General features: G+C 31.5%; 1 protein-coding gene across 1 annotated transcript; it reads left to right on the top strand.

Annotated features, from left to right (window-relative positions):
- The first annotated feature begins 19,133 nt into the window (after positions 1–19,133).
- On the top strand, positions 19,134–66,797 carry LOC127726804 (scavenger receptor cysteine-rich domain superfamily protein-like). Its single transcript, XM_052234258.1, has 9 exons — positions 19,134–19,152; positions 19,356–19,494; positions 19,751–19,863; positions 20,356–20,382; positions 21,728–21,865; positions 29,354–29,492; positions 35,575–35,741; positions 62,667–62,723; positions 66,601–66,797. The coding sequence occupies exons 1-9, from the start codon at positions 19,134–19,136 to the stop codon at positions 66,795–66,797; spliced, it is 996 nt and encodes a 331-aa protein (XP_052090218.1).
- The last annotated feature ends 5,292 nt before the right edge of the window (positions 66,798–72,089 follow it).

Genomic DNA, 72,089 nt, shown 5'->3' with positions numbered 1-72,089 from the left:
TAACACTCTTAAACAAAAACTAAACGTTACTTTATGATATTAAACGATATAAATACAATTTCCAAAAAGAAATAAACCATAATATAGTTTACCGATATATGATACTTTGCATTACTCAGTAGAATACTTAAATACTTGTTGACAATTGACAATATACAATTATTGACGACTATTAATAAGGTTGATACAATTATCTATCAACCTCAGACATACCATAATCACCAAGGCAAACAATTTTATGTTTTTTATTAATTTTAGTTTATTTCTATGTTTTGGAGTTTAGTATGACGTCTATTTTCACTTAACTAGCACACATTTCTATTTAATGGCCAGCTCCGGGTGCATGATTTTCTTTCTGAATCTAAGACCCATTGGTGGCCTTCGGCTGTTATCTGCACTTTGGTCGGGTTGTTGTCTCGTTGACATATTCCCCATTTCTATTCTCAATTTTAATTAAAGTACAAGACAACTGCAGATGTCATATTCGAAGACATAGTGTAACAACTTTGATTTACACTATGATAAAAACTTCTGTTCGAAAATGCAAATATACATGTTTTTATTAGGATTGTTTGGATGCGGACTGTTTGAAGGCTAGAGAGTAAGATAACAGAACCCTAAATGTACCGTGACATACATTGTGACTTTGAACGGGTCTATCCATAGTGCATATTTTATTTCGGATCGTATATTTTAAACCTACGTTTAGTTAAGCAAAACGAGAGTTCAACTACCAAACTGTCTTACTACTTTCAGGTCAACTATTTTCAGACGGGCATACGAAATTCCCATAAAAATATACTTCTTTTGTTTTGCAAACATTTGGAATAAATGTGTTTATGAATTTCAATACATTAACTCATAAAAATCTACACACTCAATTTATTTGTTATACCTGATGATACCAGGGATATATTTAATAACGCATAAGTCGAAGTGGAACATACAGCAATCGTATATTTCAAACAATTTTAATGTGTTCCCACACATTCAGAGTTTGTTTAAAACAAAATTCAATTGTATCTCAGTTACTGTTGTGTATTTCACCAGGACGACGGTAACAACAATTCGGTGTATATTTGTACAGATATGTATAGCTTAATGGATGTTTTGTTTTGAATCAAACGTCAATGTCATGTTTAATACGAGGTGATACAGTCTTGGTTTTTTAGTATTGAATGAGCTGGAAACTACAGCTGTTGTAAATATTATCTAATAAATGTTGTTTTTATTTCAATTAGGCTTTGATGATCATTTTTATAATTTGGCAAAACTATTTTTAGTCAAATTTTTAACAATATTTAATTCATGTATGTTTGATATTTATAAAAAAAACTAATACAATTTGCTTTCTATAGGCGTTAAGTTAGTAGGAGGGAACGGCCCGTTTGAAGGAAGAGTTGAGTTAAATTTGAATGGACAGTGGGGAACCATATGTGGAAAAACTGAATTTGATATAAATGCTGCTGACGTTATTTGTCGAATGGCAGGATATCCTAGGTAATGATATGATTTGGGCATGTTATAAAATTATAATAACAGTACACATTGGGACATAGGCGGACAAATGTTGATCATTTGTTGTTTGTCTGACATATTGCTGGACATTTAGGTCCCTGATCATGATCCGGCCATCTGTTGTGATTCGTGGAACTGGTAGAAAAAAAGGTGTAATGAAATTGTCAGTTATAAAATGGATACGAAATTTATATTAATCAAACTTTCTTCAAATTCGAAATACATTGTAGTTCAAGAGATGTAAAGAATTTATTAATGTAAATAACCTACAGTTTTATACATAATTGATAGGACAAAATTAACTGTTGATTGTTTGTGTATATGGCGTTTGGTAGTTAGTGTGCACTGTTGTGCTGTCAGGTAATTGATGTTTTTCTTTAAATGCAAACTTACAATCTTTTCAGCTCATACAGTTTAATTGAATTAGTTGCGGTTTTATTGATCTAAATCAGAAAATAATCCGTCTTTCCAATTAACAGTGATTGTATTTTGATTTGTTACTGTCACATAATATGTCAAACTATACAATCATTTTGATACATTGTGTATTATTTGTTAACATCTGGTTTCAGTGCATTGCAATACTTTGCTTTTTCCCATTTTGGGGAAGGTAATGGATCCATTGTATTAAGCGACCCGCAATGCAGTGGGAATGAAGATATTATTGACGATTGTGGATCAAATGGGTGGTACTATTCCAGGTCCTGTACACACTACAATGATGTAGGCGTTATTTGTAAAAGTAGGTATATTTGTTTTCATAAAGGTGTTCTAGAACTTTGTTATCCTCAGAATTATTTGAAGATAACATAGAAGTAGCAAAATGAGTTCAGTTTTGGTAAGATCGAAGGTTATTACATAATATATTACCAAAGTGTGCATTAATATCAAGTACAGTAACTACTACAACACCGAGGATATTATTTTCAAATTTAAAGAGAAAAGTGCTCAATCAATTACTTAATAATGTATCTTTTGTCTTAGCATTTTAGTAATTAATACATCAGTGATACATATGGCCAAACTATTTGACAAAAAAACACTGTGATAAAAGTTTGAATGTCTTGCCAAACTGTAATAACCCTGGCTATTTTCAACTCAGACAAGGGTTGCAGTTATGCATTAGGGAGATACCTCATTGATATCTATTTATTATTTTCAAAATTTAATCACAGCTTACTTCAATCAAATAATATCTTAGTTTTCAAGCTTATACTAGAGTACTGAGCTACCTGGTCGGTGATATCCTTGGGGACTAACATTCCATCTGCAGACGTATCGATTCAGTGGTAAAACAATTAAGTTGTATCAAGTACACCCAGATTGCTTGATATTTATATTTGTTAAATTTGCCCACACCAACATGTTTTTTTGGGATATATTACGTTACGTTTTTATTTACAAGTCAAACATTATTTAACGAATATATTACGGGAAATATTCAATAAATAATTCAATATGTTAGCATTCTCTGTAATTTGTTATTTTCATATTGTATAATGTTGCTCTTGTTACACACCTTGTATGCCTGAGTTTAATAGTGATCAACAGTTAAATGGTAAATGATCAAGTTCGTTGTTATTAATTTAAATGATATATTTCATTTAAGAAGTTCATATATTTAAGTTCTTAAAAGGAATACCAAATGAGATTATTAAAAGTTTTTATATCAAAATGTCAAAGTTTTTATAGCAAAATGCCAAAATAAATATAGATTATACACATGTTTGAATAAATGTTATCAGTCATTTGTTTTTATAAACATTTAACATTGACAAGGGTTAATAAAAAAGGTTCAATCAAGTTACCTAATAGATGGTCTTTTCTTGACCAATTTCTTATGAATAAAAAGTTACACGGAATACATGTACGTCATCTGATATCATCCTAATGACACAAATAGATAGAGAGACATTTAAAGGCTGTATTCGTCAGCTTACAGTTTACAAACAATAGACATGTATCTTCAAACAACACTTTTGCATCGAGTCAAACACATTATGTAATTAAATTGCACATATTAAACCAAAGATAAGACAACTACAATTATTTTGTTGACCTCTTTAATATATACAGTTAATATATACCCATATGGTCATGGGTACATATGACAATACGCGTATGGTCTAAATACTCATATGATCGGGAACATATATATAATTCGTCTAAATAACAGTCCAACAATGTTAGATCTGTAAATTTACGGAAGCATTTTTTTTTTTTGTTTCCTAGCCGGGATTCGAAATCATGCTACTGAGATACCGTGTCACCAAATTGCCTTGCACTATGGCCGGCTCGCTAGACAACTCGATCACCTAGGCTCGATAAAATCAAGCTTTTGGTGACCTGGTGTTACCTTTCCTCGTCAGTTTTATCTAGCGTCGTAACACAGTACATGATATGTGAGGCATGAAGATGAAATATTAAAGATCAGCTGAATTATCTTTCGTAGAGGATCTTACAAATTAATGTAGGATACAGTCAAAGAAATAATTAGGTCTTTCCACTTTTCTGTGAAAAGACCTATTGTATTTGTTATGATTATTATTATTACTTTTCAGCTCACCTGGCCCAAAAGGGCCAAGTGAGCTTTTCTCATCACTTGGCGTCCGTCGTCCGTCGCCGTCCGTCGTCGTCCGTCGTCGTCTGTTAACTTTTACAAAAATCCTCTCCTCTGAAAATATTAGGCCAAATTTAACCAAACTTGGCCATAATCATCATTGGGGTATCTAGTTTCAAAATGTGTCCCTGCCTGCCAATCAACATGGCCGCCATGGCTAAAAACATGACATAGGGGTAAAATGCAGTTTTTGGCTTATATCTCTGAAACTAAAGCATTAAGAGTAAATCTGACATGGGGGTAAAAATGTTCATCAGTTTAAATCTATCAGCCCTGAAATTTTCAAACCAATCAGACAACCCGTTGTTTGGTTGCTGCCCCCGAATTAGTAATTTTAAGGAAATTTCGCAGTTTTTGGTTATTATCTTGAATATTATTACAGGTAGAGATAACGTGTAAAGAGCAATAATGTTCAGCAAAATAAGATCTACAAATAAGTCAATATGACCAAAATTGTCAATTGACTCTTAAGGAGTTATTGCCCTTTATGGTCAATTTTTAACCATTTTTCGTAAATTTATGTAATCTTTTACAAAAATCTTCTCGTCTGAAACTACATAGACAAATTCAACCACACTTGGCCACAATCATCATTAGGGTATCTAGTTTAAAAAATGTGTCCGATGACCCCACCTACCAACCAACACCAGGCCGACATGGCTAAAAATAGAACTTAGGGTTGAAACGCATTTGTAGGCTTATATCTCTGAAATCAAAGCATTTAGAGCTAATCTGACAAGGGTAAAATGTTCATCAGGTTAAAATCTATCTGCCCCAAAATTTCAGACGAATCAGACAACCTGTTGTTGGGTTGCTGCCCCTGAATTGATAATTTTAAGGAAATGTTGCAGTTTTTGGTTATTATCTTGAATATGATTATAGATAGAGATAAACTGTAAACAGCAATAATGTTCAGCATAGTAAGATCTACAAATAAGAAAACATGACCAAAATTGTCAATTGACCCCTTAAGGAGTTATTGCCCTTAAAAGTCAATTTTTAACAATTTTTCGTAAATTTGTGTAGGTTATCTAGTTTAAATAATGTGTCCGATGACCCCGCCTGCCAACCAACATGACTGACATAGCTAAAAATAGAACATAGGGGTAAAATGCATTTGTAGGCTTATATCTCTGAAACTAAAGCAAAAGTATAATGGTTGCATTATTTCATGCATCAATTGTAAACAAAAATATCAGAGAGCGACACAGGCTCCTAGGTTGCTCTCGTTTTTCTTCCGCCAAATTTGTTTCTTGCAAGTAAATTTTGTTTCGCAACATATCGCTTAGAAATTGGGTATATGTTATCGAACAGTTTGTTTGCTTTTAAATTTTACCCTGCTAAGCCGAACAATTTTCTTTGTAAAAGTTATCTCCCCGAACACTGTTTTTCTTCTGTGTGCATCTCCTTCGCAACCGTAAAAGAAATCGACAAAATTATTTTACCAAAGTGCTCGTTGTATCCTCAGGATGGTTTGTCCAATTTTGACCGAAGCGACACGATGAATCCATATGAGAGTTATTTCCCCTTATGTATTTGACATGATGGATATATAAATGTATAGCATGAATGGTAAGTGATACAGACCTAAGGTATTGTGATTTGAGGTCCTTGGTTCACCAAAATGAAATGGAGGTCAAGGTCAAAGGACAAGGTCATATTCTAAATTTTGACTTTTCCTTGTTTTATGGTCTCCTTAATCACTTTTAAAGATATATATAAAAGAACTAGTGCAAGATGTTTGCCTGATTGTGATGAGGATATGATACATTTCGTCTGAAACAATCCAATGACATCTTATAGGAGTTATTGTCCCTGAAATGGTTAAATTTAAGGTCAATTGATTATTACTCCAACTTGGTACATGATAAAGCCATAAAGTCTTTTGCAAACTGTGTGTTGACCACATTCACCTGCATACGAGATATATATTTCCCAACTTATTCGGTATTCGAGGGCATTCAGCAATTACTCAGACTTTGTAAAACGTCACCAATGTTTGAGCAGAAAGTTGATGAACCAGGGGTATGACAAAGAACGTCTCCTTCTTTTTCCAAAAAAGTTCATCGGAAGATACCAAGACTTTGTTGATAAATATTCCGTTTCAACTTCACAGATAATACACGATGGTCTTGAAGTATATATTCTGGGTACTGAAGTTGTTTATCATCTTAAAAACGTGTTTTAGTATTCTTTTAATTGTCTTAATGAATACTACTTTTACTGTTTAGTCTTGTTTTTGTATTCGTGTCTTTCATTTTTGCTAATATGCTTTGTCTATATACCCTTTAGTGTTTCTTTGTTACATATGACGTTGCTCTGTACTTATACATCCCGTCATTGTGTTATTGTTCAATTATGATTTTTGAATTCTCATCTTTCATGTTTGCTTATATGCTTTGTCTATATACATTCCGTCATTGTGTTATTGTGCCATGTTAAATGTTTGTACACAAATTTGTTTGTTTTTATAGTGATTAAGATAATAACACAGTGTTGACTGCTGTACCCCTAATTTTGACATTTTTACCTATTATGTCTGTTTGTTTTGCTCATACATCGTTGACAATATAATGGAATTTTATGCGACTGTCATACAAAGTGAGAGATTTAGCTAGCTATAAAACCAGGTTTAATCCACCATTTTCTACACCAGAAAATGCCTGTACCAAGTCAGGAATATGACAGTCATTGCCCATTCGTTTGATGTATTTGAGCTTTTGATTTTGCCATGTGATTAGGGACTTTCCGTTTTAAATTTTCCTCGGAGTTTAGTATTTTTATGATTTTACTTTTGACATATGACCTTGCAAAATATCAACGGCAAGTGACCTTGAATATACCGGACGTAGCCATTTTTGCACGTATTTCATGGATACGTACGTAGAAACTATTTTTTTTAAACGCTAACATCAACCTAAAATTTGAAACCGGAAGTGACATTCAATAAACCGGAACTACCTACTATCTCCTTTATTACAGGCAAACGTATCTAGAAACTATATATTTTTGAAATCAGTGTGAATGAAGCTATCATGTGAGACCGGGAGTGACAATTTTTAAACCGGAAGTTGAAAATTATCTCCCTTTGTTCAAGCAAAAATATCTAGAAACATATATTTATTGAATGAGTATAAAGAAACCTATGCTTGGACACCAATAGTTACTTTGAGTAAATCGGAAGTAGCTTCTCATCAATAATTTAGAAAATTGATGTGAAAAGACCTTCAATTGTTCTCTGAACAATTGGTTTTTAATTATATTATAAGTACGTCTGAACCAATGACAACTCTACGACAGAGTTTATGCATTTGATCACCAGTGATGGTGATACATGGTTGAAAACACATTCTGTATATATAAACCGTCTAAATAACAGTCCAACAATGTTAGATATGTAAATTTGCGGAAGCATATACATGTATATATATGTATCACATTACCTATAATGCTCTTTCAATCATTTGTAAAAACTTGGTGTAAACGGTAGAAGTCGAAAGTCTTTTAATTCCTATCAAAATAAATGTCTTGAATATTGTTGGAATTCGCACATCACGCTTAGAAAATAATTAATAGATGAATAATGAGTATAACGCCTATTTCTAGGATTAAAAAAAGAAAACAATTCAAATACTCGTTGTGTTCGTACTGGGCGACAAAGCAGTCAACAAAATTGTGGTGGTATGACTTTTACATGGCAGTCTTACAAACATTAACATTAACAATCATCTACATTCAATACCGTGCTCTCCCTGTTAATAAGGGACTTGATTCTTTTACAGAAATTGCTATTAATATTTGAATAAAGTTTATGAAAATAGCAGAAATCACTTTTTTGGAGATTGAAAACTTGTTGGGTGTTTTTGTTAACTTATGTGCTGTTTATGGTCCTTTTAATTTAATTGGCAGTTATTAATTTCGATTCTGTAAACTAAACTACCATGTTATCGTGTTACACAGAGATTTTCTTATTCGGTGGCCGAGTGGTCTAAGTAGTTACTACTTTAATCACTAGCCAGTCAACACTGAGGTTGTGAGTTCGAACCCCACTCGTGCTGGTGCACTCGACTCCTATCTTAATTGACTAGGATTGTCAGTTTTTCTACCGAAGGTCGGTGGTTTTTTCCGGGCACTCCGGCTTCCTCCACCAATAAAAACTGACCCCCACGAAATAGCTCAAAAGCGGTGCTTCAAAGTGGCGTAAAAACACCAAAAATCAAATCTTATTCAATATACGGTCCTTCAGAAAATCTGGTTGCAAAGGAGTATGACCATGAAAAGCTTTAATTGGCACAGAAATAAACTTTATTATATCATATGTTATAACTTTTTATAAAATTGATCAAGAAAGGATCATCTATGAGGTAACTTGATTGAACCTATTTACTAACCCTTGTCAATGTTAAATGTTTATGAAGACTCAAAAAAGATGCGTCTGAATTGTCTAATACGTTTCATGCCGCGGCCTTTTATAGCCGACTATACGGTTTTGAGAATTTCTCATTGTCGAAGGCCGTGTGCTGTTTATAATAGCTATTACCCACTTCATTTAAATCTTGGTGGATAGTTAACACATTTGTAAAAAAAAAAAAAACACACACACACACACACACATTTCCGTTATTTTTATTTGGTTAAACGCATACGCCAAACCATATTTTACTGATTGATTGATTGTTGGTTGCTTAACGTCCAGTGGCAAATATGTCATGCCCATATTTTTACATTTTCACTTCAGTATACTAAATATTTCCTTTCTCCATTTTAACGGTATACCTAACGACAAATTTTTTTTTCATTTAACTGTGTATATTTTTGTATATGGCGGCTTTTTATTCAAGGTTATTGTTTTTTGAAATTTTTCAATATCTCACAGCGGTATACTATTGTTACCTTTATTTTTTAACTACTTATTTATTGATTTTGAATTAACATTGTACCATTGATCAAATTTATTCGTTCAGTGCATGTTCACTTGTGTTAATATGTCTTTTGATTGAGTTAAGCCATCAATTGATATCTCATAGTGTGTCTTTTTATGTTGTGATTGTACACTATTGTTTCAGATAAGGGTGAAGGTTGGTATCTATTAAAACGTTTAAACCCGCTGCATTTGTTTGCACCTGTCCTAAGTAAGGAATCTGATGTTCAGTAGTTGTCGTTTGTTAATGTGGTCCACAAGTGTTTCTCGTTTCTCGTTTTTTTATATAGATTAGACCGTTTGGTTTCCCGTTTAAATGGTTTGACACTAGTCATTTTTTGGAACCTTTATAGTTTGCTGTTCGGTGTGAGCCAAGTGTCCGTATTATAATGGTTTACTTTTACAAATTGTGACTCGGATTGAGGGTTGTCTTATTGGCTCTCATACCGCATCTTTTTATATCTAAATAGAAAAACAAATAATATGGGGTATCAATCTATGATTCAAAATCAGTTCTTACACAACGTAAAAATCAAATAAAAAACAACACGCACAAACACACACACACACAAAAACAACCACACAGAGTAAAATACCAGCGCTTTTATTATTGTGTATAATGTTTCAAATATTTCACATATATATTGTTTCAAATTTATATGTGAATGCCTGGCTATATTTAATATATATATATATAACATCCAAGTTTTAATCAGAAGTGCACGAAGAAGAAGTCCACGCAGGTAAGTTAATGCACTTTAAAAAAATTAGGCATTGATTTTCGATGATTGCATCGAAATCTAAATCTGACGTCATTTTATAAACTATGCGACACGTGATTGGTTAGAACGTTTCGTCGACGTCAAGTTTGAGCTTGTCACGAACAGCTGATCGGACACCTTGTTATGATAGAAGTCAGTGTCAACCGTCCAACAAAAAACACGTAAATATAAAAGGATATTGCTTATATTGTGAGGTAAGTTTGTTTTAAATTATTTTAGCCTTCTACTGCCAATGTTCGTCGACATTCATTTCATTGATGATTGAGTATGAATGTAGATAAAGCTGCATTGTTTACTTAAAAAGGGGGCTAATTTGTTACACGTTTCGCGCTGTCAACATGACTAGGGCAGTCTGTATAGACAAACTTCCTTTGACCATTGCCTAAGTAACTTTATGTCGACATTTTGCAGGCTGACCTGCCATGCACAGATGCGGGTCCAAAATGTTTAAATAATGGGCCCATGATGGCTAGAAATGAAACTTAAGATGATAAGGAGTAGAATTTGTTAAAAGTCCGCGCCGGCCCGCTCCCCCTTTAATTCACCTCATATGCATGTCATTATTCTTATTTTATGTTGGAGGCAAACACTTGACCTATTAAGATCTATTTAGTAAATTTTGAACATGAATCTTCAGATTGCTCTGATTCCACATGTTAAATTATTTCCTTACTAGATGTTTATTTCAATTTATAACATATTACAAAACCAAATAAAGAAAATAGGTAAAAATATATGCATACATGGCATCAGATATATGTCTCTGATCATACTTTATATCATATGGCTTGCCTGCATTTAATAAAATTGCTTTAGGTAGGCACATGATATGTTAAAATATGTTAGAACTATTATTTATTATATGGTCATAATTAAACAAACAATCTTTCATTGATGGTTTTAAATCTGATAGTCATCGTATTTTCATTTTTAACCATCCCCTCTTGTGCACATTTCATTTTTTTCTTTATTCATTTATTCTGTTTTTAGTCATTAGATTGATGTTTATTTGTTTATTGATTAACTATAAAAATTAGTACCTGTATGTTTCTTTGTATAGATCTTTTCACATTTTGACAAGTATCACTTAAAACAATTTACATAAATCTTATTTTCTTTATTTACTATCTGGTGTGTATAAAATTTAGTTTGAAACCTCTCAGTAACTATTGTAACTTCTTTTGCAGATTGATTTACACTATGCACACATTAAAATGGCATTTTAATGCCTAAAGACACGAAGTTCTTATAAAATCAAACAAGAGGTCTACACAAGGTAAGCATTTATATTACCTTCACTTCTTTATTCCTTTTTTATACCATTTCCTCCATTCTTTATCTATTTTGTCCATTATTCTCTATTCTCTATATTTTAACACACAATTATTCTCTTTTCCTATTAGTCCTTTTTTTATTCTTTAATCTTTTAGCCCTTTATTCTGCACTTTTTGCCCATTAATTATTATTATCTATTCTGTAAACACCATTCAGATCCTCATGTGTTACAAATGTAGGTGTATATGAGGGTCTGGATAACTTTTCTAATGTATTGAGTTACATTCAGTCAATATTGATAAAGTCATAATTAATAATAACAAATTGGTATAGCATTGTGATGGGTAAATATCAGTTAAAGTAAGCTGTATTTGAACTTTTATTGTAGTTTTTCAAAAAAACTCATAAATTGAAAGTTTATTTTAAATCAATGCAGAACTTTTTTTTAAGTTTACTTTAATTCCATAATGATTTAGGAACACAAAACTTAAACGGAAGTTTTCTATTTGTATCATAACATGAATACCAATAACTTTTAAATTGCTACTAACTCTTTTCATTATTTTTTTCAGTATTAAGATGACTTGGAAGCAATGGTGTTATAATAATTTTTGTAAACTGAAATTGGAAAAAAGTAATCAGAGAAACAGAGTAGGCTCTTGTTTCATTTGAAGATCAACATACACAAGGAAATTGTCAGACCATGTATAACTGAGGACATATATAACAAAACTATAACAGTGCTGAATATGAAATAATCCATGCCATGTCACCTGTGAACGTTGGAATGAAGCAATTTTCAGTATGACAACAAAATGAAGAATTAAATGTTCAAGCTGACTCTGGAACATTGAAAACAAAAATATGAAAGTATTAAATCAGAGAAAAGGATTGTGCACTTCTTTCTTGTAATGTCAACACATAAAAGGAAATGTTCACATCATTATTCGTCATAGGATCGGAGTGAGTGAGTGAGTGAGTATACTGTCGTACAAGTGAGAGGTTTAGCGCTATAAAACCAGGTTTAATCCACCATTTTCTACATTTGAAAATGCCTGTACCAAGTCAGGAATATGACAGTTGTTGTCCATTCGTTTGATGTGTTTTGTCATTTGATTTTGCCATGTGATTAGGGACTTTCCGATTGAATTTTCCTCGGAGTTCAGTATTTTTGTGATTTTACTTTTTTTTTTATACATGAACAGTGAAATGAGTGAGAATAATAATTCTATCATCATATTTTGGTAGGCTGGTAACTGCATGTGCTTACATGTATTTAAGATTATTCTTGGCATGTTACATGTGAATTTAAAGAAATACTAAGGAACAAAGAATTTTCCAGTAGAACAATAACATAAGAAAATCAACAGGATGATATTTGTCTACATTTGTTATGGATCATGGAAAACCACCAAAAAAGTATTGTGGGTATTGTGATAAGGATTATCAGTTAAATGTGAAATATACAATGATTTCGGTGTTAAGTTTGAGAAAACTATTTTGAAAGAAATAAAAAATTATCATAAGTTTTTATGAAATTTTTAAATAGACATTATGTATTTGATTATTAATTAATACTCATAATGAACTGAAGAAGTAAAGGATTTGTTTCACATGCACACCACTTTATTAAATAAACAAGTAGTGTCACCTCTTATTTAATTTTGTTTCTCTATATAACAATAGAGAATAAGTACCTAGCATTATATTTTTTTGCTGGTTTTAATCCTGGACCAAATGACTTGTTTTCAAATTTATTGAAATAATGTTTTATACTGAAGAAACTGCATTGAATGAATGATGCATGTTCAACAAATGAACATAGAGAAATTCTTACTTAAAGCTGATATTGTCTCTGGAAAGATGCATTTACACATGTGACAGTTTTCCGATTCATTAAATTTCATTGAACTATTTATAAATGTTTAAAAAAACATTTTCGAAGACTTTATCAGGTCTGATCAGATTAATATTTATCATGAAACACGCAGAAATTAATAGAATGGGCTTCATACGTTCTTTTCGTATCAGGAGAAACTTTTTGTTTTAGAAAGATTTTATTGCCGTTCGTCATCTTAAAGTCGAAAAAAACCCTATGAGAATTGAAGTTAAGTAAGTAAACAAGTGAATTTTATTTACAGTCGTCACATATGTAATAAACATGAGGTTACGAAAGCTCTTACAAAGTAGGCCTATATGGTGGCTAACGTTAGAGTGCCCCCCTTTTCTGTCATAACATTCGTATTCACCGTGATTCTTTTAATATTCATTAACTCATTCAAGTATAGAAATTTAATGTGTCCATTTCAAGTAAAAAACAATCAAAATGTCGTTTATTTCTTTCCCGGCACTTTGACAGCGTAAAGGGGAATAATCAATCTGAATCATTTCAATGTTTACATGTCGCCGCGAAAGGACTTGTGTATCATTCATTTATAAAGATGTCATTGACGAACCCCGTTAATATTTCTTGATCCCTTTAAAATTTGGCATATTCATTCTTGAAAAGCTCACGAACACCGAGATTGCTGTTTCTTGTTTTTAAAATGAACACAACACTTTTAAAATTGACAAGGAAGTTGGTTTTTGGTGTTGGCATGGTTGAATTGTAAGTCACTTCTGTTTTTTTTTATTAGAAAAAGGCATATTTTAAGACAGAAACAGCTGTTACAGGAAAGATAACATTTTTATCAACCAAATTCAACTGTATTTTGATTCATTAGTGTAGTTCTTTGGGGTATGCCGGGCTCGTAAAGTTGGTGGTCCACACGCCATCTTTGAATGTCGCCCGTTACCATGGTAACCAGGTGGGCGGTTCTGAAACACCATAAATTAAACGTTTGGATGATATAAGGGATGATAAAAATTAGTTCTGGGTATGAAAGTTTCAAAATAATTTCAAATTCTAATGATTTCTTTATGAATAAATATCCAATTTACCGTAGAACAGCATTAACCTGCCTGAGCATGTCTGTGCGCAATACAATCGGTATATATTTCCTTTTTCATTCAATTGTAGAATCTTAAAATATGTTACCATTTCTATCGATAAAACAATTCAAATTTAAATAAATTACGCCTTATTCATAATCTTCAACAGGGTATCCCTATATTCTATAGTCAAACCTTTTATGCCATGTGTTCCTTTTCATTTTTACTTGTAATATTAAACTGTGGCTTCCAGCAATACTAGGGAGAATTGTCCATATAGTATGTCAATTTGCTTCAGTTTCTGAAAATTAAACTACAAACAACAACATTAAATAAAGTTATGATTATCATCAAATGAATCATTTTAGAAATTATAAAATGATAAGAGATAATTGTATCAATTATTATTACACTTCATTTACTATAATATTGTTGTTGTAGGAAACAAATTCACAACTGAAGGTAACTATAGAAATGTATTTGCTCAGTCAAATAGAAAAACAGAAGCAGCAGTCAAATTGTAATTGGATATTGTTTAACGTACCAATATATCAAAAAAAAGTTTAGAACTGACATGTAATTTTTAAATAATATACAATTACGTAAACGCACGGTTCTGTTTAAATATTTGTTTCAATTAAGGTAGATAGGGTGTCTTCCTCCATCTTGGATTTTGAAATACCAGAAAACAATCGGTCTAGATCTTTTATAAAATGTGCAAATTTTGAGAGTAGTCGGTAATTCATGTGTAAGAATTTTCATTTCAAGAAAGAAAATGACATGTTTTATCATATGTATGGTTGTATTTTACAAAAAAAAAAAGAATACTTTTGTTTGATTCAATTTTTCCAACTTTGTCACATAAGTGGAGGCAACTCAAATGTAAGGGCAGATAATTCAGATAAAGTTACTTTTACAATAGAATGTGTTAGGAATTTACCTATTTTATTATGTAGCAAGAAAACGGGTCCCGTGACCCCAGTTTTTCTTTTTCTTATCTGAAAGCATAATATTAGAGCTATCTTCTCATATTTTATCTCAAAATTCTATGGTGTAGTTTTCGTTTTATGGCAGAAAATTGGGTTTTGCATGCATAATCTATACAAAAATCTGTCAATTTTGCACAACCTATAGCGTGAAAATAAGCCCCGTGACCCATTCTTTTTATTCTTTTTTTTTTAAAAAGCATGAAATAAACTACATTTTGGCAAATAATTAAAAAATTCTATGGTTTAAAATTTAGACACCCCATCTACCTTAAATGATTTGAAAAAAAAACGATTCATCTATTTGTGTTAATCAACTAAACCTATATTTATCGAATTTTTCAGATCGGACTGGATGAGTGGTAAAATACCTTTTTGGTACTTCTCCTGTTTTGTCACTTATCGAATCAATTAGGTCAATTGTTACATTAACAGACGTGTTAGAAAAAGAATATAAATACAAGTACTGCGCTGATGATAATAATAAGATTTAAGTGTGGACTTTCTTAAAATACAAATATATTCAAATGTATTGACGCGTGGCATAGTGTTAATATGTGTTGTGTTTGGTACAAGTTTGCAAACATTTAGAATCGATTTAAAATGTTAAGATGTACACACATGGGTGAATTATATATATATCAATAGTTGCATTTGTTTGATAAAACCATATACAAAGGTATAAGATGGGGGATCTAAAAACCCCGTTTATATGTTACCAGTCAGGGACATTACTTAAAAAAGTAGCTTTTAAAATTACCTATACAAGTAATGTTGAAAACGAGGCTATATTAAATATTACTTATATAAGTTACTTATCTAAACATTATTTTTATAGGTTTCCATTAATACAGATTTTACTAGCTTTAACAAATTTGCACAGTCATGTGGTCATTTTTCCTATGAAATATAAAAATTAATCATCCTGAAACACTAATTCCTTTCCGACACACTTATCTTTCATATCGACGCTTCTTGGACAAAGATTGGTCTCATGGGACTATCAAAGTATCATTTTCCTTGAAAATCTTGAAGGTAGACAGATATAAATAGATAGACACTTGCGAGTTAATAAAGACTTAAAGTTATTTATAATTTGTAACCCAAAACAATTACATATGTTCCTTAAATAATTGTAATTACTAATTCTTTCAAAGATGTATAAAATGACTTATTCAAGTAATATTTTTGTCATTATTTTTAAAGTAACCTTTTATCTCTATACTCCTCTCAAAATTAATGGTTTCTTAATTTTTTTGTAATAAAATGATGTAAAAATTCATGAAAACTACATTTAGTCCATGCTTCTATTGAAATATAAAATAACTCTATTGAGTTATTAAATAAATTTCAAAAATAAATATTACCTATATAAGTAACTAAACAAAATTACTTGTTTAAGTAACGCCCCTGACTGGTTACAGTGAATTTGTATAATCAGTGATTATGTGGAATCCCTCAAATTTGCAGGGATAATGAAGAATCACTGGTTAGTGAAGGTATTATATATAATCACTAAAATGTTCAGGGATTATGTATAATCACTAGAAAAAAATGTTAAGGAATATATATAATAACTGAAATGCAGAATTAGTTTTATATATATAGACAATGCATAGGATTAAATAATTTATTCTATAAAATCATATTAAAACATCATTATAAACACAAAATGAAAAATGTTAAGCTCAATATTTTAAAACGATAATCTCAGTACATTAAAATGTTAGGCACAACATATTAAAAATGTTAGGAACAATATACTAGAATATTAAGCACAACATACTTAAATGGTAAGCACAATATTTCAAAAACAATCATCTATTTTTACAAACTAAATTTAGATGACATCGACTATTGCACATTTTCCCTGCTTTTTCTACAGGCACAACTATTTGATTCACATCTGTTTTACCACGACATCCCCATTTTAGAAAAATACCTCGTCCTCTACATACTGAATCAGATTTTACGACACGTCCAAGAGAATTAAAGTTTTCAATTCAAATATCTCAGGAACCAAAGCTAGAGGCTTTCGAGAGCCTGTGTCGCTCACCTGATTATAATTTGATTTTGAAAATGATGTAAACATAGATTAAAATCATAACAGATACCCTAATAATGATTTAGGCCAAATTTGGTATAAAATTGGCCCCGAAATTTAATCAAAAGCAGATAACTTATGTAAGTTTACAGACATTACCAATATTTTCATTGAAATTGTAGAAAATAACTTGATAACTCCAACAAGCTGTCAATTGACAATTTTGCTCATGTAGACTGATGTGTAGATCTTCTTTTCTTGATTTTTTCGCAGTTTACAGCAGTATATCTCAATCAATGAAGATAAATGTATTAAGGTATTTTCCTTAAAATGAGAAATACTTGCAAACTTTGTTCCACCCAGGGTATGTATTATGCTGGCAATTTGGAACACCCTTCAATTAAAATTTGGGCAGGGGACTAAGAACCATTCACCCAACATTTCATTCAGTGGTTCATATGATTAAAAATACATTTTTATGTAATTCCTATAACTAGGTCTCCCGCTGGTAGTATACTAATGAGTAACTAATCGCAAAAATGTGCATATGATAAATAGTTTAATTTTTATCAAACAAAGGATCTTTGAATTATTGATAATCCCTGAAATTATATAAGGGAATTTGTATATGTTGTAGGTTAATTATTAAAATTTTCAGTGATTATGTAAAATCACTGGTCAATTTCAGGGATTATATATAAAATCACTAATGATTTAAGTGATTCTACATATACCCTGAAAAATTTAAAATGCAGATTAATGATAAGAGGGAAAGGGGAAAAATATACATATCGTCCATGCCATATTTGATTTTGTCTTTAAAAAAAAACTCTGTTAAATCCTACTTAATCTGACTGGAGGAGTAAGAGTTATCGACTTCAATAAGGGGTTATACTATTCTGAAAATTACATAAAATTTCCTTGTTTCAGAGCAGAGATCGAGTTAGATAGATTTGTTTCCACTTTTTTGAACACATAAATACGATTAAAATTGATTTCTAAAAATGAACATTCATTTAATATTGTTTTTGACCCCTCTGAAAAAGTGCTGGATCCTAGTAATTGTAATGTGGGATTTTTTCATTTACATCAAGCTCAGCAGTATCAAACACGACGATACAAGTCACTGTATAAAAGCCTAGTCTGTGCAATTTGAGACAGTCCTCACGTAAACCTGTTGTAGTCATCAGCGCCGATAGCCGTTTTCTTTCATGTCTGAAAGGAAGACAACATGGCTGTCAGGTTTTGTGAAAATAATTTTTTGCGGTTACAAATAATTAACAACTAGCACAATAGATATTCATATATGTAACTTGGACATCAACTCACTGAATACAGTTGGAAATACGTTTTGAAATTCAGAAACAGATCATAACATGAGCGCTGTTGAAATCATAATTATGTTACACCACGACACATTCTGTATTTGCCTTTCCTAATTTAGAAGCCTGTAGTCTGATAGCTTTCGTTAGTTGTTGCATACCATATACTTATTTATTGTTGAGCATAAACTAGACCATTGATTATCGTGTCTAAAGTATCTATACAATTCTCCCTCCAACCTTAATCTTCAACATGATAACAAAATGATCAAATCAGTTGGAACTGACTTAACTCTTCAAATAGGCGCACGTAGTTTTATCGCAACTCCCATAAGTCAAATACAACTTGTACTGATCTATGAGTACTCGCAGTTAAAGAAAGATCATACAAAGCCAGTAACAACTTACATAAAATCTTGTACTCCCATCCTAAAGTTTCAATCGGTACCAATATAACAGATTTCGTGTAACGCCGTCATCAATATTCTGAGAAAAGCATTTTTGTGTGCAATGATAAAATATCGAGAGGAAGTGAAACCATAATTTTTCGTTAATGCAAAGCAGTATTAATTTAGTTACGTTCAAATTTTTCAAAAACAAAATCATGTTATTACAGATAGAAACAATATTTACATATCTAACAACGTTGTTAAATATGAAAAATATTTAAGATTACTTTTATTACAAGGATCAGTGAGTTTTCAGGGATCTTGTATACATTTACGAGCTCTGTTATGATAAGATTGTTTGAAGGTAACTATATTTTACCAAACGAAAACATCTAATGGGTGTATATTCTCCCATTACTACTAATTGTAAAGTTGTCATGGACATGTTGTAATTGCGACGCTTTACCAAATACTTTGGCCCCTTCATACAGTCAGCATGAACACCATCTTAACAGTGATTTATAAATAGAACCAAAAACTAATAGAAGAATGATTTTTCATAAACAGGTATCAGACTCGTTGGCGGTGCAGGGCCATTTGAAGGAAGAGTAGAGTTGAATATCAATGGACAATGGGGTACAATTTGTGACACCGATTTCGATTTAGCAGATGCTGAAGTGTTATGTCGAATGGCAGGATACTCTAGGTGATATTGTGTTTCTTTCATTTATTATATTAATGTTACATTTTTTCATTCAATACATGGTAATTCTCATTCCAACAAAGCATTGAAGAACACTAACATAGACATGTGGTTCAATACAGCAGTATACTAATGTTGCTCTTTTTACTTTCTACTTTGATGTAAACGCATATCAACTTTGTTATCCTAGTAATGTTGCCAAGATATTTTTTATACTTTTTTCAACTACTTTTGAAATCTATCTCATAACCATTCTTAGGGCACTGCAAAGGTTTTATAGGGCTTACTTCGGCGAAGGAACTGGTCAAGTTTTTCTCGACCATTTAAGATGTAGGGGAAATGAACAACATCTGGATAGCTGTCCATCCAGTGGTTTGTTTGTGACTTCCTGTCATCACAGCCATGATATAGGAGTATCTTGCCAAAGTAAGTTTAAATCAAATCTGCAATCTGTTGACTCAAAACAAAAGCATTGATTTCATTTTTTTTTTGTCAAGTGTCAACATTCCAATTTCTTATCAGTAATATAATATCAGCCCTATCGTTGACACATTTCAATTGAAATCTTACGTTTATGCATGTCCACATGCTACGATCTTTCTTTACAGAGTTTTACGACAAGTATTGTTATAAAGAGTTAATGAATAAAATTGTCTTCACTACTTAGTTTTGTTGTCATTTTCACTAATTGGTATACCGATACAAAAGTTATACTGTCGAATGCTTCTTGTTGCGAGCTGCAAAGGAAAACTTCCAAAACTTACACCAAATAAACGTGCCTCGGCCGAAAATTCGAAGCTTTTGTATTTCAATTCTATTAACTATGATTAATTATCATTATCCATTGCATTTTTTCTATTTTAGGAAAGCCTGGAAAATTTACGACAGAAGGTAAATGTATATATTCCTTTTATAGTGAAATATATACTTTAAACGAAATATGTATGAATGTCTGAACTTGTTTACTTTGCCATTGATAGTAACCATCACGAAAGTCCTGGCAGATGTTCCCCTTAAGAAGTGAAATTTAAGTCTATTTTTTCTTGGTTTGGTTTAGAGCTACCTCAACGAATGTTTACCTAAAAGTTTTTATGAAATTCAATGTACTAATATATGAAAGCAAAACCAATGATGTCTATTTGATACGTTATTAATCGTTAACTTGAATGCTTGCAATGCCATTTCTAAAATAAGGTATTCTTGGTGGATAGAATACTTAACCTTATGCAATCATATGGAACATTTTTCTGGCCTATTTCACATAAAGCACAATCTGCAACATTGCCTGTAAATTTATCTACATATTTTTTGATAGTTTGATATTAGTTTTTACAGATCTGACATACAAGGCTTATAATAATGGTAGTACATGTAATGTACTTAATGAAATTTAGATAAAAGTATATCATGAACAGATGAAAATAATACAGAAAAGTAAAAGGCTAATTCAATAAATAGTTGGGTATAGATAGACATAACACAACTAAACAAACTAAAATGTTTGTGCCCCTTGCACATGTTTAAATTTTTGTATACCAAATTACTGAAGTTATGAGCACTGCCATTTACAGTAGGTTCGATTTAATGCAGATCAATTTAGCATTGATACAAATAAATATCTATTGATAGTGTAATTTTTTTCTGAGGATGGAAACGATGCTATTAAGAAAGTAACACATACTTTTTTATGCAAATACTTTTTGTATTACACAGTGGCAAGTGCGAAAAAAGTTTGTTCCATTCGAAAATCAATTTTGCTACACATTTAACTCTTTTTTAATTTGTAAGCTCCTAAATTTGTTCAATTAGTTTTTGCCTCGAGCCTCACCGAAGAGACATTTATACTAGAAATGCGCTTGTGGTGCAATCAACTTTATATCGTGAATGCTATGTATGACTAGCATTTGATAGATTGATTATAATTAGACTCTTTAAAGGTAGCGATATTTTTCAAAACGAAGGCATGAATTGGGTGTGCGAATATATCTACCTAGTATAAAAAGACGGATGTAGTTACCGTGACAATTTTTATTTACAAGACAACAAACAAAACAATGAAATTTTGAAAAGTTGTCATCCCCCATTACTACTTATTGTAAAGTTGTTATGGACATGTTGTAATTGCGAAGCTTTACCTAATACTTTGGTCACTTCATACAGTCAGCATGATAACTAGCTTAATAGTGATTTATAAATAGAATCAAAAACTAATAGAAGAATGATTTTTCATAAACAGGTATCAGACACGTTGGCGGTGCAGGGCCATTTGAAGGAAGAGTAGAGTTGAATATCAATGGACAATGGGGTACAATTTGTGACACCGATTTCGATTTAGCAGATGCTGAAGTATTATGTCCAATGGCAGGATACTCTAGTTGATATTGTGTTTCTTCCATTTATTATATCAATGTTACATTTTTTCATTCAATACATGGTAATTATCATTACAACAAAGCATTGAAGTACATTAACATAGACATTTGGTTCAATATTTTGCTTTCTACTTTGTAGTAAACGCATATCAACTTTGTTAACTTAGTTATTTTGCCTAGAACTTTTTTATAGCCTTTTCAACTACTTTTGAAATATATCTCATAACTATTCTTAGGGCATTGCAAAGGTTTTATGGGGCTCATTTCGGCAAAGGAACTGGTCCAGTTTTTCTGGACCGTTTAGGATGTAGTGGAAATGAACAACATTTGGATAGCTGTTCATCCAGTGGTTTGTTTGCAACTTCCTGTCAACACAGCCATGATATAGGAGTATCTTGCCAAAGTAAATTTAATTTAAATCTGCAATCTGTTGATTTAAAACAAAAGTATTGATTTAATTTTTCAACATTCCAATATCTTATTGGTAACATAACATCTGCCCCATCGTTTTGTGTTGACACATCTCAATTGGAAAGTTTGACTCATGCATATCCATATTTGACGAGCTTTATTTACAGAGTTGTGACACAAATACTGTTATAAACATATTATCAAGAAGAATGTCTGCACTACACTACTTTTAACGTCATGTTCACGAATTGGTTCGTTAATACAATACTTATCCTGATGGCTGCTTCTTGTTTCGAGAAGAAAAGAAAAACTCTCAAAACTAACTTCAAACAAACGTTCATACGCCAAAAAAGTTATGTACATATTCGTATTCGTATGTCTATCAAATATCATTAACTATTATTATTCATTGCATTTTTTTCTATTGAAGGAAAGCCTGGAAAATTCACGACAGAAGGTTAATATATATATTTCTTTTTATAGACAACTACTTTAAACGAAATATATATTACTGTTTGAACTTGTTTAGTTGCCTCTAACGGTAATCATGACGGGAATCCTGGCAGATGTCCCTTTAGAACTGAACATTTAATGCAATATCTGTTTTTGTTTTTTTAGAACTACGTCTTCGAATTGTTTGCTCAAGGTTTAGTTGAAGTCCCTTTGATAAATATAGGGAAGCAAACCCAAAGATGTCTATTTGCTACGTTATTTATCGTTAACTTAAACATGCAATGCCAACTCTCAAATAATGTTTTCCTGGTGGATAGAATACTTGACCTTATGGAATCATATGGAAAAACTGTTCTTATCTTATCTAAACTGCATATTTCACATAATGCCTGTATACTTGTCTACATATTTATTGATACGTTTGATATTGATTATAACAAATCTGACATACAAAGCTTATGATAATGGTAGTACATGTAATTTATTTGATAAGATTTAGATACAAGTATACCATGAACAGATAAAAGTAATACAGAAAACTAAAAGGGTAATTCAACAAACAGTTAAGTGAAGACATAACACAACTAAACAAATTAAAATGTTTGCGCCCTGCGCACATATTTTAATTTTTGTAAACCGAATAGCTGAAGTTATAAGCACTGCCATTTACAATAGTTTTGATTTAAGACAGAGTGATGTAACATTTACTAAAATTTAAAGTTCATTAACGGTGTTTTATTTCTGAGGATGAGAATGGTGCAAATATGAATGTAGCACATACTTTGTCATGTAAATACTTTGTGTTGTGTTATAATAAAACACCCATGCAACCACGCATCTCATATTGCACGAAAAGACCCGACACTATTTTATTGTTTCGGAAGTTAAGCTTAGGATGGTCATTTTAAGATGAATTATTTTAATATAATAAAATATGAACATTATTCATGTATATATTGATATATTAATATATTTATATTTCAATTCTTCTTCAATAGATCTAGTTATTGTGACAGATCTGCCATCATCATGGGTCTAAATGTCAATGTTATGTTAAAGTCTTTAACTTTAACTCTACTAAGGTTATCTCCAACACTTTTATGTTTGCTATACGCAAGTATTGGTGCTGCATTGAATATGTGTACACAACCTTCGTCAAACTGTGATAAATGCCAGTGTTTCATGATACGTTTCTCTATTTTACGTATATATGGGTTATATTTAGTTATTAAGACTAACGGATTACTTTGTTTTTTTCTTTTGATTTGTTTTGTTGTAATAATTCAGTACGGTCAATTGATTAAGCATCAGTAATACTATCATCTATTTCGACGTTATCATAACTCCTATCTAATAATTTCACTTTGAAATTAGTTAGATTGTTTATCAAATTGTTATGGTCACTTGTGTTTCTAATTTGCCGTATTGCTTCACCTTTAATTATTCCTCGGAATACTTGCTTTGAGTGACAGCTATTTCTGTGCAGATACAGGTAAGAATTTGTTTCTTTAAAATGTATTTCAAGGTCAAAATTGCCATGTGTTGTAAATCTTGGACCTTTAATTACATCAACATCTAAGAACGACATTTTATCGTTTGAAATTTCATAGGTGAACTTTAATTTTGTTATAATAAAACACCCATGCAACCACGCATCCCATATTGCATGATAGGCAAGTGCGAAATAAATTTGTTCCATTCGAAAATGAATTTGGTCACACTTTTTGGCCTTTTTGGTTTATAAGCTCCTTCATTTGTTCTCAAGCATCACTGAAGAGACATTTATACTCGAAATGCGCTTGTGGTGCAATTAACTTGACATCGTGAATGATATGTATGACTAGCATTTTATAGTTTGATTATAATTAGACTGTTTGAATGTAACGATGTTTTATAAAACATTAAAACTTGTAAAGATAAGAAAAGAAAACGCGTAAAATATGTAATATGTCAATAACGACTCCCGATTTCACTAGTAACTTAACAAGAAAAACCTATAATACTAAATCTGTTCAGCCTGTGGACCATTCCACAGACAAAGTCATTTACGGAATTAAATGTATTTTGTGTGGCTTACTTTATGTTGGTGAAACTCGACAAAATTTGCGTAAAAAGGATGAATCACCACCGGTCCAATAATAAAGATCCGCATTTCAGGGTTCTTTATAACCATTTTAATCAACCGGACCATGATCCTTCTTTATCAATGAAAGTACGTATTATCGAGAAAATTTATCTCACCATTAATAGCTCTATGATAAGTACCCCTTTCATAATAAATAGAGAAATTTATTGATAAGGGAACTAGGTACTCCAATACCAAATGGTTGCAACGATAACAACACAGGAGTATGAAATTTATCAAATCCGGCCTGCAGTGATGTAAATGTAATGAGCATATGCAATACTACTTTAAGACACAAACGTAGTCAGTCATCGGCCTAATTTTAAAAAAGTCTTCCAAATCTAGATCGCCTCTAGGAGCTTTGATGACCTTTTTGACATCTTCATCATCCGCTAGGTTTATGTTACATTAGAACTATCATTTTTGAATGCCTGCTAATTTTCTAAAATGTTGAGAGATTATGCTCTTGACAAAGGATGCAATAATACAATTTCTCCAATATACAGACTGGTCAACATAATTTGTGATGTAGCTCTTTTTCGTCTTTTTAAACCAGTAAAATCAGAACCTTTACATGAGGAAAAGAGGAAATTCCTTTCTGTTCAATTGACCAATAAAGGAATTGATGCAATCAACATTGTCATCGTTCTACATCATGAGGATGTAACATCTAAAATTCAACCTTATTTTCAAAATCAGTCTGTTCTTATTGTATCATACAGTTACACCAAAAAATGGAATCTAAAGTATTTAGCTATAAGCAAGTATTGTAGGATCTTGATTAAGAACAATAAACAAAAACCCTTTGACATGTGACTGTTCCCACTCGCCTTATATTTTCTGCCCCTTGACCATGTTATTTTTTGGGATCTAAACATAATTCAAAATGAACATCTCCGAAAGGTGATATCTCATAGTCCTAAGTTTAGAGAACCCCAACACATCAATTGGAACCATAAATAATTATGGATGCCAATGATGACTACGCTAGAGCATAGGCTAAACGAGAAGTTGAACTGGACAATATGTCAGAATAGTTAAAAAAATCAGGTCTCTGATAAAACGTCGTATTCATAAATTGAACAACTGTGTTAATGTGTTAATGATCGACCAAAGTCCGTTTTCAGAGACAAAAAGGCTGTGAAATGTCTATCATCTCTTCACGATAAGTATGTTGTTGCTCCTGTAGACAAAGCTTAAAATAATATTGTCTTTGTATATAAATCGTTCTACTATGAGTGTCTTGTAAAAGAATAAGGAATAAAGGAGCACTCAGGTAATCCCACATACAAAGAGATATCATTTGACAAGGATAAAATTTTGCGAATCATTAGTCCTTCATGGCTTCAATGAACATACATGTAACAATGAACAGCATATCGGAGGACTTGCCTTGTTTGCATTGGATTACCCCAAACTTCATAAAATGCGGTACAAACAACGGTACATTGCCGGCTTATCTGCATGTTCGAAGAAAGAATTGTCCATTAGATTGACAAAGATTCTGTCCGCAGTTAAGAGGGTTTTCAGAAATACTGTGAACTGTTTACTCGCGAAGTAGTATAAACCATATGTGGATTCTTAAAAACTCTAAAGAAATTCTGGATACTTTTATATCTCTCAATCTTTCTCTGAAATTAGTTCCATCAAAACTTTTGATGTTTCAACCCTGTTTAATACCATTCCCCATGTGAAATTTAAAAAATCGTTTAAAAGAAATAATCCACAATGCTTTGCCACATAAAGATGGTAGCATACGTTGATGATGGGAGTTTTTAACGACCTTGACTGGCTATACAGCCCTCGCACGGTCGGTAGCATACGTTATAAGTTTATTACTTTGGGATTCAATACGGCATAATTTGTTAAAAGTGAACAAAACAGTAAAATATGCTACACAGAGGAACAAGTGATCAGTATGTTAGAGTTTCTTATTGACAACATATTTGTTGAATTTGGAGGTGGACTTTTTGATTAAATTGTCGGCATTCCTATGGGAACGATCTGAGCGCCTCTCCTTGCCGACCTCTTCTTACATTCATATGAGTCGGCGTTCCTTCAGACAATTGTCAAAAACCAGAAGATCGAAGAAGCCATGTTATTAATTTAACAGTCAGATATATTGATGATGTTCTTTCCATTAACAATTCACTTTTCTGTTCCATTAGTATATCCACCTGAACTAAAAAGTATTAAAAAAAAAAAAAAAAAAAAACAGTTACGGCTCCCTCTCCCGCATTTTCAGACTTATACCTCGAATTTAACACAAGCGGTCATCCAAGTACCAGTATCTATGACAAACGAGATGATTTTGAAATGATCAATTTTCTTCACTTTAGTAGCAATATACCAACTTCACCTGCATATGGGATATAAATTTCCCAACTCATTTGGTATTCAACAGCTTTCTGCTGCTACTCAGCCTTTGTTAAACGTCACCAGTGTCTGAGCAGAAAGTTAATGAACTAGGGGTATGTCAAAGAACGTCTCGTCCTTTTTATAAAAAAAAGTTCAACGGAATATACCAAGACTTTATTGATAAATATTCCGTATCAACTTCACAAAAAATACACGATGGTATTGAAGTATAGAATCTAGGTACTGACTTTGTACATCATCTTAATAGCATGTTATATTATTCGTTTATATGTCTTTGTAAATAATTACTTTCACTGTTTAGTCTATTTCTGGATATATCCATTGGACGTGGCTCGGTACTTATACATCCCGTCATTGTGTTATTGTACTATGGCAATTGTTTGTATTCTTGTCTTTCGTATAGCTAATGTGCTTTGTCAATATGCCTTTTTGTTTTTTTTTGTTGACATATTTGTTTTTTTAATAGTTGTTCAGATTATAACACAATGTTGACTGCTCTACCCCTGTGTTTAACATTTTCTACCTATTATGTCTGTTTGCTTTGTTCACACAAGTTGGCAAGTGCGAAATAGATATAACGATTCCAGAGTAACAATAATAAGACATCGTTCAAAAGTTAAAAAACATAAAGGGAAAAAGGAGATTGAATTTTAGAGCAGTGGAAATATATATTGTACGGAATATGTTTTTGCAGGGTAATAAGCTGTTGATTCATATGACGTACGAAAACATATGATTTGACGACGCATTTAGACATGCATGTGAATAGGCTACATTCATATTGTATTTCTAGTACATGTACATATAGGGGATGTTATTTATTCAAAGGATGGGTCTGTCAATACTCATTTTACGGAATCTTTTATTTATTTGTGCATTCATTATCATTTTAAACCAAAACAATAAAAACAAATCTTTCTTGTTATGTCTCGATTGTTAATGTCCCGGTTTTGTGCTTTATCTTTTCCAATAAACAAGATAAATGATTCTTATGTCGCACTAAGTTATAATTTTGCAAAATATATTCGAATAAATAACGAACAATCAATATGGGATGTAAAATCCAAGTGTCAACATAAAACTCCATATTCACATCAATAACATCATATGTGCAGCCTTTAAAAAATAAACCAACAAAACAGCCAGAAATCCAGGAGTCATATCAGACATCGCTTACTTTTGTCATGCAAATAAAATTTAAGGTAGTGTTTTTCAAACATTTTTTTTATTATTAAAAATTAAACATTTTGCTTCCCAACCCCCCGTGTGGTCTACTGTTACAATATGTAACACATAAATAAGAGTTGATGGTAAAATGGGATTGATATATGACCCCTGGAAATCGTCGTGTGAATCTTATAATGATGTATTGCCCCAATGATAATAGTGGAAGATAGTACATAAAAGTTTTAAAGCTCGATTTCAAAGGTATTTGATTAAGACATTAAAAGTTATATAGGATTCAAATTCACGTACATAGACAGTATATGTTTGTTCGATTGTTTCTTGAATAGACAACGAACGTAGATGAATAAAGCACTCCCTTTTCAAGAATCATTTTACAAAAAACAAAGTTGTTTTAGAAATGTTTCCCTATATTTCCATTGAAGATGACAAATGTTGTTTTTAACCTTTTTTATATCTCCAACTCTGTACTGCTGGATTTGCTAAGAAATGCTCACACATTGAGTTCAAACAATGCAAACCAATTTATTAGTACTACTAAAATAATTTTGATTACATTTATCAAACAGCAGGAAAACGTGAGAAAGCTATCTCCACAATTATCAAAGTGAACATATACCCTATCAGATTCACACGACGAAGTTCAAAATAATCATCCTTCAGGAATATCAAACCGATGTTAATTCAAATGATCAATGATTTATGGTAGAATATGAATACCATTTCGTGTCGTTGAAAATGCAAAATAATGATGAATGCTATCCATGAGTATACTGTTGTATTTATTTCTCTTTCGATCGAAAGCATTTGTCGAAACATTTTCGCATACATTTTTAAAGAATGACAATCCCCTAACTGATTACATTGTTGATTAATTAGACAGGATTAATCTATCTGAAAAATATAAGTTAGTTATATATTAGTTTATTTGTCATAGGCATTAGATTTGTTGATGGTCCGGGACCATTTGAGGGAAGAGTAGAGATTAATATAAATGGACAATGGGGTACAATTTGTGATAAACAATTTGGATTGGCGGATGCAGAAGTGTTGTGTCGAATGGCAGGATATTCTAGGTAACAATATATTTTCGATCCCAGAAATAGATTTTCTAAGCTGTTTGTAAAACCTTTCTGAGTTTAAGGTCCGAAAATCACCTCAACTTAATACTGTATTTGGCCTTTTAACTTTTTTGATCCAAGCGTTACTAATGAGTCTGTTGCAGAGGAAACGCTTTTCTGGCATACAAAATTTTAAGCCTGATGTGATGAATGTTTACACAGTTTTGGCTGCTGGATCCAAGTTATTGTCAAATTTACCCACTACGTCTGATTTGGTGTCTTACTAAATGTTGTCAATATGAAAGAGCTATCATACAAATAAAAGGTTTGGCTAGCTATAACTCAATGTTTAACCCACCATTCTCTTCGGAAAATGCCTGTACGAAGTCAGGAATATGGCAGTTGTTTTTCACTTGTTCTGCTGATGACAACATTTGATTTAGTCAGTTTTATGGACTCCCCCTGTTTTTCTGAATTTGCATTGGAGTTCGTTATTTTTGTTATCCTTGATCAATCGTCAGTTCTTTTTTTTTTTCGACTTATGAGTTTGAATATACTGTTGTTATCTTCCGGTTATTTTACAGTAATGATTTGAAATGTCGCTTAGAATTGAATAAGATTTCAAACGAACTTGTTAAAATGTTGTTTGCAATTTTATACTATGCATACTACTAGTATGTAAAACAATCATTGGCACTCATACCACATCTTCTTAAATCTATAACATTGAAAATGGTTTTTTTTAATGATGCTAAACATATTTTAATGAATTGTATTAACTAATTGTATATTTTCCTTTCTTCTAAGGGCTCTACAGGCATTTATTGGTGGTACCTTTGGGGAAGGAACTGGTCCAGTTTTTTTCCAAAATTTAGGATGTAAGGGAAACGAAAAACATCTCGATAGCTGTTCTACAAATGGCTTATTTGCTACATCGTGTAGACATAGCCAAGATGTAGGTGTAGCTTGTTTAAGTAAGTTCATTTGACGTCTGATTTTAGTGCATTTTATTAAGAGTATAATGTATAAAGATATAAATGATTTGATGTCATGCCTTTTTCTTGTATCTACCTATATTTTTAGCTGAACTGAGGGCGCAAAAATCTATCACAAATGGAATTACAACGGATTAAATTTGGAAATATGTATATCAAAACCTTACCATTATTCACGATAGATGCCAAAGAAAATGTTAACCTACGATACCGACTACATTGATAATTCTTGATAAATCTGAACTTCGATACACCCAATATGATGGTATATAGATGTTTTTGTATTTTTATTCCTTTGATTTATGGTTGACGGCCTATTGATGTACAATCCACATCGCCGTGCTTTCTGGAAACACTTTCATAGTCAGAGCAAAATAATTCGCATTCATCTATATGAAATAGTTCAAACTGATGGACAATATACAATTACTGTGTAATTATATACATCAGATTAGTCTTGATAACAAAGAAGACTTTTAAAATACTAAAGGCATTATGGTCATGTATATATAAAACCGTTGGTGATTGTAAGGCGACTACGAACTTTGAATGACACATAAGATGCTGTATTTGAGCACTAACTTGTCGAATATTTCCAGGTGGGAACAGTACAGATGTCGTACAAGGTAATTTGATTAAATTAGTTTTTATTGAAATGACAAAATCGTACGTTTTATAGATATTGTGAAAACCTTTAATGAGGAATGTTATCTGGCTTTGTATATCATCGAAATAACGTGTTATTTTTTTATATGTCTTTGTAAATTATTACTTTCACCGTTTAGTATATTTTTGGTTATATCCATTTGAAGCGGCTCGGTACTTATACTTCCCGTCATTGTGTTATTGTGTTATGGTAATTGTTTGTATACTTGTCTTTCGTATTGCTAATGTACTTTGTCTGTATGCTTTTTAGTTTTTCTTTGTTGACATATTTGTTTGTTCGATTGTTATGAAGATTATAACACACTATTGACTGATGTACCCCTATGTTTGACATTTTTTTACCTTTTATGTGTGTTTGTTTTGTTCACACATCGTTGCCAATATAATGGAATTTAATGCGTCTGTCATACAAGTGAGAGGTTTAGCTAACTATAAAAGCAGGTTTAATCCACCATTTTCTACATTAGAAACGCGTGTATCAAGTCAGGAATATGACAGTTGTTATCCATTCGTTTGATGTGTTTAAGCTTTTGATTTTGCGATTTGCTTAGGGACTTTCCGTTTAGAATTTTTCTCGGAGTTCGGTATTTTTGTTATTTTACTTTTTAGTGACGGTGCAATATTTTCTGAGAATTAGGTCGGTGCAAATGTGGACGCGGCGTACACTTTTGTCAGGAAAATACTTTTTTAAACTTTGGCAAGTGCGAATTAGATATAACGTACCCAGAGTAACAATAATATGAAACGTTCAAAAGTTCAAAAACATAAAGGAAAAAAGGGTAGTGAATTTTAGAGCAGCGGAAATATATTGTACGGAATATGTTTTTGCAGGGTAACAACATGTTGATTCATATGACGTACGAAAACGTATGATCTGACGACGCATTTAGACATGCATGTAAATAGGCTACATTCATATTGTATTTCTAGTACATGTACATATAGGGAACGCTATTTATTCAAAGGATGAGTCTGTCAATACTCTTTTTGTACCAAATCCTATACTTATTTGTGCATTCATTATCATTTTAAACCAAAACCACAAAGAAACCCACATCTGTCTTTTTATGTCTCGATTGTTTATATCCCGATTTTATGGTTTAGCTTTTCCAATGAACAAGATAAATGATTCATATGTGTTACTGTCTTACTGTGTTATAAATTTGCAAAATTTATTATATATTTACATGTATCTTTATTTCTCAACATACCATTTACAGTGGAATGGTACAGAAAACACATAATATTAGTTACAAATCAACAAACCAACATATATAAGCGAGATGTCAGCCCGGATCACACAACCCCTTATTAAATAATTATATTGTTTATTCGAATAGACAACGAACTATCAATATGGGATGTAAAATCCAAGTGTCAACATAAAACTCCATATTCACATCAATAACATCATATGTGCAGCCTTTAAAAAAATAAACCAACAAAACAGCCAGAAATACAAGAGTCATATCAGACAACGCTTACTTTTGTCATGCAAATAAAATTTAAGGTAGTGTTTTTCAAACATTTTTTTTATTATTAAAAATTAAACATTTTGCTTCCCAACCCCCGTGTGGTCTACTGTTACAATATGTAGCACATAAATAAGAGTTGATGGTAAAATGGGATTGATATATGAACCATGAGAGTCGTCATGTGAATCTTATAATGATGTATTGCCCCAATGATAATAGTGGAAGATAGTACATACAAGTTTTAAAGCTCGATTTCAAAAGTATATGGTTAAGACATTAAAAGTTATATAGGATTCAAATTCACGTACATAGACAGTATATGTTTGTTCGATTGTTTCTTGAATAGACAACGAACTTAGATGAATAAAGCAAAGTTGTTTTAGAAATGTATCCCTATATTTCCATTGAAGATGAAACATGATTTTTTTTTACCTCTTTTATATCCCCAACTTTATACTGCTGGATTTGCAAAAAATTGCTCACACATTGAGTTCAAACAATGCAAACCAATTTATTAGTACTACAAAAATAATTTTGATTATATTTATCAAACAGCAGGAAAACATGAAAAAGTTATCTCCACAATTATCAAAGTGAACATATAAACTATCAGATTCACACGACGAAGTTCAAAACAATTATTTTTCAGGAATTTTACACTGATGTTAATTTAATTGATCAATGATTTATGGTAGAATATGGATACCATTTCGTGTCGTTGAAAATGCAAAATAATGATGAATGCTATCCATGAGTATACTATTTTATTTATTTCTCTTTAGGTCGAAAGTATTTGTCGCAACATTTTTGCATACATTTTAAAAGAATGACAATCCCCTAACTGATTACATTGTTGATTTGTTAGACAGGATTAATCTATCTGAAAATAGAAGTTGGTTATATATTAGTTTCCTTGTCATAGGCGTTAGATTTGTTGATGGTCCGGGACCATTTGAGGGAAGAGTAGAGATTAATGTAAATGAACAGTGGGGTACAATTTGTGATAAACAATTTGGAATGGAGGATGCGGAAGTGTTGTGCCGAATGGCAGGATATTCTAGGTAACAATATATTTTTTTATCCTAGATATAGATGTCCTAAGCTGTTTGTTAAACCTTTCGGAATTTAATGTCCGAAAATCACCGCAACTTAATACTGTATTTGGCCTTTTAACTTTTTTGATCCAAGCGTTACTCATGAGTCTGTTGTAGAGGAAACGCTTTTCCGGCATACAAAATTTTAAGCCTGATGTGATGAATGTTTACACAGTTTTGGCTGCTGGATCCAAATTATTGTCACATTAACGCACTATGTCTGACGTTGTGTCTTACCCATTTTCGTCAATATAAAAGAACTATCATACATGTAGGAGGTTTGGCTAGCTATAACTCAATGTTTAATCCACCATTCTCTTCGAAGAATGTCTGTACCAAGTCAGAAATATGGCAGTTGTTTTTCACTTGTTCTGCTGATTGATAACGCTTGATTTAGTAAGTTTTATGGACTCCCCCTTTTTTTCTAAATTTGTTCGTTATTTTTGTTATTTTTTATCATTCGTCAGTTTGTTTCGACTTATGAATTTGAACATAATGTTGTTATCTTCTGGTTATTTCACAGAAATGTTTAAAAATGTCGCTTTAAAATCAATTAGATTTCAAATGAACTTGTTAAAATGTTGTTTGCAATTTTATACTATGCATAATATGTAAAACAATCATTACATTTGTAACACTCAGAAACGTGTCCATCCCTCCAAATGTGTCCGATCCCCCCAAACGTGTTCATATGACATCACTGAATTGCAAAACATGTCTAGTTGCTAAATGTCGCCAAGACGTGTTTTGTTTGTAAGCGCCCAATTGTGTTCATTCAATTAAAAAGGCTAAACGCGTCCGGTTTATATGAAGGTTGTTTCCCTCCGTAACATATTTAGTATGCCATTCGGAATATACAAATATACGAAGAATTTCATTATCGGTTGGGTACCAGTCTAGTTTATATGAAACTGTAAGGTCTCCTTTTTACAAGCACAGAAACCACTTCTGCATGAAGCAGGTCGTGCAATACCCTCATATTATATAAAGACATTTATGTATCATCGGAGAATATTAGTACAATAGAATCCACTTCCGTAAACAATGATTAAAACTGTACAAAACTAATAAATTACAATGTTTATGTTTTTTTTTTTAAATACGCATGACATATTGGCCACTGGACAATAAGTAATTAACAGTCAATAGTTAATTATATGTTGCAAATTTAGCTTACAATTATGCTTAATATAAATAACCGACGTTGTTCAAATTAATGCTAATAAATGACCACTTTATTTACAGTGAAGGACCAGGAAAACTTACACGATAAAATGTTAATAACTCTATCTATACTTTAAAACAATGATAATTATATTGATAAAAAATTATTAAAACCGCTGCAAGGAAAAATAACTTTTCATTCTGCGATCCTTTTTTAATCTGGTGTCTATTTATTTGAAAGCAAAAGTCACCGTACACAGTGTAGCATTCTTGGACATTTGTCTATACGGATTACTATACCTTTCCCGCAGATTTCTTTGGGTAGCTACTTCGATTTTTTTAAGAATCTAATAGAGCCCGAAGTCTTTTTTTCGTACACGTAAATGTTTTTCACCTGACGGTGAAATATTGGCGCTAAGAGTTTTGAGACGTTTAGGCGTTTTGGCGAATGACAATCATCGGACACGTTTGGGGATGTGAAATCGGACACATATGGGCGATTTATGATTTGAAGGACACGTTTAGGTGAAATAGACACGTTTGGGGAAATCGGACACGTTTGGGGGGTGGAAAAGTTTGCGAGTGTTACAACATTGAACAATTTTGAAAAAGTTTTTGTTTTTGTTTTTGTAATGATGCGAAACATGTTTTAATGAATTGCCGTTCTTGTATTAACTAATTGTATATTTTCCTTTCTTCTAAGGGCCCTACAGGCTTTTGTTGGTGGTTCCTACGGAGAAGGAACTGGTCCAGTTTTTTTCCAAAATTTAGGATGTAAGGGAAACGAAAAACATCTCGATAGCTGTTCAACAAGTGGCTTATTTGCCACATCGTGTAGACATAGCCAAGATGTAGGTGTAGCTTGTTTGAGTAAGTTCATTTGACGTCTTATTTCAGTGCATTGTATGAAGAGTATAAAGATAGAAATGATTTGATGTCATACCTTTTTCTTGTATTTACCTAAAAAAAAGTATATTTTTAACTGAGTTAAGGGCGCGAAAATCTATCTCTAATGGAAATACAACGGATTAAATTTGGAAATATGTATATCAAATCCTCATCATTATTCACGATAGATGCCAAAGAAAATGTAAACCTATGATACCATGTATCCCGACTGCATTGATATTTCTTGATAAAACTGAACTTCGAAACAGCCAATATGATGGTATCTAAATGTTTTTTCTCCTATGTTTTATGTTGACGACATATTGTTGTACAATCCACATATTCGTGCTTTCTTGAAACATTGTCATAGTTAGAGCAAAATAATTCGTATCCATCTATATGAAATAGTTCAAACCGATGGACAATATACAATAACTATGTATATATACATCAGATTAGTCTGGATAACAAAGAAGACTTTAAAAATACTGAATGCATTTAGGTCATGTATATATTTTTAATAAAAATTTGAAATTGAATAAAACCGTTGGTGATTGTACGGCGACTACAAACTTTGAATGGCACACAAGATGCTGTATTTGTACTTGTCGAATATTTCCAGGTGGGAATAGTACAGATGTCGTACAAGGTAATTTGATTTTATTAATTTTTATTGAAATTACAGAAAAGTACGTTTTATAGATATTGTGAAAACCTTTAATGAGGGGAGTGTTATCGAATCATTGATAATGAATAATTTTGTTTGTACAAGTCACATTGAACTTCTTGAAGATTTGTCTTCGTGATTAAAAGAATTGTCGGTACTGTCGAAATATTACATCATCTGTTTCAAATAATAACAGTTGAATATCAACCAATCAGTGCTTTCGATGTGACAGAAAAGGTTGACATGTGTACATCGGTCGGATAAAACTTATAAAAGCGCTCACTTAAGACTGATAAAAGAAAGCAAATGAACATAGTTTACAATATCAAAACACACATTGGTACAAACCTTGATATTAGACTTATAAACAAAGAATTATGTTAAAAAGGGAAAACTGTCACAGTTAATTATGTCGTTTATCCTTAGATTGACCAAAAAGTCATATCATAAAAAAGAATATTTAATATTGATAGCAGTTGTAGCAACTATTTATCATCCACATATATGTGATGATCACATCGGTTGTTGTAATTGTATCAAACGTCAATAGTGGTATATATATACATATATTTGTTTTGAATATAACAGAAAGCAAATGAACATTTTCAATTAACCATTTTTCAAGTTCTTACCTTTAACAAAAATACAACTAACATATTTGATTAATACATAGGGTACTAACATTATAGGTGTCAGGCTTGTCAATGGCTCTAAACATTGGGAAGGTCGCGTAGAATTAAAAGTGAATGGACAATGGGGAACAATATGTGGATTTAATAACCGTTTTGATTTAAATGACGCTACAGTTGTATGTCGAATTGCTGGTTTTTCAACGACAGGGTAAGAACAGTTATACTCCTTGCTACTTTGTTTATGTACTAGTATAAAACCACTAATTCATAGCCTCATTGCTTTTTATGTTTAATTCTGCAATTTCAAGCATCAACGGCCACTTTGTCTTTAGTTCAAATAAACTGACAAGTCATTTAATGTTAAAACTATACCTTATCTTAACTTGTGCTGAAAAATTCAACAAACCTTTAATTGCATATTAGAGCGTACTGTTCCTGGAAGTTTGACAGTATGAACAACAGGTACTTTTGATCTGAACAACAGGGCAAACGTGCCCTCCTATTATAACTTTATATACTTCTTTATTAATAATAATAAAACAACTTTCAACATTTGATACCAAAACTTCCCAAATACTGTACCTATTGACCCTGCCTGAATTAGTGGTTCTACACTTTATAATGCTTTTCACGAAGATGAAATAAAAGCGGTTTATATCAATAAATTGACTGAGTGCGGAATAACACGTCATGTGATACAGACATAGCACATCAATAAACGCTTACTCTGCCGTCGATCCCTGTCTAGATTTGCATAGGGTACATTTCATATTCTCTCTTTTTTTTTTTTTTGCAAAATCGATTGACAGGATTTAATTAATTGCAAAGTAGAGTTGCCCCTAATTCATGACTTTCGCAGTACATGTGAATGGGGTTAAACAAGAAATATTTCCTTTTCTGTTATTGCATAATGCCTTGATGCTTTATTAGGATTCGCCGCATTTTAGAAAAGAGTAAAATTACAGCTGATAGTTGTAGACCGCCAGATAATGCTCGTGTTACATGATCTTTAGCTGTTTGTATATTTTTGTTCTTTCATTTGTAAAGATATCCTGAAAGCCATGTCGATGTCTTAGGTTTTTTACCTACAATGATGGTTTTCAATTCACTGATTTTAATTGATCATATTTAATAGTTCTAATTTTGCAACTACAAGCAACTTTCAACGATGTAGTTGTTAGTCAGTTTAACTACTTTGAACTGACGTTACGCTAAAAATTCCCAAAAACATACATTGTTAGGATCATCGTCAATACAAGAGTATACTTGGAAAATTATTAGTTATATTAATGTTTATTTTTAAGAAAAATACAAATATTATTATAAAGTGCGCACTTTGGACAAGGAACTGGACGTATATTGATTGGTGGCGGTTTATATTGTGTTGGAAATGAAGCTCACATTGATAGCTGTTTATCAAGTGGTTGGTACGTCGTTAGTAGTTATTGTGGTCATCAGTATGATGTGGGTGTTTCCTGTCCAGGTAATAAAGTATGCTTGGAATTGTATATATTAATTATATTTAAGAAGTATGTCAAGAAGTAACTTATGTTTATGAAACAATTACATGCGACATTAAAATATCCTTTACATCTTTGAATATAGTTTACATTGGCAATAATATCGATTTTGTCATTAGCAAATTAAATTATAACTAAATTTGTATTCTTTTCAAAAGGGATAAAGACACACCCACGTTCATTTAAATCTATGAAGAAGTTAACTCCTAACTACCCTACTGCCTGTCGATACATTTATTTTGGCATTGCACAAGTCAATTCTTCTTTGACTGTCCATGACGTTAAAATACTAAATCCCTGGGATGTGTTTTAGTTGATGTTAGTCTCTGATGCATGATTTTTTATTATTAATTGTGTTGGCTTTTAACTAGCTGTCAGTAACTGCGAGTACTCTCAAATCGTACTTTTTCTTGTTAATTTGACCTGTTGATACTATTTGTAATACTTTTTTGTCATTCAGTGTTTACTTATTTGGGGTTATATCTAGTCTATATACCAGTTTTGATAAATGTCTGGTATTACTATAAATTTTCACTTCTTTGTACTATGAATATCAAAATTTATTTATTTTGTAAATATTTCCTTTCTCCATTTTGAACTGTATACCTAACAACAAAATTAATTTCATTTACCTGTGTATAATATTATTGTAAATGACGGATTTTTGTTCGAGCTTATTGTTGTTTTTCTGAAATTGTTTAACATTTCAAAGCGGTATAATAATGTTCTTTAATTATTCATTTTTATTTTATTGATTTTGTATTTACATTGTATCATAGATCAAATTTATTCATTGAGTGTATGCTCACTTGTGTTAATATGTCTTTTGATTGAGTTAAGCCATTTCAATTGATATTTTATAGTGTGTCTTTCTATGTTGTGATGTTAAACTATTGTTTCAGATAAGGGTGAAGGTTTGGTACCATTAAAACGTTTTAACCCCCTGCAATTGTTTGCACCTGTCTTAAGTCAGGAATCTGATGTTCCGTAGTTGTCGTTTTATTGATTTGGTTCATAAGTGTTTCTCGTTTCTCGTTTTGTATGTAGATTAGACCGTTGGTTTTCCCGTTTGAATGGTTTTACACTAGTAGTTTTTGGGGCCCTTTATAGCTTCCTGTTCGGTGTGAGCCAAGGCTCCATGTTGAAGACCGTACTGTGATCTATAATGGTTTACTTTTATAAATTGTGACTAAGATGGAGAGTTGTCTCATTGACACTCATACCACATCTTCTTATATCTATGTATACTTTTACCATTTTTATACGATTGCCAATGCGAATATGTAGGTGGGATGTTGTCAACACGGTTATTTGGATTTGAATTGATGTGTTTCTCGTGTAGATTATAAGCAATTAAACTTTAGTCTGGCAAGCATTATATAATACTGTCAGCATTTTAATAAATTAACAGTTAGCTTAATTTTGTCATTAAGTATGAATGAATATGAAATGACAAATAGATGGCAAACCTATGTTATTTGATTATCTGTATACGTCTATAGATCTCCCTATCAACCCCCAAGGATGTCAACGCTAAAAGGGGATTGCCAATAGATGTAGCTGACCTTCGCTGATGATTTGTTTATCGATATATGGGATTTAAGTGAAAACTATAGATGAGAGATTGCAATTATAAATGAAAATTCAAAAGAAGAATAATCTATTTTTACAATTAAGTCAACACAAGTAGGTCCATTTTTTCACAGCGTAAAGGAGATATTTCGTTCTTATGACGCTTTAAAAAAATTATGGCACGTTGTTGGCGAAATCAAAGAAACAAACATTTTTGTGATTGATAAGATCTACTGTGGCTCAAAACATATTTTGGCTCCATATATAAAGTATTGCCTTTCAATGATTGATTGATTGTTGGTTGTCTAACGTCCAGTGGCAAATATTTCATGCATATTCAGGACGAAAACAAATTAACAATAAATACAATAGGTAGGTTCTGTAATAGAGGTGTCCGGGATTAAGGTCGGAGAAATTTAGACTGCCACGGGAAATGAGGGTATATTGGATAGGGATAGAAATCTAGCCTTGCAACAGGTCACCTACGGACCCCTCAAAGAGTTGTTACAAGGGTTCTTAACGTGCAAAGAGCGTGGCATTCTCTTTACACGAGGCATCGGATTTAACGTCCCCATCCTGACCGGACGTGGCTGCAAATTTGTACATCCCGCACAGCCAAACGGACGCCCCACTTTGGCAAGGGTTTTACTGCCGGTCGGAGGAAGACCAATGGTGACCATACTTTTTTTCCCCAGTCACCTTGGGGGGGGGGGGGGGGGGGGGGGGGGGGGGCCTTTCAATGTAATATCAACTTTTTTTTTATTTTTTAGGTTTGATCCTCTGAAAACTTTTTAAGATAGATGAAACAAAATATGGCAAATGTTATCAATATGACATGATTTAGGAACATAAAAAATGTCAATATTGTCAGAAAACTTTTTCTAGTATTTTTCATCGTTGACTCAACTTTTCTTGAACACTCTAATATATAATCTAAAGCTGGTTTAAAAGATTTTCCCCTTTTATATCAATGTTGGTCTTAAAAAAAACAATTTTGTTTTTCAAACCAAAAAAAGTTGTTAAAAAAATTCTGTCTAGCAAGCGTGTATTTGGCCTACACATTTTCCATTCTATTACAATGTAATATCGTTACCATCCTATTAGTATGTCGTTATTGCGGTTTTCTGTTTAATGTGACCTTAACAGGCTTCCGTATAAGTTGCATGATAAAATTGTATGCAGAATTTTCAGAAGAGCAATACGGTGTCCTTTCTTCAACTTGTTTAAATATATTCATGAAATCTCGTGTCATGTGTTCGCACTACTTGATACTGAATTACATTTTATCATTTTATCACATTTCCTTACAGTTGGTGCTGCATCTGGTCCTGCATTTGGTTGAATCAATTGAGAAGACACAGGCAGAGTCTTTTTGTAAATGTGCACTTCTTCAATATTAAAAATATATCTCACTGTAGTTGTAAAGTGTTATGTGTTATATTTAAATGTAATTTGATAATTGATGGCATCTAGAAACGAATACGTATACTAAAATATGTAACAGATAAAACAAAAGAACAGAAATATCGACGATGATAAAAAAAAAAAATGACCCAATGCATTATAAAGAATTGACATATATTGACATGTCAATTAAAAAAAAAAAAAAAAACCAAAGCCGCGGCATGGTTAATGGGGAGAAACATTTTCGTATGCATTGTATAGAATCGATTCATAAATGCATTGAATATAATGGTGGATTGGATATGACGACTAATGATAAAAATAAAGACTTTGATTGTATACCTTATTGTTTATTGAAAGCCAAGAAAATGTGGTATAAGTGCCAATGAGACAACTCTCCATCAAAGTCACAATTTGTAAAAATAAACCATTATAGATCAAAGTACTGCCTTCAACACGGAGCCTTTGCTCAAACCGCCAGCAAGCTATAACGGGCCCTAAAAATGATTACTGTAAAACCAATCAAACAGGCAAACCAACGAACGGTCTAATCTATATAAAAACGAGAAACGAGAAACTCTTATGAACCACATCAACAAACGACAACCACTTAACATAAGGTTCCAGACTTAGTTCGGGTGAAAACAAATGCAGTAGGTTTAAACGTAACATCACAGCATAGAAAGACACACTATAACATATCAATTGAAATGGCTTAACTCAACGAAAAGACATATTAACAAAAACAAGTGAACATACACTGAACGAATAAATTTGATCTATGACACAATGTAAATACAAAATAAATAAAACAAGGGGTTTAAAGCAAAACAATATCAGAAAGACATTCATAACTTAGGACAAAATGCCGCAAAATAAAATAACGTACACAGGTAAATAAAAATAATCCTTTTTGTAAGGTATACATAGATTACGGAAATTAGAAACGTACAGCTTTTTAAGAGTTTTCTGTCATTTCCACACATTTCCTTGTAAACTCCAGATTGCTTAGAACTTTCATGTTTATTCATGACTGTTCAGTACCTTTACAGACAGTTCAGTTGTAGTCGTTTCGTACACTCAGATGCATATGAGTTACTTGAAAATTTGAGCATATTACCTAAACATTTGGAATTTACCGAAATAGATAAATCTGAAAATTGCATTAACAACTAACTGTAACTCATTGATTAATTGCTAAGTATTGTATTGGCTGTCCGTATAATGAAATGATCGTTTTAAGTTAAACTTGGTTTATTAGGGATTGTAAATTGAATTTTCCGAAAAAACAATCGTTCACAAACTTCAATTATAAAACTGAAAATTGCTTAGAAATGGTTATGTTAGCCATATGAAGAGCCAAAATTGGACATTTTTACATTATTTCTATCAAATAAAGATTTAAATCCTTTACTTATATCCAGTTTGTCAAATGGATACCAACAAACCATAATGATTCGGGGAAGTTATTTTCGAAGGGCATTCCTTTAAGACAACATAAATTCAAACTTAGAAAAAAAAAGCGACAACTCTATCTCAAAAATAGTTTAAACTGTAGTGAACTACTTTTGACAAATAATATCAAAACTATAAAAAAATAATTATTCATCTTCTTAATTTGTTAACATGTAAAAATAATTTATGTAATTTACACTTGGAATCTCAACATATACCCCCACGACACTTACCAAAGAGGAAATCCTTGATAATCATAGGTTTGTTTTCTGTTTCTTTTGGGAAGTTAAACCAAAGATTGAGAACTAGATCTTCCATCACTGTATTGGATATATAAAGTGTCCTTACAAACAACGGTATATTGCTGGGTCTTCTAAGTGCTTCACGAAACCTCTTTCTAAATTAATAACATCAATTTTATCAGTACTCAAAGCCGGGCTTCAAAGTTATTGTGAAACTGCCTATTCTAGAGGTGGTATGAATCAGATGAGGAATACTGAAAAATTCCAAAGATCTTTTACGGTATATATTGAATAAATCAAAACATAGATATAAGAAGATGTGGCATGAGTGCCAATGAGACAACTCTCCATCCAAGTCGCAATTTATAAAAGTAAATGTGTACAGTAAATTAATTAACCTTCAAACTGGACACCGGTGAATCTAAAGGTATGAAAGGTAATAACTACCACTTCTTATATTTTCACAAAATTTTCCACATACATGGTTAATAAATTATTTTTTAAAAACATATTCCGGATAAAAGAAAGTTTACAAATCATACTTTTTATTCTATTTAACATTTCATTTTTCGAAGAGAAATGCTGAAATACATATAACGCACAGCTACGCAAGGTAAAATTAGTGTTTATCATAACCAACAGTTTCATTATTAGATTATAATTGCAATAAATCCCAAACAAACGTAGTCAGTTAGATAAAGTCAAAATATTTCCGATCTGCCTAATTTTTTAAATTCAAATTGAAAACGATCTTTTGAAGGTCAATTTTGTCTACCTCACAAAATCTTGTTAGATACTATAAAACATGCAATTTAGGTGAGAATTTTTTTTGGCTGCTCTCTGTGTATATTATGTAGACTTGCACTAATATGTGACTGATTGTCTCTCTAGGAGTGTATATACAACATTTACAGTCGGGGCACTTAGCGGACTCCATAATATTATGGAATTCCGTAATTTTTATGGAAAATTAAAGTTGTATCCCTTTGACTAACACGCTGAATTTACGATGGGAGCTAACTATATTTTTTAACAGATTCTCTGAAAAAGGGAGACAAATGAAATTTATTTACTGTTTTCTTTCTTTTTAAATACAGTGGAAAATTTGATATACTATGACATCTTCACACGTAAGAAAAAAGATATAGAATTGTTTTTTTTTCTTCAAAATTTAGCATTGATTTAAATAGTCGTAATTGTTTCAAACATTTAGTTGATGGCAAAGTTTGACAAAAGATCTGTAAAAAAGAAAAAAATAGATAAAAAATGGTATGATTGCCAATGAGACAACTCTCCACAAGAGACCAAATAACACAGAAATTGACAACAATAGGTTACCGCAAGGCCTTCAACAATGAGTTAAAACCATTTCGCATAGCCAGCTATAAATGGCCCCGAACGGAAAAATGTAAAACAATTCAAACGAGAACACTGACGGCCTAATGTATGTACAAATTAAGAAACAAAAACAAATATGAAAAACCACAACAACCGACATTACACTAAATTACAGGTACATACATAATGTGGCGGGGTTAAACAACTTTGAAGGCATCAAACCCTCCCCTAACCTGGGATAGTGATGTAACATTACAACATATGAACGAACAATATAAATCAGTTTAAAAAGGGCTTTTTATAGCCGACCATAAGGTATGGGATTTTCTCATGGTTAAAGACTTTACGATTGTCTATAATTGCTTACATTCAATTCATTTGAACTTTGGTGGATAGTTGTCTCATTGTCAATCATACAGCATCAAATTCTCCTTATTTTTATATTAACTCATCAGATGAATACAATTAGAAATTCACCTTACAAAAACACAGAGTGGACGAAGACGTGACAGGGTACTTATACATCAGCACTTCTTTTGACATCATAATCAAACTGATGAAGGATATCTGTTATCTGAAATGGTTATAGATACTTACATTTAATGTTCCCTTTTTATATATATCAACGATATTAGGCATACTCTTAAAAGCCTATATGTCAGTAATTTTTCAATGGAAGACAAGTTGACAGTGTAATAAATCGATTGTCTTTATAAGCATCGTTCAAAAAAAAATTCGATGACAGACTTGGAAATATACATTCTTTATATTATTTCCAAATATATGAAACGCAATCAAGGTGTATCTAATACTAAAAAACAAAAGAAAAATGAATTATACACTTCACTCCTATTCCATATTTATTTACAAGCATATCAATTTCAATAACATAAGTCTGAATAAATGTACCAACCAATTATCAACAGAACTGTATTGTATATCTAAAAAAGGCATTTGGATCTAATGAAATTGTTATTTTAATTGCAGGACATTTCAAATATGAACCGTAAAAATCATTTGATAAATTGTTGTTGCAATGGAATCGATTCATGAATATGCCTACCATATCGACATATAGAACACATTGACGTGTGCGTGCTTCCCATGTGTGTGCTACAAATATATTATAGTCTGCAGAGATAAGTACTTAAGTTAGAAACAGAGGTTCAATCGGTACGTTGATCCCTCGAATTGCACTTGCCACTTTAATATATATAATCATTTGTGCATTAAAAGTTTAGAGATAAATTGCTAAGTTTGAAAACAGACAACGCAATAAAATACACAAGCGTAAACAATAATTCTTTTTAAGCTTTTTATAATAGTAATACATTTTTTTATCTTTTATTGTAAATATTCTTCTGAAGGAAAACAAAGTAATCGACAGGTTATACACGGGATAGTGATCTAACAGCACAAGATAAAATAAAACTAAATTAATCAGTTGAAAAAGTCTATATAATACAAAACACTCACAACAAATTGACATTTAATTCCAATTGGTATTATGTTTTTTCTGATCTAACTAGATGGTCTAAATACCATGCTTGGAGTTTTGAAGTGAATGCTATGATTCAAACAAACTATTTTCAAATGATGAAAGGGTACTTGTAATTTCGAATTTAAAATTGTTGTTAAATACATTTCCTTTTTTCATTAATGTTGCTCGGTTTTCTTTTGTTTTTTTTCGTATGTACTAACTTTCCGGACTTCAACGTGAAAAAGTTTCCGAACTTTAAATATAAAGGTTGATATTATCACTTGCTTGATTATATCATAAGTATCTGAAACTAATCAGATGTCAGTATTTATTTTTGATGCGTTAAACCACAGTAGTAAATGCATCAGCTTTTTGTCAAACCAATTAATCTCTATTTATTCCAATGTGGTATTTCCATAGTATAGTTATAGATGCTATAGATCCGAACATTTTAACGTTTGCACCTAATTAACATTCAAAGGTTTGTATATATGAAACATGATAACAATTATTAAAAGAAATTCCATAGTGTCAGCGTCCTTAAGGGCAATGTAACTTTTTATCAGTTTTTCATTAATATAAAACTCAGTGAAAGTGTTACTCTCTGGGATGTTACAACATTTATCTGACTAAACATATTTTATTGTCTATTGAAATTGAAATTTCTTCATAATGAAAGATATAAAAGGGGCAAATAGAGGAAAGTGTTTAAGATTTGACGAATTTATAGGAAAAGCAAGGTGTGATTATTGCGACTGCGTTGCTTCTAAACATGAACGTGATGATGAGCAGGACCAAAACAAAATTCTCTATACTAATGTACCAGAAGATGAAAAATATCCAAATATATCTATAGGTCTGTTTTTTGTTAATTGATACACGACAAGGTATATATTTTTGATAAACAAAATATATGAAAAGGGTGGGGTACTTGATGTCTCAGCTGCTCATCCCTACCAAAAAAATAGAAGTGCCGTGGGTTGGATAAAAACCGCAATTTTTATACGTGTGCATGTAAAAAAAATTTCTTGGTAGAGGGGTCTAAATATAGCACAAACAACAATTTCCAAAAGACCAAAAAAAGTGAAAAAAAGTCTATTTTAACAAAACGCATTTGACTAACAGGTCGAACAACTGATGTTCTTAAACCCTCCTGACTGCCATTGGCGATTGCCAAATAAATTGATCACTAGATCTAACGAAATGGATCTATATATATACCAATTTGACAATATGTTGTTGGGGTACTGTTCCGTAATTGTTAATTTTTATGAAATTTTGTAGTTTTTTGTTATTTTCTTTAATACTATTTAAGAAAGAGAGAAAAAGTAAATGGGTAAAATTTTCAGCAAAGTGAGATCTACAAATAACTCAACTGACCAAAATGGTCAATTGACTCCTGAAAGAGTTATAGCCCTTGAAAGACAATTTTTTCAAATTTTCTTGTTAAAGTTGTTTACTTTTTCAAAAATCTTCTTCTCTGAAGCTACATGATCAATTTCAACTTAATTTTATCTGAATGTTTCTTAGGGTTTTTAATTTATAAATTGTATCTGGGGATTTGATCCATCTACAAACATGGCGGCCGTTGATGAAAATAGAACATAAGGGTGAAATGCAGTTTTTGGCCTTTACCTAAAAAAAACTGAGGCATTTTATGAGAGCTGAATTGACAGGGATTAAAGTAATCAGCAAGTCAAGATCTACCTACCATGAAATTTTCAGACCAATTGAACAATCCATTGTTGGGTTACTGTCCTGGAATTTTTAATTTTTTTTAAATCAATTTTTGGTTGTCATCTTAAAGATTGAGCAAAGTGTAAATGGCAAAACTGTTCAGCGAAGTAAGATCTACAATTAAGTCATATAACTGAAATTGTAAATTCATCCCTTATTGGAGTTATTGCCTTTCAAAGATGATTTTAACCTAATTTCTTAGTTTTTTGCCAAAAAAACTGCGGTGGATAGAAACATAAATGGCATGTTTAAACATATATCAATATTCTATAGATATGAAAAAATATGTAATCAATGTTTTACTCATTATTGAAGGCCGTACTGTGACCTATAGTTGTTAATTTCTGTGTCATTTTGTCTCTTGTGGAAAGTTGTCCCATTGGCAATTTTACCACATCTTCTTATTTTTATTAGATGTGAGCAAATTCAGGCTCTCATGGGCTCTTGCTTTATATCCTCATGAATAGGCATTTTCAGTATCCTGAGAGTAAATCAGCCATGTACAATAGGATGTTATGTGAATTTTGGGACATCTGTATTAAAACTTAATAAGAAGAAATTCACAGAAACAACTTTGTTTGGGATCATGACAAATGATACAAAGAAACTGCTGAAGTTCTGGCTAGACACTGGAGACTTCTTAAAAAAACAGAATACTATGATAATAATTATTTTATTATATTATGTTGACTAAGTTTAAGACTATGTGTTGACTGCTAGATAAATTAATTGTTTTTTCATTAAATGATTGCTGTTGCATTGACCCATCTCTTTATCCTGTTAACAAAATAAATCCTGATAATTGATATAATGAATACAATAAAATTATGCTTTATATTTTTATTAGCAGCAATCCCACAACACAAGCCTAGCATCATAAACATAGAGAAATTTTCAAACTTTCTTCATTGACCATTAAATTATGCTGCGTGTTTCCAATGTAAGTAGCATCTGCATCTTCTTGATATACATAACCGTTTTCAAATCAGGAACTTTTTAACCATATACTAAAATTTATTACATACATGTATCACAATGAAGAAAACTATGGGATTGTCAGGATGCCTAGAATCATAGGACCTCCAGGGATTGAACTAATTCTATCTTTTCAAAACCATGAGCCTGGAGTTTGTGCTTTTAAAATAAATAGTTGTGCGCGCCAAGCTTTGACAATTAAAAAGTTGACTCCTAATTTTTAAAGGCAGTGCCTTAATGCCTTTCATGGTATCTGGCAATAGACATTTTGTTTCTACGTGGGGGGTAAATATGTAAATATGTCACCATTGATATCCTGAAAAGTGGAATTCTTTCTCCTTTTTTTTGATATTCTGTGTTTTTTATTGTAATTCATTGACATTGTGAAATAAAGAATCGAACGGTATTTTTTTTTAAGTTTTTAAATTTTACAATAGAGTTGCATTTTGCATTATGAGCAGTAAACCGATTGACATACTGATATTACTTTAAAATCTGAGTGAAAGAGTTCGGATTTATTTCGAGTGGTATTTTAATATTAAGTTACTTTTAAGATCGTTTCAGTCGTTGATATAACAATGAAAAGTCAACTGATCTATGCCTAATTGCCACATGTCAACAATAACTCATTTTTCTTGTGAATCTGATTATATTTGTATATAATATTTTATATATGGTACAATATTGCCGAAATCCACCTAAACTATCAATATCCATTTGGAATTTATCGAAAACCAAAGCTGTTGTAAAATCATCTGACCTTCCAACATAGCTATCATGTCAGACCCATTTGTCAGGTAAACAATTTCGATCTATTAAGTCCAATAAAACATTATTTTTGTAAATCGGAAACTAACCATGCCATAGTTGACATGTGAAAAGGTCGATACACTCAGGTTTCTACCACTGTAAATTAAAAGTGTATCGAACTTATTTGATTTAACGGCGCAACATGTCCAATGCTAATTAACAAGTGATAATAGTTTGATAGAACAATCAACAGGTGATCGAATATTAATTACTCGATACGTCTTCTGTTTATAGCACACCTCGAGGATGATTAAAGGTAAATACCAGCATTAATAGAAAAGTGGATCGAATGTTGTCAAAAGTTAAACATCGTCATTGATCGGAAGGTTTTGTTGCAAAAAAAAAACATTTAATAAACTCGGCAAAGCAATACTCACTATTTCAAACTCCAATGCGGACATTAAAGGACCTTCAGCATGATGGAGAAGTTCCGAACTGACAGCAGGGTTAACAATGACTCAAAGACAATACACATCCTCCCCAGTGGCAGTGACAGTGTTTAGATTATCAACCCCACAAACTGCAATTTTCAACTGATTTTTGTAGTTTTTTTGTTACACCAATGTCCCAGCTAGGGTAGGTGGAGGGTTGAGCGCTCACAAACATGTTTAACCCCACCACATTCTTTATGTGCCTGTCCAAAGTCAGGAGCCTGTAGTACAGTGGTTGTCGTGGTGCATGTCTGTCATGCGTATACTTGTTTTTTGTAACTTGTTTTGCTTTAAATTAAGCTGTTATCTCAATTGGATTGTTTTATATTGTTCATGTCAGGGCCTTTTATAGCCGACTATACGGAATTGGTTTTTCTCATTGTTGAAGGCCGTACGGTTACCTATAATTTGCTACATCTATTTCATTTGAACTTGGTGGATAGTTGTCTCATTGATTGGCAATCATACCACATCTCCTTTTTTTTATATTACATACATGACGTAACAAAAATATGGTAGTATCATGCTTTCTCAGAGTTGGACGTAGACAATCACAAACAATAATGGTGACCTGGCATGGTCATTTCTTGGAGTCATACTTGGAATTATTTACTTTTTTGCTCGGAATAATTTCTTGCAGAAAAACGATTTTCTGGGAAAGAGTGGACACTTAGAGATGCATCATTATAACTCAATGTTTTTGAAATAAATTCACACCAAACAATCATGATGAACTGGAATGTTTTTTTTTAAACTTAATGTGAATAACCACAAATGGTGAACATTAAAATTGACCTTAAATACTTAATTGCACTTAGTTGAATATAATACAAAAAATCAATTTGCTTGAAGAAAAAGTCAATCCTATGTTGCTTGATAGATTGTTAAACTTTATATGTAAACATATTGTGCATTAATATACTTGTACAATAATACATTCTTTGGAAATACAATGTAGCATTAACATTTCCATGCCATAATAATTGAAAAATGTCTAAATATATGATGTTGTTAGCCTTTCCTGAAAAGTAAAATGTTTGATTATAATCAATCTGGGCTATAAAATCATAAATCCTGTAGGTAACTGCCTTTTCAGTGCATTCACGCTTTGATTAGTCTTTTAACAAGAAACAAATTATTAGGGCTCTGACTCCCTATAGTGATCAGACTGTCTGTGCGTCCAACCCTTTGTTACAAACCCTGTCTGCTCTATAACACTGCAACTGCTACCCAGAACTCAATTAAATTTGGTATGATGTTAGACTACCATGTCCAGATGTGACATTCAGTGTCAGAATTTTCAAAATTACCATGTCCAGTTATGACATTCAGTGTCAAAATTTTCAAAATGGCCACCATGCTCAAAACAACTGCTAAAACATGTAATTTCATAACAAAACAATTCTGATATTTTGTGTATTATTGTCTTCATTATTAGGAAGATAATCATGATAATACACTTGTATATAAAATTCAAAAAAAAAAATTGGTTTCTTTTTTGGCAACTTAACAATTTAATGTCATAGGCTGGCTTCTATTGTCAAATGTAAACACCAGCTTGTCTTTAGGGTTCGTGTTTGCTTCAGAACTTTGTAAGATACAAAATATTATTTTTTGTTTTTTTATTGAGCGAATCTCATATCAATAAATTCCAGAATTCAAAATGGGATCTTCTGTAGTTATTGACAGGTAGCTTAGAATTTCATGCTTGTTATAATCCAATAAGATCTATCAAAAACAGTATACATGCAGTGAGGTGAGGGATTTTGCTTTGCGTTGTAGGCCTCACGGTAAATTTGAGATGAAGAACAGCAATAAAAGCGTTGTTTCTTTGCATTTTGTGATTTTTTTCTGTACATGTACATATTTTGTGTCATGGATGTTTACCCCATATCCTTTCTTTTCAGCTATATATAATTTATATATATCTGTGTGTGTTTTAGGGAAAGATATGTTGAAGAATCTTCTTCTAGTGGTGAGCAATCAGAAGGAGAGGATGAGTATTACAATGAGCCTGTCCAGATCATTGATAACCTTTCAAATGAAGACAATCCCTTTGTTACATAGTTGTCACAAATTTTACCAGAAAGAGCTATCAGTATAAAACATTTAGATGTTCAACATGCTGAAGACAATTTTTCTCAAGAATCAAAGTATGAAAGCACAACCGATGAGACAACAAGGCTGAACAGAAGACAGTTGATGAAAAGTATTAGTACAAAGGCAATTGGCTTAAAATTCCTAGACATATTTACTTTGAATGATCCACCAATAAGGTTCAAAGTCAGAGAAGCTGATGAAAACTTTGTTGAAAAAAAGGCGAATGTAATGGTTGAAAAAAATTCTGTAAGTGTTGATACTACTCCAAATATAATTGGCCTTATTGACATAGATACATTTGATTACAAAGAACACTTTTCCGAATATGAGATATATATTGGATGGAAACCACAGTATTAAAGCACAAAAGATGACGTCCGTTCAGGCATCGTGGAGTTTTCATATACTGTGGTTTAACAGTAAATGAAGTAATTCTGCTTGGAATCATCAGAAATGAGGACACTGAATATTTGTGAACTTCTCTGATTTCCAGAAGGTTGATGTACTGAGGCGTCGATTGTATTCCATAACAGACACACCAGCCCACGCTGATCCTCCAAAATTTTCTATAGAATTTAAGGATGTGTTTTCCACTCTACTTAACTTGCAAGGTGTAAGTAACAGTTAACTGCATGGATTTTTTAAACGTTAAAATAAGGAATATATGCATCTGGTTTATGTTCATGCAGAAAATCTTAATGGTCTATTTGACCAAACACAGTTAATATGAAAAATGTTCACAATTGAAGTTATCTGCCTAAAAAAAGAACAAAATCGTTGAATTCGTTCAAAATCAAGCCAAAACAAAATGAAAGTTTTGAACAACAATATTATTATGGAAGTCAGAAATCTATTGCTGACAGTTGAGATTTTGGTAAATTTGTTATTTTCTAGAAACTTCAAACATGCAAAACTCTGAAACTCAATATTTCATGCAGGCGAGACAAATTTCTGTGTCAACAGCTTATTTGACAAAAACAACAGCAATTAACACAATTGTCACAAGTTGGAGTTCAAGTTTTTGGTAATACCATTTATGTCCAGAACATATCTTTAGATAGCATGAATCATGTGAATAGTCTATATCGAATATTTTTTTAAATAGTTTATATAACTATCTACCTACCCCATTTGTGTTCCAGTCAGTAAACAATTCCTGTATATATTATATGATTTTGTTTGCCTAATCTTACTTGTCTTATAGCACACACTTTTAATGTTACAGTGAAATATTCTTGATAGTTGATAAGAAAAAAGATTAAGCAATACCTGCATGTGTCTGCTTTACCTAAGGATATTAAAAATTATGTGTCATAAAAGCCTAGTGAAGGTATAAACTGAAAACTTAAAATGTTTTAAATTTGTTCTGTATTGTTTAAAAAAAAATGACCACTGAGGGCTGTTCCATAAAAACATGCATGGTACCCCGGGAAGGTACTTTCAAAATTGGGGAAACATCTGTAGGGCAAATTTAAATTTCTCTTGCACTTTTACTGTATAAAAACACTCACCCATAGTGATTTTGAAGTGCCTTCCTCATGTATGTTTTTAAGGAACAGCCCTGAGAAAATGATGTATGAAGTCAGTTGTAATTAACTGAAGTGACTGTTCTGTATTTTCACAGAAGAAAGCAGTTGACAGCAAAAGCATACTAAGGTTCCTGACAACTGGACTTTCCTATAGATGTTATGATCTGTTTAAGAATATCTGCATAAAAAGCACTGGAAAGATTCCAGCATCCAAATTTGATGGAATAAAGAGTTTGAAGGAGGAAGATGCATTATTTTGTCTCAACAAACTCTCAAGTAGCAACCTTCAAAGAAAAGATTTGCAGAAATGTTCCTGCTTGTGTCAAAGCAAGCAATAAAAACCAAAATAGGTATTTCTTTAAAACTTTTAGAATGTAGTTAGATGCAGCATATTCTATGCATGATGTATTATTTCAGTAAACCTGTACTAGCAGTCTACAGAATTGCAGTGAAAATATTCTTATGTTACAGTTCCACAAAATGTTTCTCATCTACCTTTTTTTATTCAGTTCTCAAGAACTGCCTTGGTGGTCTTATATTATCATTTTTGCCTCTTAGCATGCTAAGGAAGGTTGGGGTTCAATCCCTGCTTGGTTGAATCAAAGACTATAAATTAGAATTCACAAAAATACAGCTTCTCCTCAAGTATTTATCAACAAAGAGCAAAGACATGTTGACTAGGAGTAAATTAATGTGGTCCATATAGAGTGACATATTTTTCATGCATACATTGTGAGCAATCAATTTCAAAATCCAGCTCAGTATGAATAAAAGGAAATGTTCGGTACATGTCGATGAGACAGCAACCTAACAACACCAAACAAACCAAAACAACATATGGTCAACAATAGACATGTGTTTATATAATATTGCAAACTCTTAAACTAAAACTGATAAAGATAAAAAGAGAATTTTCAAAGATCTTACTTAGATGACAAATTGAGAATAAGTTTATATAAGGGACCAATATGTTTACATTGATGGTATCTTATATAATTATATAAGAGCTCTATAAACAATATTGTTATAAACATTGTGATGTGAAATCTTGTTTGTAATAAGAATTCTACTGGTACACGCCAAACTTACAAACAAAATCTTTATATTTGTGAAATACTTTGGAAAGGTTTTTATCTCCTCTGGTAGTGAAATCCTAGACCAGAACACCAGTAACACATTCTTGTAGATTATGTTCATTGCTATCCAAGATGTCACTATAGACACAGGCATAGAGAATGAGTTTGCAAATATACACACTGTTTGTCAAAAATCTTTTTGTTTCTTGTTCATCTCGAGGAAATGTAAATTAAGGATTTGATGATAGTTGTGATTTTAATTTTACGTGAATCAAGTTTGAAATTTAGGAATTCAAAAAAGATATCCTTTAGATTTATTTTCTTTTTTACATTTATTATTATTTAAAAGAAAATATTCCCTTGACAAAAAGAAGGATATTTTTTTTTAGATATTTTCTTTGTAGGCATTGTTTAAAAGAGAGGCGAAAGATCTTAAAGGGACATTCAAACTTATAAGTCGAAATTAATATATGACAACACCATGGCAAAAAAATAAAAAAAAAATAAAGACAAACAACAGTACACAAAACACAACATAGAAAACTTAGGACTGAGCAACACAAACCCCACTAAAAACCGAGGGTGATCTCAGGTGCTCTGGAAGGGTAAGCAGATCCTGCTCCATATGTATCACCCGTCGTGTTGCTCATTTAAGTACAAACAAATCTGGTGATAAGTCTAATTTAGTAGGTCACATTCGGGGGAAAAAGGACGGTATTGCGGTTACAACAATTGGAATATATCCGTCATCATCTGTGAAACAGATATTCAATAAGGTCCAACCAACTCTGGATGGCATCCGTAAAATTTACAAAAGGATGATTTCAACTTCACCACTTTGAGCTCTTGTTTTAATAGCTTCCTTGTGAGCAACAACACTCTATCAATGAAACTATGATAGAAAATACAAGCCATAGAATATCGCATTAACCAGGAGATATATGATCCATATGCAGGTGCTGCTGGAATGTTGCTACATAGAAATGAAAAGTTCTCAATTTAAATTGTGTATGACTTATTGGTGTGGATATTGTTAAAGACCTTACAACCTCAAATAAAACAATAACGACAGATTAGAATTATGTTAGACATTCAATATCTATGTCAATTTTTAGTTTATGTTGACTTTATTTTTCAGTTGAGGAAAGATGTAACACTAAATATTAAGTTCCAAACAAAGTTTACCAAAGGTTTTGTTGGCCAGAAACGTTACTTGCTGGGAATTACGTCTGGTTTTATTTCACTGATTGTAATAACAAACAGATTATTTTCACTGATAAAGAGATGAAAAAGCTGGTGTTTTGTAAGTTCTAAATTGTAATAATTTCAAATACCATCAAACACATTATTGTATGTAACTACGATTTTAAGCATGATTTTTAGTTAACCAGATATTCTGAATTTCCAAGCATTCAAAGTTTGTTTGAAACCAAAGTGGTTTTCAATAATGATTTTAAATGCTTGTTCTGTAGATTGATAACAACAATTTACTTTTGTTCTATTTTAGCAGCTACCATTTCGTTTCCTGGATCTACAAATTTTACATCTAATGGTAAGCAAGACAATTAAACTTTTGTTAAGCGGCCAGCTGAAGCCCACCTCTGGGTGCGGGATTTTCTCTCTGTGTTGAAGACCCATTGGTGGCCTTGGGCTGTTTTCTGATCTTTGGTTGGGTTGTTGTCTCTTTGACACATTCCCCATTTCCATTCTCAATTTAAATTAATGGTAATCAAGGATAACTTTGTTTTAAGGTTCCTGTCATACATGTATATACACTTAACTGTAATTGTGTATCCTAGGTATTCCTTTTTACACCCTTTAGGAACTTCTGAAATGACAAAACAATAGTTAATTCTTTTTCAGTATTTACACAGTTCAATACAGTTCGCAATTTTTGCAAAGTTTGCTATATTATATTTCACTCATATTTTTCAACATACCTGACCACAAAAGTTGAAATTTTACACGAAGAAAAATGTTTGGTTCTAGGAAATTCTTCTATTTATGATCATTTTTTTCCCTCACTACCCAGTATATTAACATTAATTTAGAGTACCCGGTATCAAATATAATCTTTTTGTATGTGATCAAGTTTACATGTGTGAAATGTTCTTAGACTAATTATTACATTTTTGAATATTAAAGACAAATGATTTGTTTGCTGAAAAGTGGGATTTTTAAACCCTTTATTTTATTACTTACACAGTCATCACTTTTTGGTAAACTTTATTTATAGAAATTATGATTTTTATCTCACCTGGGACGTAAGTCACTGAAAGCAAGAAATAGGTATTGCTTTTCCAGTGGGTTAGGTGGATGTTAAGTTTTCAGCCTAAGTTAGTTTGATAAGAACTGCCTCTGATAGATCAATGATAATTTATATGAAGTTGCATTAATTAATTTAATTCAGTACATTACAGTTTGCCGACTATTTGGAGGCCCTGCCCCCTAGGACATGGGCCCTGACTTTTTTTTTGCACGCCTACCTAGAAGTCTACTCCTGTATTCGGAAGGAGAAGACTTTCAATTAGTAAGCAATTTTCAATGTTAAGTTTTCTGCTTCATTTACTTTGATAGGAACTACTTCTGATAGATTAATGTTACAAATCATATATCATGTATATAGCCCAGACATGGGGTAATTGAAATATATAATTGTAATTGGCTGTAATTAATTACAATTTCTCAAGTAATTGAATGTAATGTATAATGGAGCATTTTTAGCTCACCGGGGTCAGAAGGGCCCCATGTGAGCTTATGTCATCACTTGGCGTCCGTCGTCATCCGTCGTCTGTCGTCGTCGTCTGTAGTCGTAAACTATTTAAAAAATCTTCTCCTCTGAAATTACTTGGCCAAATACCTTCAAAATTTAACTAAATGTTCCTTAGGGTATCTAGTTTATAAATTGTATCCGAAGTTTTGATCCATCAGACGAATCGAACAACCCATTGTTGGGTTGCTGCCACCGAATTGGTAGTTTTAACAAAATTTTGCAGTTTTTTGTTATTATTTTGAATATTATTATAGATATATATATAAACTGTAAGCAGCAATAATGTTCAGCAAAGTAAGATCCACAAAAAAAGTTGATATGACCATAATAGTCAATTGACCCCTAAAGGAGTTATTGCCCTTTAAAGACAATTTTACACAATTTGTTCATCAAGTTTGCTAAAATTAAAAAATCTTCTCCTCTGAAACTATTGGGCCAATTACCTTCAAACTTTAACTAAATGTTCCTTAGGGTATCTCGTTTATCAATTGTATCCGAAGTTTGTATTCATCGACAAACATGGCCGCCATGGCTAAAACTAGAACATAAGGGTCAAATGCAGTTTTTGGCTTATATCTCAAAAACTAAATCTTTGAGAGCAAATGTGACGGAGTAAAATTGTTTAGTTGGTCAAGATCTATCTGCCCTGAAATTTTCAGACGAATCGAACAACCCATTGTTGGGTTGCTGCCACCGAATTGGTAGTTTTAACAAAACATAATTTTGTTATTATTTTGAATATTAATATAGATATATATAAACTGTAAGCAGCAATAATGTTCAGCAAAGTAAGATCTACAAATAAGTTAATATGACCATAAATGTCAATTGACCCCTTAAGGAGTTATTGCCCTTTAAAGACAATTTCACACAATTTGTTCATCAAGTTTGCTAACATTTACAAAATCTTCTATGAAATACATGTGAGCGATTCAGGCTCTTAAGAGTCTCTTGTTTCAATAACAAGTAATTGAAAGTAATGAATTACAAAGCCAAAATTGTCTGTAATTGACAATTACATTTCAATTACAACTCAATTACATTTGAAATTTGGGATCAGAAAGATTGAATCTTGTGTTTTCTCAAAAAATTATGAAAAGCCATGACCTTAGCAAATGTAGTTATCTGACAAATCAAAGCCTACACAGTATACCCTCTGTAATTACACAACCATGGAAGATTCTTTATTTTGTAATGAATGAACAAAAAAATAAAAAGAAAAAAAAATATTGTAGAAACATGCCATAATTTGTGTTTAAAAGAAACCATTAGTAAGTCACTGTCTTATACCTTAATTAGCTTGTTACCTACATGTATATTCAGATGGATATTGTTAGACATTGATTTAACATAATCAATTTGAATGGTGGTAAGTCAATCAAAAAATATAACCTCTGGCTATTTGTTTTATCATAAACTATATAATGACTGTCTTTACAACAGTTATGTTTGCATGTTAAACAGGTGTTAAGCCAATTAGAGAGAGATAAATATACCCCTTGGTACATGATTCTTTCTTAAATTAATTAATTGTGATTAAAACTACATTATATTTTTAAAAAAGTCAGACTTTCTAAATCATTTCTTTAGGAAAAAATTATTTTAATAAGTTGTGATCAAAACAAAAAAAAAAAAATCTTATCTATAGGGCTTTCTTCTTGTATCATTTTCAATGAAATACATTAAAACATAAAATTTCAATAGGTAATTAAACAAAATTTAATATTTTCCAAATATTGAATGAGGCTTTTTATCATTTTGCGCATTAAATTAAACCAGACATAGTACATCTAGTCCTAACGATTCCTGATAGACAAAGTAATATGTGCACTTCAGATTTATGTTTGCTTTTTCTTTATTCCCGTAACACACTAGATATTTAACTTTTACTCTTCTTTGATACTGGCTGAATTTGAAAATAGTCACTGTAGATTTCATTTGTTATTACTATAAAGCAATGTATGTTAATTATGTACATATGATAGAATAAATGCATGTTCTAAATTTTCCTTTCAAAAGTAATTGAAGTAATTAATTACATTTGCCGAGTAATTGGAAAGTAATTAATTACATTGTCAAAAAAGTCAAATGAAATGTGTAATTTAATTGAAGATTTTGTAATTGTAATTGAATGTAATTAATTACTTTCAAAAGTAATTGACCCCATGTCTGATGAACATGTATTTATTTTTAAAATGTCGATTGCCATGCACGGATATGGCAAATTATCGTCTTTAAAAAAATAAAAAAAATTCACTAAACGCATCTCTGGTTCAGCTACATGCCCAGACAGCACCGTGTCTAAACCAACCCGGCAAAAAAATGTCTGTACTCGATAGTATCTTATATTCAGTATGATGACGGACAACTTTCGACAGCTAAAAGGTAGGGCTTGTTATTGAATATAAATCACATATTACTATTTTCGATTGCGAAATGTTATATTTTCTACAACCGTTCTAGATTTAGTAAAAATGCATTGCAAACTGACAAAAAGAGTGACCATTGCTTCGATTTCGTTTATCGCCTTCAATGATCAAACTTAAATACAACTTTGCTTTTGAAAGTTTTGCAACAAAAACTGCACAAGTCAGCAACTTCGTCTTGATTGCTTGATTCATTAGTGTAAAGTTTGATGTATTTATTGAAATTTCCTTCATCGCACATGGAATGATCGCTATTTTATTGCTTTTAATGCTTTCCTGTACTAGAGCAATTTCATTCTTCAAAATGCATTTAAAGGTCAATAGCTACTAGAAGTCAACTGATGGTTTCATTCATGAATATTTTGTACACATTGTCTAACTGATAATTCTGTTGTTCAAGATTTTGTCTATAATTATAGTTTAAAGATAAAAGACAGAAACTTTTAAGTCGATACAAAAAATAAATCGCCATTTAAGGGCAATACATGTAACTCTTATAAGAAATCAATTGATCAGTTCGGAAAAGAAGGGATGCTGTTCGTTTATGACGAAAAATTGCATATGGGCAGAAATTTTGACTAGCATTATATCACCTACGGACCCCTCAGTGAGTTGTTGCATGGTTATTTAATGTGCACGCGGCAATGGATTTAATATCTCCCTTCCGATCAGACGGTGCTTTGTAATTATTTATCTCCCATAGCCAAACAGCCGGCCAAATTTAATTAAAATTTAAATTGGCTTATGTGATAAGACCAGGGATGACCATATTTCTTTACCCAGTGAACCCTTGGGGTCAGAGAGGATCAAGATGTTTATTTAATCCGAAAATTGAGTTACTTTTAAAATTTTATTTGAACATTTGTTGATTGTTTATCTCACAACTAGATTGACAGTCGCATTCCAATTATTGTTGACATATTAAATATAAGAAGACAATTCAGGAAAGTGCATCATGATTCTAAAGGACAGAAAGAGATATAGGTTGATGTGTACCAGACAATCATTCCATGGACTTAAATAACTTAAAGCACTCATGCAGTTGAGTTTAAATGATTCTTGTCCTGAAACTTCAAGATGCCCATTATTTATATCGTTAATTTGTTGAAAATAGTCACTGTATATCTCATTTGTTACTACTATAAAGCAATGTATGATAATAATGTACATATGATAGAACAAATGCATGTTCTAAATTTTCCTTTCAAAAGTAATTGAAGTAATTAATTACATTTGCCAAGTCAAATGTAATGTGTAATTTAATTGAAGATTTTGCAATTGTAATTGAATGTAATTAATTACTTTCAAAAGTAATTTACCCCATATATTATAGCAGAATTAAATACGTTAATTCATAAAAGGCGTGCTATATATATAACAAATACAGCGGTGGGCTGTATGCAGCTGCCAACAGTTTCCGCGCATAACCATTATGAGTTTTTCAACCAATGCTTTTCATATTTTAAATATATTTTACAGATGTTACCTCATGTTGTTTCTGTGCATATGTTGTTACTGATGACTAATTGGAGGTCAAGTTTGATATTGGCTATTTCACTTCTAAATTTAAGTTCATGACATGTGATCCTTTTAGGTTCGAAAATATGAACAGAATGTTGCCTGTCAAACAAGCCTGAAGTGCCATACTTTGAAAAACATCATTTCATTGGTACTAGCTACCCTCTTAATACCAACAATGGCTACCTTCATAATACAAAAAATGTGACCTTGACCAAACTGGAATTCATGTTTTCTTGCACTTTTTTTTAAAGTAAAGTGGATAGCAACCATATATTTACAAAATCAAAGTAAAAGGCTTTTTATGACACCCAAAGTGTCCTCTGTAAACAGAACGAGGCAGATTATCTCCGTTATTTTACAGAAAAGTCTCTACAAACCATACATTTTTGGAATCAGGATTAAATTAAATTTCAAACGAGACTGGAAGTGACCTTTTCAAACCAGAGGTAGCCAATTTTCTCCATTTTTTTAAGGAAAATACATAGAAACCATATATTTTCAGTATCAGGGTGAAATAAACTGTTTTCTGACACCTTCATTGTCTATGTTTTTATGTGTTTTTTTTCAGGAAACCCAAATTTAGAGTGGAAAAATCTTATTTTGTTCTCTGAATAATTGGTTATGATTGTTATTTTATTCAAATGTTTACTTTTTCAGATTTAAATGATGCAATAGATGTTTGTCCAATTTTAGAAAAGATCAGTTAAACTACTGGAGAAGGTGAAAGGATTGGTGAAAATACTGAAAATGGTAAATATTCTGAATTTTTACGACATCAAATCAGCTTAAAGACTGTATGGGTGACCGTGGCTTTTTTACAAATTTTCGAGATGGCCACCACACACTGAAAAATTGAAGATACAATAAGGCTGAAGTTTTTATCAAAATGTTAAGATCTCTTAGTTTTTAATACAGCAGGGCCCTTAGAGATAGTTTCCATCTCATTGATATCTAGTTTACCAGAGTGCAGATGTTTTTTGAATATGACAGTTAAATTTTTCCTTTATGCAACAATCTTTTTTCTGGTGCTTTGCTGTTATTTCGATAATTATTTTTGAAATGATTAATTACTGATCAAACAGACTTAAGGTGTGTGAAAAAAAGTTTCAGCTTCATAATGCAAAGTTAAAATAAGTTTAATTATAACAAGTATTTGTTCACAGTGGATTAAGATGTATTAAAGCTAATTTAAACAAGATTCATATTATTTTCATTTCAGATACAACTACAGGAATTGATAATGATTCATCAACAAAAGATAAAAATTCAGAAACAGGTAAATAATCTTTAAGTAAATTTAAGAAATCAATGAACCGGTTTATTCAATTTCAATTAAGCACAACAAATCTTATATTCACTATTTGGACACCTTAGGGCCAATGTTGGTTCGTGTTGACACTTAAAATCCCTAGAAAGTATAGGAGGTAAATGATTATCATATTTAATGCCCTTGATGCTTCCAATATTAAAATGAAAATTCCACTTAATAAAATCGCTTTAGGAAGTATGGTCTAGCTTATGAGTTTTTTTCTCACCTGGCCCAAAGGGCTATATGAGCTTATGCCAATACTTGGCCTCCGCCGATGTCCATCGTCTGTCGTCGTCGTCATAAACTATTTCAAGAATCTTCTCCTCTTAAACTACTGTGCCAAATACCTTCAAACTTTAACTGAATGTTTCTTAGGGTATCTAGTTTGTAAATTTTATCTGAAGTTTTGATCCATCAACAAACATGGCCGCCATGACTAAAAATAGAACATAAGGGGCAAATGCAGTTTTTGGCTTATATCTCAAAAACTAAAGCATTTAGAGCAAATCTGAATGGGTAAAAATGTACAATTGGTCAAGATCTATCAGCCCTGAAATTTTCAGACAAACCAAACAACTTATTGTTGGGTTGCTGCCACTAAATTGGTAATTTTATGGAAATGTTACAGTTTTTGGCTATTATCTTGAATATTATTGAAAATAAAAATAAGCTGTAAATAGCAAAAATGTTCAACAAAGTAAGATCTACAAAAAAGTTAATAAGACAAAAATTGTCAAATGACCCCTTAAGGAGTTATTGCCCTTTAAAGACAATTTTACACAATTTGTTCATCATGTTTGTTAACATTTAAAAATCTTCTCCTCTGAAACTACTAGGCCTAATACTTCTAAACTTTGACTGAATGTTACTTAGGGTAACTGGTTTATAAATTGTATCCGAAGTTTCGATCCATTAACAAACATGGCCGCCATGGCTAAAATAAGAACATAGGGATCAAATGCAGTTTTTGGCTTTTATTTCAAAAAGTATAGCAGTTAGAGCAAAAGTGACAGGGAGTTAAAGTGATGAATAAGTCAAGATATATCTGCTACGAAATTTTCTGACCAATTGAATCACCAATAGTAAGTTTACTGTTGGAAATAGTTTATTCATATGAAATTTTACTGTTTTTGGTTTAAATCTTTAATATTATAATAGAAAGAGAGAAAGTATTAATGGCAAAAATGTTCAGCTAAGTAGGATCTACAAATAAGGTAATTGATCAACAAAAAAAAAAAGAGTAAAATCACAAAAATACTGAACTCCGAGGAAAATGCAAAACGGAAAGTCCCTAATCAAATGGCAAAATCAAATGATAAAACTCATCAAACGAATGGACAACAACTGTCATATCCTGACTAGGTACAGGCAATTTCAAATGTAGAAAATGATGGATATAACCTGGTTTTATAGCGCTTAACCTCTCACTTGTATGACAGTCGCATCAAATTCCATTATATTTACAACGATGCGTACACAAAACAGACATAATAGGTAACATTGTCAAAATATGAGTACAGCAGTCATCACTGTGTTACAATCTCAAAACAAACAAAACATTTAACAAAGAAGCACAAAAAACATCTATCAAATTTAACAACCACATTCATTGCTTACTTATATATGTATTATTAATCAACCCATAAAGGATTGAAATATTTAAAGTCCTGTGACTGCATTCACATCTACTTTTAGTGTAGATTCGCGTGTTTGACGCCAGAAAATGTAAACGTCACACAGGAACAAATATATAAAATAATTTTGTCATTCAAAGTATTTTCAAAAATTGTAATTTCACATGAGATGGTGGTATACAGGGTTGAAAAATCAAAAGTTTTAGTTCGAACTAATTTCAGAAAAAGACGGAGATCTAAAATTATCCAGAAGTTCTTTAGAATTTTTAAGAATCCACATATGGTTAATACCACAACGCGAGTAAAATAATTTTGTCGTTCAAAGTATTTTCAAAATTATAATAGAACAATAACAAAATGGTGGGATCTTTAAAAGTACAGAGCCACATCATATGACCAAAGAAACACATAAAGACACACGTACATAACACACCAACAAAAATGAAAGATAATACAAACACATTGACAGGATGTATAAGTACCAAGCTATGTCAAATGGATATCACAAAAAACAGACCAAACAGTAAAAGTAATATTAATAGTAGAACAAAGACAAAAAAAGAACAATATAACACGATATTAAGATGATAAGCAATGTCAGTCAAAATAGTCAATTGACTCTTTAAGGAGTTATTACTTTTGAAAAGTTTATTTTTTACATTTTTTCGTGCAAGTCTATTACTTTTTCATAAATCTTCTTCTCTAACACTACTGGGCCAAATACTTCCAAACTTTTAACTGAATGTTCCTGAGGGCATCTAGTTTATAAATTGTATCCAAAGTTTTGATCCATTAACTAACATGGCCGCCATGGCTAAAAATAGAACATAGGGGACAAAAGCAGTTTTAGGCTTATATCTCAAAAACTACAGCAGTTAGAGCAAAAATGAAAGGGAGTTAAAGTAATAAATAGGTCATGATCTACCTGTTATGAAATTTTCAGACAAGTTCGACAACTAATTGTTGGGTTACTGTTGGAAATAGTTTATTTTTATTAAATTTTACTGTTTTGGGTTATTTTCTTTAATATTATAATAGATAGAGAGAAAGTATAAATGGCAATAAATGTTCAGCTAACTAAGATCTACAAATAAGTCAGCATGATCAAATTAGTCAATTGACATCTTGAGGAGTTTTTGCCCTTAAAACGGTTTTTTTTTTCATTTTTTGTGAGTCTTATTATTTTTTTCAAAAATCTTCTTCTCTGAAACTACTTGGCCAAATACTTAAAAATTTTAATTGAATGTTCCTTAGGGTATCTAGTTTATAGATTGCATTCAAGGATTCGATCCATTCAAAATCATGGCGTCAGTTTCTAAAAATAGAACATATGGTTCAAATGAAGTTTTTGGCTTTCATCTCAAAATCTAAAGCAGTAAGAGCAAAACTGACAGAGGTGAAAGTGTTAAACAGGTTTAGATCTACCTGTCAACTAATCTTCAGACCAATAGGACAACTTATTGTTGGGTTACTGTCCAGAAGAAGTTAATTTTTAGGAAATTTTACAGTTTTGGGCTATGTATTATCTTTAATATAATTATAGAAAGAGAGAAAGTGTAAATGACAAAATTGTTCAGCAAAGTAAGATCTACAAATAGGTCAAATGCCTGAAACTGAAATTTCAGCAGAGCGATATCAGGCTCTCATGAGCATTTTTTTATTATTGTTTAGTGTACAGAACCTGCATTCTTATTGATACATATATAAGTGTTGAACTTATCCACTGAAATATATTAAGAAGCATATTTTATATTTATTGACTTGGTATGAGTGGAATAGTAAGTTTATTGTCCCCTGAGGTGCAACTATTTTGTGTTTTTGGCATCCTTGTCCTTAATTAATTCTTCCAGATCTCCATCGGAAAGCGATGCAAATCGCCCTGATTGAGCCATGATCCTGTCGTCTGATGTGACTTGATGTGTGTTCGAATGACTTGGGAATCGAGGTTAATAATTGAGATGAATTAAGATAGTCTTGAATGAATTGTTAAAAATCCGTGAGCCAATCATGTAGTTATTTTTAACTATGCTTAAATAATCCAAGTATAAGTTGATGCAAATATAAGATATAGTTCCAAAGTATTGGCAAAGTAAGAAGTATTATCTGTTCATGATATTTCATGTGATTTAAGAAAGTGTTAAACTTTCAAAAGCAATGTATTTGCATTGTAAAAGTTTTTTTAGTCAGTAAAATAAATTTATCTTTTTTAGGAAGAAAAAGATCAAGTTCTGCTTCAGAAAATGAAAAAGTGGATACAACAGAATCCAAGAAGTGTAAGAATACAGTAAGAATGACTGAAATTGGTACTATTAAAAACTTGAAAAGATATGTAGATAAAACAGAGAAAGAAAGAAAAAGAAAAACAGATATGTCTAAAGAACTTATAAAAAATATATGTAATATGTGATTAATTAAATGAGTTCATCTGAAATGAAAACAACAAATTAGGGTTACTTTGTGTCATCTATCACATAAGTTGTATGTATATCTATTTTTATGATTAAACTATGGTAATGCAAACTATTGTAAATATTTTTTTCTAATTTATGAGAATCAAGAATAAGAAAATGAAAAAAGCTTGTAAAGTTAGGATATATATAAATATATTTATATATAACAAAAAACCTTCAAGAAAATCTAGACCTTTTGATCAGTCGTGCAGTTCTATGACAGCAGAACTGTATTTATGATATAGTAGCAACTTTAACATTATTATGACCAATATCAAAGTCAACAATAGAAATCGTGAATGAGAACACATGGCTTTGTATTAATTCTGTGAGGCTTGAATTTACATTATTTATCTAAAGTTTCTCAATACAGTCAAGGTATGGCATGGCTACAAAGTTTCTCAAGTCAACTATTTTTTAATATTAAAAGTTTTTTCCATCAAGTAAATGAGTCTGTATTACAAACAAACCAGTATATTGCACATTTCTTTCCATAAAGTTCATATATTTTCAGTTATGCACATAAAAATCATAACTTTATGTACTGTTTTTTCATTGTGTATTGTATTCACCCCTTTTTAGTCCAAGAAACATTAGAAAAAAAAATTCCTTGTGTATAACACAGGGACATACTCAGAAAAGTCACAACTTCAAATTCAGTAAAGTTTTCTTGAGCCTGATTTTTCAGCAAGAAATTGATATATATAAAGAAAATTAAAGTCAAACATGAACTTGATTTTTACAATAATATATATAGATATAATCCTTTTACTTAATAATTCTGCTGGGATATCAAGTTGTACGACTTTGCCCTCAGCAGAGCTATAGAAAAACAGTACATTAACGGGTGTTACACAGACACTTTTTAGATACGGACACTTTTTAGTTGTTACACGGACACTTTATATAAATAGCATCACACGTGTATGATCAGTGAGTTTCATGGGCAAGTTAAATTTTAATTAGATTTGAACTTTTTGTTTCACCGACATATTTCCTGTCTTTTTTTTATTAAATATTTACGTTGGCACCAATAACTATATTTTTTTTCAAACAATTCCAGTATTTTACTATTCATATCAGTACACTAAGGGATTGACCATTTAACTCATGGGCACTTTAAATTTTAATTAGATTTGAACTTTTTGTTTCACCGACATATTTCCTGTCTTTTTTTTTATTAAATATTTACGTTGGCACCAATAACTATATTTTTTTCAAACAATTCCAGTATTTTACTATTCATATCAGTACACTAATGGATTGACCATTTAATTTCAAAAAGGGGGTTATGGTTTTTTCCTAAAAAAATATTCTGATCCCAAATTTTATAAGAAAAAATATATTGTCGTCAAGCAGATGACAAATTAAAGTTATGATTCCTGATTTTCCGAATATCGTATATAATAGTGCTAATTTCGAAAAATAAAAATTATTTGGGTGATAGCGTTAAAAAACTAAATACTTTTCTTACTCAGAAAAAAACAAAACATTCCCACCTTTTGAAGCTAAATGATAGGTCCGTAAATGTATTTTTTTTTCAATATATGGACATGACTAGTATTCTGGACAATGCTGAAAGTAAAGAAATGCAGGTACCGACGTTTATATAAAAAAGACAGGAAATATATGTAAAAAATCAAATCTAATCAAAAGATAAAAAAACCCTATCAACTCACCAATGCACGATTGATCCTATAAATAAAAAGTGTCCGTGTAATACATGTTCAAATAGGCAGCAAATCTTGAAGAAAATCATTCAACTTATATCATCAATTGTGGACGTTAAGCTGCGATTGGATCATATTGTGACACATGTTTAATCCTGGTCAACACTATCAGAGACGTATAAAAACCTATAATAAGCATGAACATTTTAAAACAAATCCAAAATATAAGCCTATATATATCTAATAACAAGACAAAATCCATTTTTTCATAACATTTCATTCATATATATTGAATTCATATATTTGAGAGCAAACGTACGATTTTTATTATTTTTCTAAGGGGGAATGGGGGGTGGATGGAATGGCACATCCTGCATTTTTTCATCAACAAAAAAAAAGGATCAAGCCTGTTTATTTTAAATTTATTATACCCGCTCCCCCTTTTCCGTTTTTCCCCAAATAAAAATGAAATGTTAGCTTGCTTACCTCTGAAATCTTTTTCTTATATTACTTACATGCGAAGTTGCATTTTATAAAGTCTCAAATGTGTACAACATTCATCTTTTACTTGAAATATTTCTTTTTTATAAAATTATTAGATTCTTGAATTTCTTGAGAAAGAATTCTCGGCTGAAGGGAAATGAAAAACTATGTTTGTTTAAACTGTAATTCATATTAACTGGTATATGGCCATTTAAGTTTCTAATCTGTTTAGTTTGCTACCTCTTCTAAATGCAAAATGTACTACTTCTTTCTTGAAACGTTATACAAGTCAGATACAAAACAAAGGTAACAAAAAAACAGGCCGGAAACAACCTGCCGTATAGTTTTTCTGCACTTGAAGTCAGGTCAAGGTCCTCGGCAATCGCCTCGGACCTTCACCTGACTACTCGTGCAGAAAAACTATCCGGCAACGGTTATTACCAGCCAGTTTCTTTGTTACCTTTGTATTGTATCTAATACTTGTCTAATTGTTGAATTGAATAAAAGACAAATATTTGTGTGTAATGATCTTTATACTGTTAGTGTTCAGCCATGATGAAGCAATTATACTCCAAATTGTCTATTTATTGGATTGAATAAACATTGAATTTTGAAGTGTCATAGTCATCATACCATTAGCGTAAAGCCGGGATGAAGAATAGACGTTACAATTCTCCATTTTTTAAAGATTGAATGAAATTTGTTTTTACTTCTGAAAACAATGATAGGAAAAAAAAAAGAAGTAAGGATATATATTTGCATATGTACACATATATAGTTAGAGAAATTAAAGTCAAAGATTCACTTGAAAGATTAAACAAATCATAAGATAGGAAAAAACATTATAATAATCAAACCCCTTCCACTTCTCATAAAGATGATCATGGATTGAAAGAATATTGTAGATTCATTAATGATAGAGATGGAATCTTTTAATTATATCTACTTACAGTGGAGGTACCGTAAATGATATAATAAATGCAGTCTTATAACTTTAATATTTAAGATATGTTGTTGTTTAGTTATATATACAATAGATTAAGTTTTTGTCAATAGATATAGTTTCTTTATTTTTTCTTTGTTCTGTTACATTATCAGCTTATTTGTGAACATTCAGAATTTGTGGATTCTGTTTGGCATCATTAATGTCAAAATATTCTCGCATGGTTTTTAGTGTATCTTTTAACTTATTTTTCTTTACATGAACAATGTGTCTACTCTGATTTTTACAATATATATATATAGATATAATCCTTTTACTTAATCATTCTGCTGGGATATCAAAGTTGTCTAATTATTGAATTGAATAAAAGACAAATATTTGTGTGTAATGATCTTCATACTGGTATTCTGAACCTCGTGGAAAATTGATCCTTGGGTTAAAATACCGCTATTGTAAATTGAACCCCAAATGAGAAATTGCCCCCCTCCCCTTTTGAAAATTGAACCCCATGGAAAATTTACCCCCTGTTTTTTTTTTCATTCTATATGTCTATTGGAACATTAAACATTATTAAAAGCTAAAGGGGTGGGGGTCAAATTTCCATGTAGAAGGTCCTGCTTATTATTTAGTGCATATTTTAATAGTTTGCATTTGTTTAAGATGTACTGAATATAGACATAAAAGACTAACCCAGCTTTCAGAATGTACGTATGCAACACCTTACCATGGTCCTATTACAAACAGCCCTTTCCGTAATTTACCTGTACAACAACAACAGTTAACAGGTGGCAGACCTGGATAATATTATTCCATAGTTTATATGTATTGTTATATACTTATTATGCTAATAAATGATGAGTACACAATTGAATACTATTTGTCTTTATTTTAATCATATATAAGTTACTAGTAGTTGTTGATTTGTTAATGGAAGACATATAATGAAAAATAATAAAACAGAAAAACAAAAGAAGATTTGAAAGGACCAGATTTTGAATCAACATCCCAAAATAAAAATTGTATGTAGTATTTTAGGTCATAAGGTCTATTGATTATTTGATATTTCATTGAAATGTGGTTTCCAAAGTTGTTTTTCGGTATTTATATAACAATTTCGCCTTTTCAAATATAGGCAACAGTAGTTTACCAATGTTCAATTGTCATAATTCGATAATGAGAAAACAAATCCAGGCAACTAACAAAAACTAAGGGAAACGCATCAACCACAAAAGGAAAATAAAGGAACGACAGAAATACTGAACTCCAAGACAAATCTATATGAAAAAAATCGTTAAAATAAACCTGGCAAAAACAAAGGCTCGAAAAGTCATAGAAACGGACCATCTGATAAACAACTGCCATATTCTTGACATGGTACAGGCCATTCTTCAAGAAAAATAATGTCATTTTAACCAGGTTGAGGTGTTTATATTGTTTGTTATTGTCTTGATTGGTTATGGTGTTTCATGTAGTTTGTTGAATGTGTTGCTGTGTTGCTTATCGTTTTTGTAACTCATCTGACAAAAGAGTACGTGACCCTTTTCCATTAATGTTATATAGTGGACTGATACTTTCTTTGTAAGTGTATTTAAGTTTCTCAACATAACAGTTTTATTCGATATTTTCCTCCTTTTAAAGCCAATAACTCAGAAATGGAATAACTTTTATAGTAAGTTTTTTGTTTTATGATTGCCAATTGTCTACTATTCAGCAAAAGACACAAGGATATGAATAACTAGAGATTACAGTATAACCTACACCATGAAAAAAACTCATTGATCGTATTCAAAGCTGTAACAGTCATGAATAACATTTAGAGAAACAGTTCAAATGGGAAAAGCAATTAATGAGATCAGGCCAAATAAAGCAAACAGAATATCAGGACCATATCATTTCAGTCATCAATACAAGTGTACTCTCGAGATAAAAGATCAATTTCAACGCGTGAATAAGCCATATATTCCAAGTATAAAACATCAGTACGCGTTATAGACCTTAGCACATAATGGGTTTGTTTTTATGTAAAAAATAAAAATTGATAGCATGTAGAATTTACATTCCATTTCATAAACATGTCTTCGAAGCGCTTTTCTGGGTGTTCCTTCATCAGGAGCGCTCAAATGAGTTATCGTTGCCAAAATTTTGAAATGTCG

The sequence above is a fragment of the Mytilus californianus genome, unplaced genomic scaffold (assembly GCF_021869535.1).
Source record: "Mytilus californianus isolate M0D057914Y unplaced genomic scaffold, xbMytCali1.0.p SCAF_18, whole genome shotgun sequence".
NCBI lineage: Eukaryota > Metazoa > Mollusca > Bivalvia > Mytilida > Mytilidae > Mytilus > Mytilus californianus.
The sequence above is the reverse complement of the archived record's forward strand: the minus strand, read 5'-3'. Positions and strand labels throughout refer to the sequence as shown.

Excerpts from the sequence above, each read along its gene's own strand:
- LOC127726804 (XM_052234258.1), top strand. Across the intron at positions 20,383-21,727 it reads TGGAAAATTTACGACAGAAG|GTATCAGACACGTTGGCGGT; the intron begins GTAAATGTATAT and ends TTTCATAAACAG. Across the intron at positions 62,724-66,600 it reads AGATAAAAATTCAGAAACAG|GAAGAAAAAGATCAAGTTCT; the intron begins GTAAATAATCTT and ends TATCTTTTTTAG.